General features: G+C 43.9%; 1 protein-coding gene across 1 annotated transcript; it reads left to right on the forward strand.

Annotated features, from left to right (window-relative positions):
• Nucleotides 1-14,298: 14,298 nt before the first annotated feature.
• Nucleotides 14,299-59,996, forward strand: ACO1 (aconitase 1). Its single transcript, XM_048851702.2, has 21 exons — nt 14,299-14,437; nt 30,589-30,706; nt 31,298-31,466; nt 33,896-34,033; nt 36,273-36,342; nt 36,451-36,634; nt 38,652-38,791; nt 39,611-39,782; nt 40,310-40,410; nt 41,418-41,534; nt 42,788-42,947; nt 46,116-46,251; nt 46,927-47,011; nt 49,495-49,651; nt 50,216-50,340; nt 52,995-53,099; nt 53,527-53,669; nt 55,233-55,380; nt 56,732-56,854; nt 58,055-58,240; nt 59,262-59,996. The coding sequence occupies exons 2-21, from the start codon at nt 30,610-30,612 to the stop codon at nt 59,373-59,375; spliced, it is 2,670 nt and encodes an 889-aa protein (XP_048707659.1). The 5' UTR covers nt 14,299-14,437; nt 30,589-30,609; the 3' UTR covers nt 59,376-59,996.
• The last annotated feature ends 952 nt before the right edge of the window (nt 59,997-60,948 follow it).

The following is a 60,948-nucleotide window of genomic DNA, read 5'->3' on the forward strand; positions in this document are numbered from 1 at the left end:
TATCATACACATTGTAAGGAGAGTGATCACTGTAGATAAGCTATTACCAGCAGGAGAGTGGGGTGGGAGGAGGTATTTTTTCATGCTTTGAGTGTATATAAAAAGATCTTCTACACTTTCCACAGTATGCATCCGATGAAGTGAGCTGTAGCTCACGAAAGCTCATGCTCAAATAAATTGGTTAGTCTCTAAGGTGCCACAAGTACTCCTTTTCTTTTTGCGAATACAGACTAACAAGGCTGTTACTCTGAAACCTTTCTAACATCCTAGATAGTCTCATTGGGGCAGATCCCCAGGCCAGGTTGTATCACAATGCTAAGGGGTTTTGAATCTGCCTTAAAGGGGAAGCTAAGGAGTCTCCTGTCATAAGGGAATCCCTTGGTGTTATATTGCAGCTGTGGCCAACTTTTCATGCTACCCATTCCTCCCTCACTCTCCCATGTAGGGATGTTCTGGCATTGGAGGGGGATGGCAGGGAGAGTGGCTGAAACACACTGTGCTGTAGTGACATTGGGCCAGTGGAATGGCACCTAAGGAGAACCCTCCAGCTGCCATAAGATCTAATTTGTGCCAGGCCCCAGGATCACCAGCCGTAGGAAAGTGGCTTGGAGCCAGACACCTTTACCTCTTCCCCTTTCTTGGCTGCATGCCTGTGAGTTTGGCACCACTGATGATTGAGCCAATTAACTTTAATGTTCTCTATGGGCTGAATTCTGATGTCCTTATTCAAGCTTAGTAATGCCTTACTCCCTAAGTAATGCCATTGGGACTAATCAAAGAGTAAGGTACTACTCACTGTAAGCATGGCAGAATCTAGCTCTATGTATTTCATTACATCAACTCAAGTACAGGACAGCATAAATATCTAGGATTAGCTATTAGGAAAAAATGTCCTTATTAAAGTGCAAAACATCTATTTTTAAGGGTCCGCTGGTTTTCTGTTTAACCTCTTCTTCATGGTCCAGCTGTTCTAGTGGATACTTTTTAAAATGACTCTGTCTAGTCACTAAAACAAACTAAAATAACTTTATTTAGGTTATAAAAAGTTCTGTTTACTCTCCCCAACACACTTCTGCTCTCTCGGCTGTTTATTCGAAGCCCTTTCAAACACAAATCACTGAAGGTTTGAGAAATTCAGATTGCCAGCAAATATTTGAATGCACTTTTGAGACTGTTCATTAACAAGTTTTCTAAAGATCAAAGAACGACTGCTCAGTTTTTAAGGCTTCGCAGTTTATTCATAATTCAATGATGAAACAACGTAATCATCTTCAGTGGGTTAATGTTATGTTTGGGTTTAGAGTTTAGATTCCTAGGGTGGGATTTTCTAGAGAGCTCATCAGAAGCCTAGCTCTGCTTCCATGAACGTCAATGGTAAAACTCTCATTAAGGTCAAAGGGAGCAATATTAGGCCAAAGCTGGGCACTTTTGAAATTCACATCCCTAAAATGCCCATGTTGAGCCCTGCCTCATTCCAGGCAGTATATAAAATTGGCGTGCAATGAGGCATGGCTGTTAAGGAGTTCTGACTTCACTGAGTCTGCTTGTTATACATGTCCAAGTGTTCTGATGTGGTCTAGCAGTTAGAGCTGCATGGGGGAATGTATTTGCTTTAGTATTTTTCTTATATACAAGGGGGCTGAGCTGGCAACTTAAACTTCGACATTTCCAGATTTGGAGTTCTTTGGTATCTGGAAATGTCAACGTTCAGATTGCTCGCTTAGCCCCCTGGTATATATCCGTCACAGTGCAATAATCACATGATCACACACAATTTTTCTGAAGGACACTTCCTCATTCAGTGTGCAGGTTTGAAGGTGAATGAGGAATGATTGTTAGGGGACCAAAACAGGGGTTTATAATGGCATTACCACCTTGACCCCTGGAGAGCAATGTTACTAGGACTAACCACGGGGTATGCAACTACTCAGCGTGAGTAAGGATGATAGAATCAGTCCTTGTGTTGGAAGATGTGAAAGAGACAAAAAGAAAAGGACCCCGACCTGGGATATTCTATCTACTACCCAAGATCCATAAACCTGGAAATCCTGGGCGCCCCATCATCTCAGGCATTGGCACCCTGACAGCAGGATTGTCTGGCTATGTAGACTCCCTCCTCAGGCCCTATGCTACCAGCACTCCCAGCTACCTTCGAGACACCACTGACTTCCTGAGGAAACTTCAATCCATCGGTGATCTTCCTGATAACACCATCCTGGCTACTATGGATGTAGAAGCCCTCTACACCAACATTCCACACAAAGATGGACTACAAGCCGTCAAGAACACTATCCCCGATAATGTCACGGCTAACCTGGTGGCTGAACTTTGTGACTTTGTCCTTACCCATAACTATTTCACATTTGGGGACAATGTATACCTTCAGATCAGCGGCACTGCTATGGGTACCCGCATGGCCCCACAGTATGCCAACATTTTTATGGCTGATTTAGAACAACGCTTCCTCAGCTCTCGTCCCCTAAAGCCCCTACTCTACTTGCGCTATATTGATGACATCTTCATCATCTGGACCCATGGAAAAGAAGCCCTTGAGGAATTCCACCATGATTTCAACAATTTCCATCCCACCACCAACCTCAGCCTGGTCCAGTCCACACAAGAGATCCACTTCCTGGACACTACAGTGCTAATAAACAATGGCCACATAAACACCACCCTATACCGGAAACCTACTGACCGCTATTCCTACCTGCATGCCTCCAGCTTTCACCCTGACCACACCACACGATCCATCGTCTACAGCCAAGCTCTGCGATACAACCGCATTTGCTCCAACCCCTCAGACAGAGACAAACACCTACAAGATCTCTGTCAAGCTTTCTTACAACTACAATACCCACCTGCGGAAGTAAAGAAACAGATTGATAGAGCCAGAAGAGTTCCCAGAAGTTACCTACTACAGGACAGGCCTAACAAAGAAAATAACAGAACGCCACTAGCGGTCACCTTCAGCCCCCAACTAAAACCCCTCCAACGCATTATTAAGGATCTACAACCTATCCTAAAGGATGACCCAACACTCTCACAAGTCTTGGGAGACAGGCCAGTCCTTGCCTACAGACAGCCCCGCAACCTGAAGCAAATACTCACCAACAACCACATACCACACAACAGAACCACTAACCCAGGAACTTATCCTTGCAACAAAGCCCGTTGCCAATTCTGCCCACATATCTATTCAGGGGACACCATCACAGGGCCTAATAACATCAGCCACACTATCAGAGGCTCGTTCACCTGCACATCCACCAATGTGATATATGCCATCATGTGCCAGCAATGCCCCTCTGCCATTGTACATTGGTCAAACTGGACAGTCTCTACGTAAAAGAATAAATGGACACAAATCAGATGTCAAGAATTATAACATTCATAAACCAGTCGGAGAACACTTCAATCTCTCTGGTCACGCAATCACAGACATGAAGGTCGCTATCTTAAAACAAAAAAACTTCAAATCCAGACTCCAGCGAGAAACTGCTGAATTGGAATTCATTTGCAAATTGGATACTATTAATTTAGGCTTAAATAGAGACTGGGAGTGGCTAAGTCATTATGCAAGGTAGCCTGTTTCCTCTTGTTTTTTCCTACCCCCCCCCCCCCAGATGTTCTGGTTTAACTTGGATTTAAACTTGGAGAGTGGTCAGTTTGGATGAGCTATTACCAGCAGGAGAGTGAGTTTGTGTGTGTATGGGGGTGGGGGGGATGTGAGAAAACCTGGATTTGTGCAGGAAATAGCCCGACTTGATTATGTAAAGAGTTGTCACTTTGGATGGGCTAGCACCAGCAGGAGAGTGAATTTGTGTGGGGGGGTGGAGGGTGAGAAAACCTGGATTTGTGCTGGAAAAGGCCCACCTGATGATCACTTTAGATAAGCTATTACCAGCAGGACAGTGGGGTGGGAGGAGGTATTGTTTCATATTCTCTGTGTATATATAAAGTCTGCTGCAGTTTCCACGGTATGCATCCGATGAAGTGAGCTGTAGCTCACGAAAGCTCATGCTCAAATAAATTGGTTAGTCTCTAAGGTGCCACAAGTACTCCTTTTCTTTTTGCGAATACAGACTAACACGGCTGTTCCTCTGAAACCTGTGAAAGAGACAGTGAGGATTTTAAAAAAATGAACCTCATTCTCTGTGCACCTTCCAGCCTGTGTGGCCAGTGAGGTGAGGTCTTGTGAATACTTTACTGTGTGATCATTAGAGCAACATCTCCCCCATAATGCACCACTTTCTCCCCTTTTGTGAGGGGAGGGGGTATGTCATAGGAGACCCTGACCACAGTGTGTCATGGGAGATGTAGTCCAGCCAGACAGCCCATCCCACATAGGAGAATGGAGGCATAAGGTTCCGGAACTACATCTGCTGTGGGACACTGTAGTGCTATTTTGAATCAAGTTATTTATGTTTCTGCATGAACTATTTCAGTTTTCACATGTCCAGGGTTTCGTTTTGTTTGGGGGTGGGGGGGAAGTATGTGTTTTGGAAATGTCAAAATTTTCCGCAAAAAGCAGACTCTGTGAAAAAATGAATCTAACTGAAAATCTAGTTTTCCACTGATATACAGATTTGATGGAAGATGTTTGACCTATCATTCCAGGTAATTAAAGACTGTATCATAGTGCACACATGCAAGGAGCAGAGTTAAAGTTGTGCGAGGGGTGGTATTGTCAGTACTTAGCTTTGCAACCTCAATGTTTCTTTGTGTATAGGCATATAAAATGCACAACTCTTTCCAAGGGGAATGATTTTCATTGTTTTCCATAATGTGCCAGCTGTTCTTTAAAGCTGCCAATTAAAAATACTTGTTTGGTTTTGGGATAGGTGTAAAATGATTGATTTCAGGATGGGAATGTATTGTTCCGTCACTCTCACACTTTGGGGAAATTAGTGGGATTTCCTTCTGGATAAAAAAAATTTCCCACATAAATGTGATGAGAGTAGGAAGGAAAAAGAAAGAGAGAGCATGAGAACTCCTGGCTCTTGAACTGCCTTTGCATTTGCCAATTTCTACCCTGCCCTTTTGTAAATTTTGGAGTTGCCTCAGAGGAAAAATGGTAATTTACCATCAAGGCTTAAATAGGCACATAAATTCACAGAGACAGATGGGTTAAAGCTACCTTTAGCTGGTAGCCCTCTAAGTGAAACATTTTCTTTTGCTGTTTCAGTAACCTTTATTAGCTGTTGGAGTACGATCTTAACCGCTGTATTCAAATGACATAGTGACACTCAGAATAACTCAGAAGGAATGTTTCTTGCATAACCCTCGCTCTGGGCCCAGTCCAGCCCCCTCTAAAGTCAGTGCAAGCCCCTCACGTTTTCATTGCCTCCAAACTCAATGCAAGGAGTGAAGAAAGGGGTGCTCCTGTCTGCCCTCTGGCTCCAAACTTAGGAACAGCTGCAGTTTAGCTGCTACAGTATTGGTAAGCCCCTCTTGCAAGAAGTTCCCCGCACCAGGGCACGAGGGATGTCACACCAGTGTATCAGACAGGAAGTGGAGGAGTCGACCAATAAACCAGTGAAACTTCCTAGACATGATCCTCAGCTGATGTAAATCAGCATAGCTTCACTGACATCTGTGGAGCTACACTGAAGAGAATCTGGTCATGTCTTTCTGTGCATCCTTAGTTGTCAACCAAAAGACAACTTAACATTTGATGATTATTCAGCAAGTTTTCCAACATTTCTGGCAGGTGATGTATTCAATGAATTTTCAGCAGATTCTGCCCGCAGTTTTTTTTTAAACATTTTAATAAAGTGATTCAACTCTGACTGCTTTTATACGGTTTTCTGTTCATCTTACTTACTCATAATTCCCATCTTCCCTTTCAATACAACTTGGTTTTTACCCCCAATTCCCGATTATTTCCAACCTAGTTTTATTCCCAATACATTTCTCATGATGGCTATTTTCAAGCTACTCATTTGTGGTATAAAATCACATTTGTTTTTAAAGTAATCTTATTTAAACTGCTTGCAAACTGACCTTCATTTTACCTAAATATGTCCACAATTATTTTTAAATCATCCTTGTGTCCACTATAATTTAATCAGTTTTAATGTCCTACAGCTTTTCTGCAATAAGTCCCATAAGTGAGAGACTTAAACATCTATCACAGTTGCTTCTAGTCCCTACAATAATGATGTTTCGTTTATTCATTGGATTTATATTTTGCTTTAATACTTTTCTGCAGGGGAAGATTATTTTGAAATACAGGGACAGATTCTCAGCTGGCATAAATGGTCATAATTCCCTAGACTTCAGTGAAGCCATAACAATTTACATCAGCTGAGAATCTGTCCCAGAGACTCAACCTGCAAGACATTCACATGGAAGTCAGTCAGAGTTCCGTGCTCAGAGAATTGGCAGGGCCAACTAGCTTTCCTTTTCATACTCCAAATAAGTAAATCACTTAGGCACTTGCTTAACTTTAAGCACATGCTTAAGATACATAGTTGAAGGGACCTGGGCACTTTGCTGAATCAAGGCCTAACAATAGGGAGGTTTCGAGTGTACATAATTAGATAAGATAGATATAAAGTTTGTTTTTGCCCTCTTAATTTAGGGAGTAACTCTGACGTCTGAAAGTTTGTTTCATAAGAAAGGGCACCAGGAATTTGGAAACTGGTATGTTTATTTCTCCCCTTGTACACACACAACCTCATCTACTTATGCTTAGATTGAAGAAATATTCTGATCTTTTAGGCCCAGATCCTCAGATGCATTTAGGCACCTAATTTCCATTGATATCAATAGGAGTTAAGTGCCTAAATACCTGTGAGGGTCAGGTCCTTATGGTGCTGATTTTCATCAATAGAGACCTGGAGAGGTGTATGTGTGTGTGATCCCAAATGTAGTAAGCTGTAAGCAAGCTGTGTAAATACTATACATTAAATTGAGGATACTATTCTATCTCCTTTCTATATATGTAAGAAGCTTTTCCCTATCCTTCCCTTTTATTTATTTCTTTAAGTGAAGCAACTTCTGGTTTAAACCAGAATAAAATCAGAAATGTATAACTGGAAGTGACAGAATTTAATAGAACACGGTTGAGACTCACCAAACCCGGATCTATCTAGTCCGACTTAATAGTATTGACTGATGTGCATAGGCTTTTGCTCTTGTAAAACTGATTGCAAGTGGGAGGACTCCAGAAACCCCGAAGCCTACTTATCCCTCTGTAAAGTCAGCTGCTTTCCATCCACTCAAGTTAGTAACTCACTTGGACAGAATATAATTCCTTTTCATTTGTTTTGAAATGCTATTGTGGACATTATATTGCAACAGTTTTTCAAAGGCACAGGTGTTGCAAGAGTCTTGTTTCAAAGTCTTACAAACTCCACTCTCCCAAACATAGGGTATATAATTTATCCACCCCTTTTGATGGAAAAGGGAAACACTAATATTGCATAAATCAGTCTGACTCAATGCACAGCATTTCAAAGTCAGAAGTTTGCAGAGGTAGGTCCCGATCCTGCAAAGACTTGCTCATGTGCTTACCTTTAGTTAAAGGACCATTCAGTATGTAAAGTTAAGCCTGTGAATAAAGCACCAACACTATAAACACTTAAGCACATGCATACCCGTTTGTGGGACGGGAGCCTTATACTTTGCAGGATGAGAGCCTTAGCTCTGGATGCTGCATTGAACTCTGTTCAGGCAGACCTATTTGGAGCTCATACCAGGGTTCATAATAATAATACCAATTATTATTATAAAAATGCAAAGTTAGAAAAAGGAAAGATCAAGTGTATAAAAATGTGACATTTGTTAAAAGCAGTCTCTTTCGAAAAGGGGTTAACTGATCAAATAGCAACATTGAACAAAGTACCATTAAAATTATTGGAATCTTTTTAGTTCTCATCAGAGCTTCCATATGCAGGTTTTCGAAGCATATGAGGATGGAGTAGCTTCGTCCTAACTGTGTCTTTGGAATGATCCTGGGGTGGCATGCATGCACAGACACTACTTGAGCTATACCCTGAGTGTCTGAGGGATAAAACTCCTGACTTTCTGCTTCCAAATTCATGGCTTTACAGCTGAAGAGAAGCTCGGTTAGAATTTTTTTTTTAAAATAATAGTGTATGTAAACCAAATTCTGGAGGGCGGGGATTTGGGGAAGAGGTTGGAATAGGGGCAGGGAAGGGGTGGAGTTGGGGCGGGGCCTTTGGGGAAGGAGTTGGAATAGGAGGTGGGAAGAGGCAGGGCAGGGGTGGGGCCTCATGGAAGAGGTGGAGTGGGGGCGCGGCTGGGGGCAGAGGGAGGGACCTTTAATCTCTCATTATAACAGGAGAAGGTGCTTGTTTGACAGCAGAGTTGGGTGAACTATTTGGTCATTATAGCCTTCTTCCTGTTTGTGAATTGTCTGCAAACAGACTAAGATTTTTATTAACTGAGCTTAAATTTATGCATTGGCATAAATTAACCCCTTGTCTTCAGCCTCTTCAATAAGATATGTTCAAATTCAGGTACTCTATTGTACATACTTAAATAGAAATCCTATAGGCTATAAAGGTCTTCCAGTTGTTGTTTTGTTTTGTTTTTTTAAATACTGACCATATAGCAAATCCTGAGGGTCAGGATTTTTAAAAAAGATTCAGGAGTTTTAAAAAAGTTAATACATTGACTTTTAATACCATACTATATTACTCTTCATTTTTGACTATACTTTTGTATTGTTTTATGAAAAGGTTTCAGTGATGTGGCCCTTGGGACAATGTACTAGTCCTCGTGGTGATTTGAGTTTGAGATCCCTGCTCTAGGCACTGTATAATAACAGTACTGGTCCAGCAGAAGGCAGTTGTTCACATGTACAGGCTAGTACAACATTACATGTTGTTTACAAACTAACAGTTCAAACAGCTAATGCTTTTCTAATGTGTCTCTTTTTATAAATACCATACACCATATTTTAGTCCAGATTAAGTCCCTTTTACACCACACCAGCAATGTAAAGGGGACTGAAACTGACTTCAGGGGGCAGATGGGAATTCATAGAATATCAGGGTTGGAAGGGACTTCAGGAGGTCATCTAGTCCAACCCCCTGCTCAAAGCAGGACCAATCCCGAAATCCCTAAATGGCCCCTCAAGGATTGAACTCACAACCCTGGCTTTAGCAGGCCAATGCTCAAACCACTGAGCTATCTCTCCCCCCATCATTCCCTTGTCATTACACGAGTTGTCCCATTGATCTCAGTAGGAACAGGCTACCTTCCCTTTGCAGATTTTAGATCTCTCCTGCTTCCTTAAACATGGAGGTTATGAGCCACTCAGAGATGGGAGGCTTTAAGGACCGTCTTCTTCCTTATCCAGAAAATTCTGTAAGAGCAGTAAGTGCAAGACAGGATGGCCTTCAGTTAAAGCACAGGCCTGACAGCCAGAATGCCTGGTATCTCTTCCTGGCTCTGCCGCAGACTCGTTACTTTGTCTTGTGCACCTTGCTTTGCCTCCCTAGTTTGTAAAATAAGAGCTGTCATTCCTGTTTCACAGGGGTTTGTAAGCCTAAAAGCTATTCATGTTTCTAAAAGGCTTTGAGATCTATGGATGCAGGTGCTATAGACATACAAAATGTTATATTATAAAGCACAATGGGGCCCTGGTCCATGACTGGGGCTCTTAGGTGCTACCACAATACAAATAAATAGTAAGATGCCCTTTCTCCTGCATTGAGCCTTCACTGCCTGTTGTACTATACCAATTTGACCACCAGAGGGCAAAACTCAATTGTTTCTTTCAACATCATTGCTAATTGTGTGTAAATATACCCATAATGATGTAAATGATTCCTTACTTTGCTTTTGTTTGTTTTTAAAAGCAAGTCATTTAAACCCATGTTTGCTCAAAGGAAGAAAAACAAAAACGAATGCTTAAATCAGAGAGAAATGACAGTCTCTTTCCCCAAACTCTGCCACCCCCAATAGTTTCTTTTAAGGGATGTACGATCAGTTTAATAAAAGATCTTTCAGTCAGAAAAGCAGCAAACATTAAATATTATAATAACTTTTGCCCACTTTTATATTTCTAACTACCTTTTTGTCAGATGCTCTTTGCTTTAAGACTTGGGTAGCAGTTGCATGGCAACATTTCCAAACCGTATGCAACACGGGGCAGGAAGCGGATGAGTAACACTAAGGCTTAAAGAACAGGAGTACTTGTGGCACCTTAGAGATGAACTAATCTAAGGTGCCACTAGTCCTCCTTTTCTTTTTGCGAATACAGACTAACACGGCTGCTACTCTGAAACTAAGGCTTAAACATGAGTTCATTGGTGAGCTTCCAGTTAAACTTCCGATCTGAACATTCTCTCATATCGAGGGCAGTGATTTACGGCGTGAACTTGCATACAACAGAACTACGTGGTTGGGTAAGGACAAGTCACATGACTAAGTGCACACAGGATTGAACCTTTAATCACAGAAATGATTGTGCAAAATCACAAGTCACATTGGGTATGGGGAGGATAGGGAGTGGGTAGATACAGTTACACAATCCAATAGGCTTTCAGGATATCAGGTGATGAGTAGCCTGACAGGGCATTCTCTACTGGACTTGAGTGCAGAGCAGGGGCTTTGTCAATAGCACTTGCTAGTGAATTTCCAAACACTGAGGAGAGGAGGAAGGCTTGACATGGATTTCATTGGATTTTATCTTTTGTGAAGTGTTATTAAAAACAAAAACAGAAAACAGGAAATTACAGGCTCTGGGGTCCCATCATGGCAAGGAGAAAGTCACCCTACTCTTTTTGTATCTGTTCTGGCTAGCAGAACTATGGCCTGTGTCCCTGCATCAGCACAACATGTGACTTGCCTCAGCACTTCCCAGGTTAATGGCTGGTGGTCCCCATAACCGAACCCTAAAGCCAGGCACCATTTCAATGCAACCCTTACTTCCAGACACTGGGACTCTTCTGCTGATGAAAGGTGAGGGATTAGCACCGTTGCCAAATCACACCTTGTACCTACCTGTGCAACAGACAGTGAGCTGCATTAGTACAAACTTGACCCTGCTACTGTGAATGAGGGGTGAGGGCTGCATTATTCTCCATGCCCAGTTAATACTTGACCTCTCTGCTGCAAGCACCACCTGGGCTGGGGCTGTAATAGCATTAGTGGGGCGTGTCTGTGGCACTTGACGGAGGAATGTGCATGCCCTGGTTCCAACCCTATCCCCTTCCCGTGCATGGGGGGACAGTGGATTCTGCAGCATCACAGAGGCAACCTCCCACCATCCGCTTTGTACCAGGGAGCGGGGGATATCCATGAGACCCAAACCACCACCACTTGAAATGGGAGAATCCAAATCCCATAAATTAGACCCACTGAAAGAACAGTCAAGTCTGATAGACCAAAATTACCACACACACACCTGAAGAAGAGCTCTGTGTAAGCTCGAAAGCTTGTCTCTCTCACCAACAGAAGTTAGTCCAATAAAAGATATTCCCTCACCCACCGTGTCTCTCTAATATGCTGGGACCACATGGCTACAACAGCACTGCATACATACACCCTTAACAGTCGTCCTCCGGGTAAACCTTATCTTTTGACCCCATCCTTCCAAAACCGTTTTTGTCCTGCTGCTGAACATATAAAACCAAGACAAATGGTTTTCCATGAGACTAAAAATATATACAATACATATAGTATATATAACACAAATACAACTGCTCGGGCACCCCTTTGTTAATGTATCATATGGTAGAAAGTTAGGAATTTCTTCTTTTTTCAGAGAAAGACTTGTGAAAATAAGGCTTTGCAGATGGAATCACTGGCAAGCACTGGCCATATTTCTAGCCTAACAAAGTGCTTTGGAGATGTCTAATGGCAAAAGAAGGCTGGTAGTGGGGTCTAAGGGATAGAGCACTGGACCACGAGTCAGCACATATGGATTCCATTCCCACCTCTGCCATTGACTTCTGTTTGACCTTAGGAAAATAACTTCACCTCTCTCTGCTTCTGTCTCCTCTTTAATGCTAACCGTGCTTACCTTCTTTTGTAAAGTGCTTTGAGACCTATAGAGGAAGCCTTATGTATGAGTTAAGGATTATTATTTATTGGGTCTAGAATTCTATAGGCTTATTGACTTATATGGAATTTGTATTCTGGCAGGACTGAAGGAGTGGGGGGGGCACCATGTTTTCTAGAAAAAGGGGTGTTCCAAAGTTATTTATTTCACAGCACTGTTGATCTTAATATTAACTAAATAATCACTGTGTGATGCACATATTGGAATGATTATCTTATTATGAAGTTACAGATGTTTTATTACTGGCAAAATCAACAAAATCCATGAACAACTAAAATGCTCTTGATGATACATGAAGCACCTGGGATTTTGAGAAAAGTTCTAAAGGGTTTAGGGAATTCTCCAGCTTCTCCTGTCACCAGCACCGGAGCCATTTTGCAGTGTTTATTAAGGCATTACTTCTTACCCTCATCTACAGAACCGAACCAGGGCTAGATCCTGAAAAGCTTAATCATGTGGATGGTCCTTATTCATATGAATGATCTCACTGAAATCAACAGGACTGTTCCTTAGCATGAGGGTTTGCACAATCAAACCCATAAATTGTAACTCTATGCTAACTGTAAACAGTCAGCAGTCACGTGCTTAAAGCCTGTGTGGACGTTGGATAAATTTGTAAAAATAGAACCAAAAATGGGTCTCAGAAATATTGCCATCTATTTAGCTATAAAAACAAAATATACACTTGCTGTGTGTAAAATTCCTCATGAACTAACCACACACACTGTCAGCCTGATTCTGCAAACACTTCCATATGTGAGAAAATCTATTCTTGTGGGTAGTTCTATCAAGTTCAGTGGGACTCTGCTCATACATAATGTCACTCACAAGTATGAGAGTCTGGAAAATCAGGCCCCAATATACATTGCATAATCTGAAGGGGGTAAAACACCATCGGTATCATAGCAATGTTCAAGTAAAGAAATGATTTTAGTAAACATAGGGACTGGCTGTACTGTACCTCCTCAGGCAAAGCTTCCATGGAAGTCAGTGGGAGATCTGTGTGAGTAAGGACTGCAGAATTTGATCCACAAGTTTAAGACAGAAAGAAAAGTTAATGGGGTGAGGGGCTATTTTTAAAAATGGAGAATAAGGCCCTGATCCTTTAACTGTTTATGTGCTAGAGGCCCACTGCACCCCACACAGAGCTGGACAGGACAGGACATGAGCACCGGAGTTTGCCAGCATAGGGGCCAAATGGCAAACAACCAACTTATAAAGTCAGAAAACTGAAGGTTAAGGTTCCCAGAGCAACCTGAAGTTGGCCCCACTCATAGCACATTCTGTGTGATCAGGTGGCTGTATTCTAGAAAGTGACTCTATGGTAATGGCATTGTGACATTAAATTTGACCAGCTTGCAGGTAACAAGATGTGTTTTCCAAGAGCCAGCCTTGCAAACTCACCCTGGGCTCCGAGTTAAGCTGTGTGTGTGTGTGAGGGGGGGTGGTGGCTATCTTTCTCATGTGTGGTCACTCAAAAGAAAGGTTCTGAAGGCCAAATTGGGCTTCCAGCAACACCTGTGCAAGGCCCCTCTTCAAATCAGCAACACCTGCTGTCCCAGCACAAGTGCCTTCAAAACCTGGGTGAGTTGACTGAGCTGGTAGGTAAAAGCCTAAGCCATTTCCCTTTGGTAAACAGGGGCTGTGTGAGGTGTAAGAGCTGAGAGACCATTCATCTGGAACCCCCTTTGGTTAGTGCAGAAGTGCACCCTGAATTGCTTTTGTTTAGTTGCATGCGTTTCTGGGATTGTCCCCCCCCGAGGAATCCTAGTGCAGCCCTATGGCCTGTGTTACACAAGTCGCTGGGGAGATCAGTGGAGTGTTTCTAATTTGCTGGGTGTGAGTGGGGGTGTCACACAATACAGAGTGTGTGTGTGTGTGTGGGGGGGTGGAGGTTAGGGGGCACTGAAATTTTGTATTCCAGTAAAGTAAGATGTCTCTGCCCCACTCCCTTACCCGTCTGCACTCTCTCAACACACACCAACCATCATCTGGGCTGCTCCTCGCCAGGGCTACCTCTTCTGTCTTTGCAGAGTAAATGTCAATAGGGGCATGGGGGGACGGGACCCCACCCCCCCTGAAAGGCAGGGCAGATGAGCTGACCTTGAAGCCGCCGCCCTGTGCCCCCCAGGCGCTGGGAGGGGTACGCTTGGGGTCTGGCCCCTGGCACCGCTCAGGAGTTGGCTGCGGGCGGGAGAAGGGAGCCCTTGGCAAGGGCAAGCAGCTGACGCTGGTTCCCACACCTCCGCCCTCGCAGCAGGGGAGGAGCCTGGCCGGAGCGAGCGAGCGAGGCAGGCGGCGGCGGCGGCGGCGGCTACTGCCCCAGGTTCCCCCCGGCCGGCCGGGCGTCTCTCCGTCCCGTCCCCGCGGGCCGGCCCGCAGCGCGCTGCACGGGTGAGTCCGGGCGCGGCCGCTGGCGGAACCGGCCCCCGGGGGCCGCAGGATCCGCTCCTTGGGGGTCCCCAGCTGACCCGTGCTGGCTCCTGCCCGAAACGGGCTTAAATTGGATCCAGCGGGGCTCTCCCTCTCCCCCCGCCTTTCATCTGCAGTTCTGGGGGCTCCCGCAGGGAGAGGGGGCTGGACCCGCTGGCTGGGGCCCGGGGGTTGCCTCCTGCTTGCGCCGCAGGGCCGGGGATGAGAGAAGTGTGCTGGTTAAAATGAACCCTCGTGTTTTGCACAGGCCTCTCCTCTCCCGGCGATCCGGGCAGGGGGTGTCCCTGGCTGGACAGTCTTTGCAAATTTGTATCCTTCCTCCTCCCTTCCTGGGGGTCCTCCCCCCCCCACTACCCTGTTTGTCAGCCTGAGCAGCGTTTCCTTTTGCTTTTATAACCGGGGGCGTGCAGCGTTGGTCTTGCTGATCTCTTCCGTCTTTCTCACCCCCGCCCCTTGTGTGAGTTTCAGTCTCGTGAATTTTCTTGTAATGCCCCCTTGAGAAGGGAGGACAAAACTCTTAGGCCCCTTTGAGGGAAGGCTGGTCACATGAGCTCTGGTCTCCAGCTCTGGCAGGGATCAGTGTTTTTAAGTCAAATTGCTGCCATGGAGGGGTGTCTCCCAGAAATAGAGGCAAATGTCTGTGGCCTTCTCTTGCTTGCTGCTTCCTTCCCCCAGGAAAAAAACAGGTGATACTTCAAATCCATAAAATAGGAGGGGCCTGGATTTTAATTTAACTGGCTGTAATCACACAGGCCCCAATTATCTGCTGTCACGCTGGTGTAAATCCAGAGTAACTCCATTGACTTCTTTGGTGTTTCTGGGATGACTGCATAGTTCGCTCTTCCTATTCCAAGTGAAACAGATCTCCAAATTAGCAGGACTTCTAGTTATTAGTGGGTGATCCTGCCACTTTTTCAGTGTACAACACAAATATAAAATATTGTAACTTTAAAAATATTGAGAATTTAACTCTGGGTTCTAAATTTTATATATATTATTAAATATTAAAAGCCACTGTATATACATATACTTGAAAAGCTCCCTGTTTTAACTGAAGTCAAATTATATCTTACCCATGCAATATATCTACACAAAGGCCTAGTCTTGCACACTGATCCATGCAGGCAGACCTCTGCATCCATATGGAGTCTCTGTGACCTCAGCCCAGCTCCACACAGATGGACCCTTCCGCTCATATGCGGCCCACTGAAGTCAGTGAGGCTGTGCAGGGGCCTGCCTGCATGGATCAGCTTGCAGAATCATGGCCAAAGACCGCGTGTTTGCAGTAGCAGAAAGAGCTCTGCTGATATCCCTGATGATGACATGCAAGCAAACAAAACTGCTATGGTGAGTTCAAGGTTCCATGTAGGGGATGGGAAAAGAGACCATTAACGCTTAATAAAATCAGGGAAAAGAAAGAGTGTGCTGAGTACCCCTTTAAATGTAACTTTTAATTCTTTATTGTTCATTATAAGCGATTCAGCCTTGTCTCTTATTACTCTGTGTTTGTATTAAGGTCGTGCAAGAGGTTCCAAATGAGATCAAGGCTTTATTGTGTTAGGTGCTATATGTTCACATAGTAGGAGTGTGTCTGTCTGACGAAAAGCTTACAGTCTAAAGAGCCAAGACAAAGGGTGAGAGGGAAATGGAGGCATAGAGAAGCGACCCAGCTGGTCAGTGGCAGAGCCAAGAATAGAGCCTGTATCTCCTGAGTCCCAGCCCAGTGCCTTGTCCAGTGACTGGATCATGCTGCTTTTGCATTAGAAACATTAGTTTCCATGTTTAGAGTAACTAGTTCTAGCAGGTTTCACAAAATGGTGGTAAAGCCGTATCCTTGGCATTGGTGCAGCTGCTGCATCAGTGCCTTGCTGCCATAAAACAGTGCACTGCTTGCTGCTTTACTACTGATGGTCAAGGCTGTAGTGTAGACACAGAACAGACACTCTTACCGCCTTGTCGACTAATCCTGCCTGGAATTTTCCTAAAGGAGACAATATGCCCGGCTCCTGAGTCGGGAGGAGTTACATCTAGGAGAGAAAAAAGAAAAGGAGTACTTGTGGCACCTTAGAGACTAACCAATTTATTTGAGCATAAGCTTTCGTGAGCTGCAGCTCACTTCATCGGATGCATACTGTCAGGAGAGAGTCCCCATCTCCATCCAGGTTTTGGCTGTTGCATGAGGCTATGATTCATGTTAGATTTGAGAGAGAAGCATGAAGCTATCAGTGGAGTGGCAGTTGTACTCTGAGACCTCGGTCTCTGTGCTAACAGCTTGGAGGTGGTGCACGGATCACAGGAGGAAAGGGGAGGAAGACTCTGACGGTGGTATTAGTTAAGTACCAGCGAGGAGCTCAGAGCTGTGCAAGACGCACAATGAAGAGTCCTTGTTTCGAAGGGCTTACAATGCTAATAAGTCAATGTGATTTGAATTAGTACATCAGGGTCTCTGGGCCAGACCCCTCCCTGATGAAAAGGGCCCCGTTCTCTTCTACAGCGTTCAAGTGAAGGATGGCCTCCACTGTTTAGCGTAATTGCACCACTTGAACATTTCTCTCTCCTCTTTCTTTGGCTGAAAACAACTGAATTCGCTCATGAGTTTGCTCCTGTGGAATTGCCCAGGAGTGCTGAGCTTCTAGTATTGTCAAGAGAGAATTTAGCATTTGTTATGGGGGAGGATGGGAAACACCCCCAGATTGCATGGCCTCAGATCAGTGAACTAGCTGGGGTTCTGCCTCCCTCAACTTTTGGGTCCTTAATCACAATATGGGTTCGAGGAGATCTGCAAAACCCCTGTATGTGTTTAGCTCCCTACTCTGCATAGCAGCGGGGCTCCTTCAGGTGACAATGTGCCTCTACTCGCTACTCTCTCACCAAGGGAGAGGTTTGCTTTGCAATGAGCCGCCCCAGGCAGGATAATGCCAACTCCCTCCCAAGCCAAAGATTATGAAAGCTTTTAGTTTTGGCTACTAGTCCTAGTTAGCCCTCTGGCCTCCCTGTCATTCTCTCGCCCGTCCCCCGTTGACCTTTCCCCTGAGCAATCCATTCCTCCCTTATATCTTAATAAGGTTTGTGGTAGGGGTAAAAGGCTGAGACATTCAAAATAACTACATAAAAGCTCAAGAGAAAACAGTGTTTATGTAAAAGCAGCACAGAGACCTTTGTCAAACAGCTGCTAATGCAGAAACCTGCTGTGGGATTTCACTAAATGACTGCTGTGGGTGGTTGTGGTGGCTTTTGGGGGCCAGAGGGTAGCAATCCCACTTAAGGTCATTAAGGAGGGACAACGTGGGGACGGACCCTCTTCACTCCACTGCCTGAGGCAGCAGAAGGCTGCGAAGGAATCTTCAGACCCCTCTGCTCTGTCTGCCTTTGCTGGAGGGACATTTTCAGGGTCCCACCCTCTGGTTTGGCCTCAAGGCACTGTTTGGATCAGAATCTCTCATCTAAGCACTTGCCTTCTGCTTACACAAACAGAAAGGGAGTCCCAGCTTCCTAGGCGCTGGACTCCCGAGATGTTCTGACTCTGCCTCCACCTACATGCCTGCGTATCCCTTTGGATCGCACCCGAGCGGCTCAGATGGCAGGTAATGACGGAGGCCTTGCAGGTGTGTGGATAAAGCAGCCCAATTGTGGGTCTGTCCCATGGAATGGGAGAGAAGTAAAAGACTGAAGGATTTAAATTTTCTTCTGATCAGTCTTCCTCCCTCCCCCAATGCATTATTCTGTCCTGTCTTGAGGCCTCATCCCTTTTCTGAAATAGATCAGAAATTTGCTAGCTGCTGCACTTGTCTTCGACTCCTGCAGAGAGAAGTGTGCGCTCCTCACGCTGCAAACACACAGCTCCTCCCATTAGCACTGATATGCAGAAAACCACACAGCTGGATTTCTACTTTATAGAAAGAGGGGAGCTTGGTTAAAACTAGTCCACACTCAATATTAAACAATCAGCTGCCTTGTGCCTGTTCATTAGAAAGGGACCCGTAGCAAGGGGATACAGTGATTGGATTTAGGGCAAAGGTCAGAGCTGCTGCTGCCATCTGGGTAAAAGGCATGGCTTTAATTTTCAGTGTTGCCGTTCTTTCACTCTCTAAGAATATTTACCCCAGAAATGCAGGGGTGTTTAATGTTACTTCCGTGGGACTTCTTTCCCTGTAACAAAAAAGGTAGTTACAGAATGTCTTTATTTTTAACAAGGACACTTGCTGCATAAGCAAAGTTACAGTGTTTCTTTAACTTTTATGCCTTGGTAGGCATTTCGTTCGGTTTTACAGGAGTTAATGAAATCCCCAACTTCTGTTTGAAGGGCTTTCTTTGAAAAGACCATAGATGGTGTGTGTGTGTCTTGCATCTCTGAATTATCAATCAAAACAAAAGCTAAGCCACAAAAGCCTTTTGGGCTATCACTTGTATAGTATCAATTTGTGTGTGCGGTACGAGGAAGGATGGTGAGTGAATTAGTGTGGGGAAGTGTGCATCTGGGAGGGGAGTGACTTGATGGAGTGGAAAGCAGATGTTCAGATTCATCCACCACGGGACTTTGTGTCACTTTGCTAGCTCTGATCGTGTTGGATAACAAGTTGAGTGAACTTCACGTAACACTTGACAACCGCTGTCAAGCCGGAGGCACACACCTGTCCTCATCAAAGACTGGATTCACCTGCTTTGAGCTTCCTTTCTAGCAGAAAGTTATACCATTGTTTGGCAACTCATCTAAGCTCCTGTGGCTGGAATTTTCTGGGACTACCTTGAGTTGATTGCTCACACTTTCAACTGCAGAATTTGCACAAGAAACCCACAAATGTGAACTGCGATTGGATGGGGGGTAAAATAATCCCCCTGCATATTTTAAGTGATAAGATGAGATGACGAGGTGTACAAACTAAAACAATAAGAAATAGCCACCTAATTGCTTGCACAGTGCACTGAAAATGTAGTCCAGAGTGGCTCTGTATTATATTTATATTATTACATTGATGTAAGAGGGGCCATCCAAGGTTTTAGGTCAGACATGTTATCAATTAAAAAAGACAAATTCTCTCTAGAGCAAATGATCTATATACATTCCGATCGGGAGCCTGGAGCCCAATTCTTGTTGTTGTGGTGCACTGTTAATTTAAAGCAGTGATTTTCAAACTGCGGGTCGCAATCCAGTACTGGATTGCGGAATGTAAGGCACTGGGTCTCGGCGGCTCTGGTCAGCACTGCTGACCAGGCCGTTAAAAGTCCAGTCGGCGGTGCTGCCCAGCTAAGGCGGGCTAGTCCCTACCTGTTCTGACATTGTGCTGTGTCCCGGAAGCAGACAGCAGCTGGTCTGGCTCCTAGGCGCGGGGGCCACGGGTCTCTGCGCCCTGCCCCAAGCACCGGCTCCACACTCCCATTGGTTGGGAACCGGCCAATGGGAGCTGGGGTGGGGGTGCCCGCAGGCAAGAGCCGTGCAGAGCCGCTTGCGCGCCTCCGCCTAGGAGCCAGACTTGTTGCTGGTCGCTTCCGGGGCGTGGTGCGATCCGTGGTGCCAGGACAGGCAGGAAGCCTGCCTTAACACTCCCGCTGTGCTGCTGTCTGGGAGCCGCCTGAGGTAAACCTGCACCCCAACTCCATTCCCCAATCTCCTGCCCCAGCCCTGAGCCCCCCAAACCCAGACCCCCTTCCTGCACCCCGACCCCTAATCCCTGGCCCCACCCCAGAGCCTGCACCCCCAGCCCAGAGCCCTGACCCCCGTCCCAGCCCGAAGCCCCCTCCCACACCCTGAACCCCTCATTCCTGGCCCCACCCCGCAGCCCTCATCCCTGCACTCCAACCCTCTGCCTGAGCCCCTCCCACACACCAAACTCCTCATCCCCAGCTCCACTGGGTCACGGGCATCGACAATTTTCTTCAACTGGGTCTGCAGAAAAAAGTTTGAAAACCACTGATTTAAAGCACTAATATTGAAAATGGATCCCTTAAGTTTTCACACATGTCGTGCTATCAAGTCCCTTTACGCTTTGCTGCATTTTATTGCAAGTGCAGGTGGTCCCAGCTGTGCCATTGCTTTATGCCAGCAAAATGTTTGTTCAGTTGCCAAATTGTCAGTGGCCTCTTCTTTGTCTCCTTCTCCAGTGTGTACGTTCTTAAAGCTGCTCTGTTTTTCCAGGCTTCTGTAATGCATTGCACTGAAACCACTGTACTAAATGGACTCATTTACAGCGATACCACAAGCCTGTCTGTTTCTTATATAGTGGGTTTATGTGAAATAAATAGAGCAAATGGTAACTAGAAAGGGGTTTTCTTTCTCTAAACAGAATCAATGTCTTTACTATAATAGTGCCTTTGCTTATACACTCCTCTAGGTATACGGGAATGGAAAGGTAGAAAATACATTATAAAACAAGGCTTGTCCTGGCCCTAAATAATATCACAGGCACTGAACTTTACCCAGATATCTTTAGCTTTGATTCCATGTAGTGTATATTGCAGGGGCTGGAACTGTCCTGTTTGGATGATTAAAGTAGTTAAGCATAAATCTAAAATATTTGTCCACCATGCATTGTCCTTTTTCAAAATAATAAAGCTGTTTTCATGTCAGTGATTCCATACTATACATGGACTCTTTAGTAAGTAAAATATTTATCTATTGATATATTTTTATGATTGGCTAGAGACAGCTTCTGTCTTCCTTTGGCTAATCCATAGTTTGGATGAACCCATGGATGGTGCATTAAGACAGGAGGTATTCTCAAGGGAACAAAGGGAGAAGTTAAGTGCTCAAATCATGCTAAAATTGCAGCTGGACAGGAAATCCCTCGCTCGTGTATCTTTTGATTTCCAGGGTTAACAGGGCTAGAGATGGTGCCTGTGCCAAACCACCTGATCTTAAATCTCTTTGAACTTTGAAGATTGGAACCAGCTTTGCATATGTCCTCTCAGACCCATATCTAATCAGAATGTGAGAGATGGAAAAGAGACTGCTTTTAGAGGTTTCCTGTAGATTTTAGTCTCATCTATTTCCCCATCCTCTCTGCCTTTCCTTTGGAAGGGGAGCTGTATGCATTAGACAAATTAATGGCCAGGTCGTGCCCTTGAGTTGTACATGCTGGTTATTTATATCAGTGGGATTTGTGCCCAATATTGTCCTGAGAGAGCTTTAATTTAGTAGTCTGGCATTCTGCTCCAGTGCCTTTTGGATTAAATGCAGAGGAGCAGCAGCCCGCAACGCAGATGACTAAAGGTTTTGAGCGTGTGTGCTGTAATGTTTTTTGACAATTTTAATAGTTAAAATGAGGGGTAATAGGCAGCTTGGGGAGTTGGTAATGTGATTCAAAACCTTCTGCCTTGAAGGGATGGTTTGAATCCAGCATGGAGCGTTAGTGACAGAGACATTTTTTGTTTTTGTTTGGTTTTTTTACTCTCTGAAGCCTGTTCTGGTGGCTCCTGTGAGACAAGCTGGCAGTTATTTAGATGTGTGGAGAGATGCTCAAAAAATGGCTCCCGTCCAAATGTTTGAGGTAACCTTGAAGTCATTTAAAACACAACAAAATATAAGACACCTTTGCAGAGAGAATCATAGAAATATAGGGCTGGAAAGGATGTCGAGAAATCAAGTCCAGTCCCCTCTACTGAGGCAGAACCAAGTAAACCTAGACCCTCCCTGCAGGTGTTTGTCCAACTTGTTTTTAAAAGCTTCCAATAATAGGGACTCCACAAACCCCCTTGGAAGCCTATTCCAGAGTTTAACTACCCTTAGTTACAAAGTTTTTCCTAATATCTAACCTAAATCTCCCTTCCTGCAGATTAAGCCCATTACTACTTGTCCTACCTTCAGTGGATATGGAGATCAGTTAATCACTGTCCACTTTATAACCGCCTTTAATAGATTGCAAAACTGTTATCAGGTCCCCCCTCAATCTTCCTTTCTCAGGACTAAATATACCCAGCTTTTTTAACCTTCCCTCATCAGTCAGGTTTTTCTGAATCTTTTATGGTTTTTGTTGCTCTTCTCTGGACTCTTTCCAATTTGCCCATATCTCTCCTAAATTGTGGTGCCCAGAACCGGACACAGTACTTCAGCGGGGACCTCACCAGTGCTGAGTAGAGTGGGACAGTTACCTCCTGTATCTTGCATATGCCACTCCTGTTAATAGACCCCAGAATCATATTAGCCTTTTTTGCAGCTGCATCACACTGACGACTCTCATTCAGTTTGTGATCCACTATAACCCCCAGATCCTGTTCAGTAGTACTACCATTGAGACAGTTATTCCTCATTGTGCAGTTGATTTTTCCTTCTGAAGTAAAATACTTTGCACTTGTGTTTATTGACGTTCATCTTGTTGCATTCAGACCAATTCTCCAATTTGTCAACATCATTTTGAATTTTAAACCTGTCCCCCAAATTGCTTGCAAACCACCCTCCCCCACTTGGTGTTATCTGCAAATTTTATGAGCATACGCTCTACTCCAGTATCCAAGTCATTAATGAGGCCAGGGACTGGATAGACATGGAGACTTGAGTATCCTATTGGCCCTAAAGTTGATCCTTTCACATCAGTTAGCATTAAATTGCATTGATGGGACAGTGCCATGAACCTTGTGCTGCTTCTGCCTATTCTGTACCTGCTCTGTAGATTGATAGGGAGTTTTTGTCTCCACACGTGCTATTTAGATTGAGCTTTTCAGGTCTGGCATTGTCTACTGCTCTGTGCTTTGTACAGCACAGTGGGGCCCTCTTCTTGGTTGGTCCTTTGTCACTATCGTAAAAAACGTGATCAATAATAACCTGGAATCTTTCACCAGCACAATTCCCCCACCCCACCAGTTTCCCATGCACATGGATCTTGGAAGTAAAATATTCTAGGCAATAATACTTTTGCTACAGAGCAAAGCAGTTGAGTGGGATTCTGTGTGGTCCTTTAAAAAACAAATACTCTTGTTGCCATTAACGTGAAGTTGCTACTGGAAGGGATTAGAAGAGGCAGCAGATAAATCCTGTGAGAGAACCTGTTATAGTTCTGCTTTGCCATGTTGATTTTCACTGTTAGGATGTTCTGGCTTCAGCAATATGTGGTGTAGTGTAATGCATTGAACTGATGCCGAGGGCTGCCTCGTGGATTACTCCACCATATGTAGCAGAGAGTAAAACGGCATATTCTTTCCTCTCCCCCTCACCCATCATTTTCTTAAGATACTTCCACCAAATCCAGCAAACTCGCAACTCCAAGAACACACCAGACATAGTGGGCTTGATGCTCTGTCTCTCACTGATTCAATTCCATTGACTTCATTGGAGTTACTCTTCCTCACTCACACTGGTGAATGTGAGAGGGGAATCTAGGTGCCAGAATCACCAGAGAGCACCAGCTGGCTTGTAAAACATATATCTTGTATGGTATTGAAATAAAACTGTATGGGAAAAGATCTGCTAGCCCCCCTTCCCACCCTTCAGCACTGGTCTAAGGACCTGTGAAGTCACCCGGGGTATGTCTACACTGCAGTTGGAAGTGTGACTGCAGTACATTGAGACAGACCCAAGCTAGCTTTGATACCAGTGGCAGTGGCCGCGTGGACTTCAGTACTGTCTGTATAAGCCCACTGCATCCGATGAAGTGAGCTGTAGCTCACGAAAGCTCATGCTCAAATAAATTGGTTAGTCTCTAAGGTGCCACAAGTCCTCCTTTTCTTTCTTCAAACTACTCAGTCACCTAGCCTGTGCTGTCATGGCTTCACTGCTGTTGGTAATCTAGCTCTTATATGTCTAAACATGCTGCAAACACACCTCAATTACAGTTCAGTCCGGGAGAGCATAGTTTTATTGAATTGAACGAGTCTCTTGATGCAGTAAGATCTGGGAATGCTGCTGACTTTTTCCCCCTTTAATAATAATAAAAAAACCCGAATAGTTGCGGTGTTAGTCACTTAGGTATGTTGTCTCAAAGCATGTGAGTAACCCATTAGTCGTAACTTCATGAGAGATGTGAATATAACCCCTTTGTTGCTGGAGAAACTCACACTCCTCCCACCTGGGGGTTGCCTGATTTTGTGGGAGATGAATAATATTGTTTTAAATAAATATGGGTTATAGGATCACAAGTTAATCTGATCAGAACACAATAAGGTCCCAGAATTAGGCTACACAGAATTTGCAGGGACCCTTGGGATGTCTGACAAGGAAACTCACACTGAGAACAAAAGGCAGCTTTAAGCCTTTTATTGAGATAATTGGAACAGTAATGGAATATTAATCAAATCAGCCAATTACAAAAGCAGCAACATTGTTCTAGAAGTATATGTGGTATTATATACTAGAAAGGTTTCTCGATTAATGTACTCACACCCTTCCTTGAGAACCTGGTGATCAGCCTTGCCTCTGGCATGCCAAGAGAGTTGGATGGTTCAGGTTCCTCAAGTCTTGAGTGAGAGGTGCAGAGCTTAGCTTCTATAGCTTTTAGCTCTAGCTGCTTCTAACTTAGAGTTTACTTAAAATGAACAATGACAAACTAATAAAAAACAAGCTGAACCCCCTCAGCAGGGTGGGTTTCCCCTAGTATAGGGCCTGAGCTTAGAGCCTAAGTGCCCTCTTTCCATGTGCCCTTCTTCCTTTAGGGCCAATACTTCCAAACTTCACTTCCTCACCCACAAAAACATTAGGGTACACTTGGGCTGGCATGTTTGTGCATATTAATGACATGTTTGTAACTATTAGAGACCATTAGTTCATCCTCACTTCTGTTATTTCTGTCCTAACTGGTTATTTACATGTTCTTCGTGGTATACCTGTTAAGTCTGAAAAAGGCCATGAACTTAGGTGGCCTTACCTACTAGCTTACTTTAACTTGCCCACTTATCTATGTGAAAGGTCACAAACATCTATACTATATGCTTTAGCTCATCACCACCTATCTAGGGTAAAGGTCTCAAACAGATGTATGATAACTTGCCTTAGCTTAACATACAGGATATGTTGCCTGTAGGTTCCTTGCATTACAGCTAAAATACTTTAATACAAATTGATAAACCTATTATAATAACAAACCTATAATGTAACAAATGATTAAACTCATAAGAAAAGATATACATGCAAGCAAGCAGGCTAGCCCGATAAGCTACATGGTATAGGAGGAATAGAGTACAAACAGAACTGGATTCCTAAGGACCTCAAGAAGAGCTCTGTGTAAGCTTGAAAGCTTGTCTCTCTCACAAACAGAAGTTGGTCCACCTTTTCTCTTTAATAACATTCATAAGGATTCTTTCTTTGCTCTAACGTCTGAACGTTATGTGTATGGAAAACAATCTTCTTGTATCTATAAAGATAGGGATTAATACGTACCTGTCATATTTCTGTTTGATGGGGTTTTTAAATAGCTTTGCCTTGTGCACTGCAGTTCATGAGAATGGCCATACTGGATCAGAAATGATCCATCTAGGGTGACCAGATGTCTCGATTCTATAGGGACAGTCCTGATTTTGGGGTCTCTTTCTTATATATGCTCCTATTACCCTCCACCCCCATCCCAATTTTTCACACTTGCTGTCTGGTCACCCGAGATCCATCTAGCCTGCTATCCTGTCTCTGACAGTGGCCCATGCCAGGTGCTTCAGAGGGAATGAACAAAACAGGGCAATTATTGAGTGATCCATCCTCTGTCATCCAGTCCCAACTTCTGGCAGCTGGAGGTTTAGGGTATGTCTACAGTGCAATAGAAGACCTGCGCCGTGGCCACAGCTGGCCCGGGTCAGCTGACAGGCTACTGGGCTAAAAATTGCAATGTAGACATCCAGACTTGGGCTCTGAGAATCAGTGCTGTGGGCTTTTTATTGCAGTGTAGACATATTCTTAGGACACCCAGAGCATGGGGTTGCATTCCTGACCATCTTGGCAGATGGACCTATCCTCCATGAAAGTATCTAATTCTTTTTGAACAGTTATACTTTCGGCCTTCACAACATCCCCCGGCAAGGAGTTCCACAGAGTAACTGTGTGTTCTGTGAAAAAGTACTTCCTTCTGTTTCTTTTAAACTTGCTGCCTATTAATTTTATTGGGTGACCCCCCCCCCCCCAGTTCTTGTGTTATGTAGAGGGGTAAATAACACTTTCCTAATCACTTTCTCCACACCATTCCTGATTTTATAGATTTCATTCATATCTACGTCCCCCCTTAATTGTCTCTCTTCTAAATTGAAAAATCCCAGTCTTTTAAATCTCTCCTCCTATGGAAGCTGTTCCACCCCCCCAGTCACTTTTGTTATTGTTCTCTGCACCCTTTATAATTCTAATATATCGTTTTTGGGGTGGGGCAACCAAACTGCACACAGCATTCGAAGTGTGGATTCATGTAGTGGCATTCAGATTTTCTGTCTTCTTATCTATCCCTTTCCTAATGACTCCTAATATTCTGTTCGCTTTTTTGGCTGCCGCTGCACACTGAGCAGATGTTTTCAGGGAGCTATCCACAACCCCAGGTCTCTTTCTTGAGTGGTAACAGCTAATTTAGACCCCATCGCTTTGTATGTGTAGTTGGGATCATGTTTTCCAGTGTGCATTACTGTGCATTTACCACCGTGGAATTAATTTGGCCATTTTGTTCGTGGATGCTCTGTTCAAAACATGCAGTAGCTTCATGTAGTGTGAGTGGCCTTTAAGCAAGGGTTTCAGTTAATGAACAAGGGTTTCTTAGCAGAGGGCTGGATTCTGAAGAAGTCATGCAAGGAAGGGAAGAGCAGAGCACTGATCTGGTGAAATGCAGCTAAACAGGGAGTGCTTCATGGGATGGGGAAACTAGGAATCTGACCACAGATTTTTTTTTTTTTCTTTTTTAACCACACGTTTGGCAGTACGTTCTTTGTGGTCTCCTGTGCTGTTCCCCCGCCCTCCCCCAGCATTCACCTCTCATTCAGTTTGGGCCCTACTTTTCTCCATCCCACTATGCTGATGGGGTGGTGTTTCTCACTTGCTCTCCCACTCATTTCATATGCTGGCTAGCAGGTGAAATTTACAGAAATCTTGATCTGATTCCTTATGCACGTGAACTTCAGAGATCAGGAGTCTGGCAAACATTATTTGGTTGTTCGGGCACTGAACACAATGGAGTATGGGTTTTTTTGGGGGGGAGGGGGGGAAGAGTGCTGGGTGAGATGGAGCAAGAATAACTTAGAGCCTTTTCAGTGTTCTTTTTTCCCCCTCCGTTTTTGATCACATGGCCTGGATCCAGTTTTGGTATGACCCCTATAAAATGTGAACCTCCTGCACTTTCTTAATCATCAGATCTGCTCTCTCTTTGCATTTTGAGTGCTATCTGTTGACATTCTAGGTAAAAATAAATTTTTACTGCTGTTAGCTCTGCAGAGTGAGCGAGCTGGATTCTACTCCTTCCTGTGCATCCCCCACAGAATTGTTTACCAGGTTTTGGTCACTTACACCTGTGTGAAATGGTTTTATCCACAGGGACTATAACCTGGGACCTTCAGCGCCAAAGTATGGGCTTCTATAGTTGAGCTAAACAAGCCTGGTCCAGCGGTAATTCCACGTAGAATTTAACCCACAGAATCTTGCTGGCGGTGGTGATGCATAAACCAGAAAGACTTCAGCTGGATTCTGTTTACAGGTTTGGCAGCTAGAAAACATCTTTGTGTAAACTGAGCAACTTGATCTGGAGTTCCTGGCAGCTGATAAGCATAGAATCCCATGTTTTTTATTTTATTTTTTTAAAAGCCACTGTCTGGGATATAATCTCATTTTAATTTTGGAAACCACTTTGAGATTGTAGGATGAAAGCACAAATGATTTATTTAGTGTGTGATCAGCTGTGAGTCTTTCTGTTCATTGAAAATATCAGGAGCACGGCTGGCTGTGGACGTGACCCAGCAATGAAATGCTTGCGACCTTCCATACTGTACAGAGCCTGGAAGGCCATCGATACCAGCTCCATGGCATGCCGACCGTTGTGTGTTCCCATTTCAAGGCAGGCAAAATAATAATAAACACTCCACTGTGATAGAAAGTTAATCTGTATCCAAAGCATGTGATTACTTACAAATCTGTTCAGAATCGTGGGCTTTTGGCTAGTCTCATTCCCCCTGCAGCTTCTAGATGGATGGTTGGCTTGAACTATGGGCCGGCATCACTTGGTTTATAGCCCATATTCATCGGTAACGACCGGCATGATTGACACTGACATATGACTGGCTGTTATAGCTGAAACTATAAAGCTAGATGAGAATGTGGCAAATGGATACAGTGAAAACAGGTTTTATGGCCACTGCAAAGCCATGGTCACTTGCTTTATCTGTGAGGAAACATCTCAGTGTTTTGTATCTTCTGCGGTACTAAATAATCTTGTAAAAATTAAGCATGCATGAAACAAAGGGCTGAGTTTCGAAGATGGTATAAAATTCATCCAGGAGAATGACTGGCTAGAATAGCAGGAAGGAAGCAGATGAGTTCTCTTGTGGTCATGCACTATCCAGGAGGCTCTAAGAAATGGAGAGAGGAAGAGGGAGACAAAAAGAAAGAAAACCCTGATGGTTCAAGATGTTCAAAGAACAAAACCTCAGGGAATGCTGCTGTCAATAAATTGCTGTGTGAGTGGTTCATAACTGCAAGACTGGGAAGAACAGTCACTTTGTAAAGTAACAAGTAGAAGATCCAAATGAGATGGGGGAGGGGGGGTGTGATATGAGCCCATTCACTTGAAGAATCCAAGTTCAAAACCTCAATTAGTGTCTTAAGGGAATTTAGAGATGTCTGTGTAGACAAGAACGGAAGTGGTTCCTGCTCTCATGTTATGAAAATGTAGGGATAACAACTCAATTTATGCAGCAATTGCAAATAATATGAACTTGATATTTTTATATTTGATATTTTTGTGGGTGCAAAGTGTCAATGCGTCATTCATTCTCCTAAATAAGACAGGCTCTTGTGTGCGTTCCCAGAGGTGAATGTGTGGGATGGAGTGAGTTGTGGTTTGTTTTTGTTTTCTCTTTTCTGCATTGTTACCTTAAGTAAACAGTGCATTCTCTCCGCTTGGCACCTTTTGCCTACTCGTGAGCCTGTCTCGTGCGGTTGTATCTTATTTGCAGTTCCGCATAAACATAAATCATAGACTTCTACAAGCCTTTCCCGCTTCACTAACCAAACTAAAATCCCTCTGCGCCTCTCCTCTCCACCCACACACTTAGCTTTAATTATAAGCATTAAAACTGAGTGAGGTGTGACTGATGTCTGAATAGTCTGAAAACACTGCGGGACAGATTGTGAACTCATTACTGAGCCAGGTAGAGCCAGTAAAATCAACTGAACTATTTGGATAGTAATCTCACTACTGTGATTGGGGTGTGCACAACATGGCCCTGTATTATTATTATTATTATTATTGTTATTGTTAATATTAATAGTACCTGTCTCTTGTGCTTTACAAAGGAGGTGGGTATCATTATCCTGATTTTATAGATGGGGAAACTGAGGTATGCGGCAGTAAAGTAACTTGCTTAAGGGCACACAGCAGGCCAGTGGCAAACCTGGGAATAGAATCCAAGTCTTCTGAGTCCCAGTCAAGTGCTCTGTCTGTCAGGCCGCTATATAATGGACAAAAATCCCCACTTCTGGTGTGTGTTAAACTGAAAAACTCTTTACCCTGAGGCCAGATTGTTGATTCTCTGCCCTCCAGAGGTGGAAAGTACCCACTGCTCCCAGTAAAGTCAATAAGAGGTGTGGGTGCTTTGTACCTCTGAAAGTATTTTCAGGGGATCAGTTGTTTTTAGTAGGTTCTGTCTGTCTCAGTGTAGATGTTTTTGTTTGTGTGCAAGGGAGGGGCACCTGTTACTTCAGACTTGGCAGTTTTCACTGAAGAAATGGCTCTGCAATCTCTGTGTGATTAGCAAAGCAGAAAGGCACAAAGTCTGTCTGGAGATAGTCACCATGTAAACATTGTAACACCCACAGTGCTTTAAATGTAGGCTTCTGAGCCCTGTGGAAATCAGCTGGGTTTGTTCATAATCTTCACAAGACTCCTATAATAATGACTGCAGAGGAGTCACAAGAGAATTGTGTGTGTGTTTAATGTATATTGCAAAGTATATGCTCCAGCTGATACAGAATTTACCTCTGGGGCAGCTGACATGATTTTCTTTTGTGCTTTCAGTGACACACAGGGGCTTTAATCATGAGCAACCCTTTTGCATGGATTGCAGAGCCACTAGACTCCAACCAGCCTGCAAAGAAGTTCTTCAATCTGAACAAATTGGGAGATGCGAGATACGGTATGTTGGCATCATTCAGAAGGAACTGCCTGAGACGTGTGTACTCAGGCTGCGGTGGGCATTGAAAATGACTGTGGGAAGGCTCTGCAGTTCTAGATGATACTTGATTTGCGGGCACGGAAACATGGGTACAAATTTAAAAGCTATTTCTTGAAGATCAATTTCTAATCATGTTTTTTGGGTACTGGCATCTAGGCTTATTTAATTTCCTGCTATGATGATGATCTTTTTTTCTAAACTTGGACTGCACATTGGTCATTTTATGTGGTAGTTGAGTGCTTCCTACAGGTGAGGGGTATCCTCTGGGCAGGGCATGAAGGTCTAGCCAGATCAGTGGAAGACGAGTTTCATCCATGCTGCCTTGATAATGTGATGGACTTGATAGGAGTGTGTGATTGCAAGATGTATGGCACAAATAAAGATGATATGTGAAATCCTGGCCCCATTCTAGTCAATGTCAAGACTCCCATTGACTTCAGGGGAGCCAGAACTTTGCTACCCAAAAGGGGAAAGGACACAGCCATGCCCAGATATCTGGAAACTTCATCTCAAAGGTGTAAACCAATCTGCTTTCTGTCTCTTCCCCCCCAGGACGTTTGCCATTTTCTATCAGGGTCCTCCTGGAGGCAGCCATCCGCAACTGTGATGAGTTCCTAGTGAAGAAGGAAGATGTTGAGAATATTCTCGACTGGCATGTGATGCAGAGCAAGAATGTTGAAGTGCCATTTAATCCTGCACGAGTTATTCTGCAGGATTTAACGTGAGTCAAATGCTTCCTAAAACTAGGAAAATGGGCTTGTAAAAACCACAACCATTCGCAGTGGGCAAAGCAGAGGGGAGTGGAGGGTGGATGCGGTGCCACGTTATTCTAAACATACTGGATGTCAAGTTGACAGAGCTCCTTTAAGCAAACCATGGTCATTTTAAAAGTACTCCATCAAAAGTCCACTGTCCTTTGAACCTCGGACCCAGGTGATAAGAGGGAATGTGGCACAACCTTGGCGTTCTCCACATTACTGGACAACAGATTCATTCCATTTCTCACCCTAGCAAATAGTGTATTGCCTGGCATTCTCCAAAATGCATCACAGGAACTGAGGGCTCAGTCATGTTCCGCTTTTGAAGTCCGTGGCAAAATTGTCATTGCCTCTGTTGGGAACAGCATTGGGGTCCTAACTGGCTCACATCCCGGGAGGTGATAGGTATGCTGACCGCTTTACAGGTGGAGACAGTGAAGTGCAGAGAGGTTGAGCTATACTTTCTAAAGAGCTCAGTTCCCATTTAGACACCTAAATAAATGTCCAGGGTCGCTGCTGATCTCTTCTAAAATCTATCCACAAGTGTCACGGTGGAAGCTGCTGAGTGCTGAGCTTTCTTGAAAAGATTAGCCCTTGTATCGGTGCCTAAATGGGAGTGAGCTGTACTGAAAATCTGGCTCTTGGCACAAGGCCCCATAGTGAGTAAATTGCTAGTTCAGGATTAGAATTTTGAGGGTTCTTGATTTTCAGCCCTGTGCATTCTGTAATTCACCTTGAATGCCTCTGGATACATAAAATGCATGTGTTCTGGTGTCACTCCCTCAATCCCCCATAGTGTTGCAAATAACTGCTCTATTTCTCTTCTGTATCAACCAATAATGCAGTTAGCTCATAATATCAGTTGCTTTCTTTGCTGTATGTATAGTCTGGGGAAGTTGACATGTACACACTGTACATCACACTCACTACGTTCAGATGCATATTTTTGTAGATCAGAGTGACTGCCAGAATATAAACCTGAGCTGTGTTGGCTTTTCTTCTTTGCAATCCTAAATGTTTACAGACAAAACTCCAGCCAAGTCCTTACCCTATTCCCTGTGCTGACCCTGTTGTATTTAATAATCTGCACTGTTTTTCTTACACACAAGTCTTCTGTAACATTATAGGCTGATTATTTTTAGTCCTTTGCAGCAAAGAACATCTTCGCTTGTTGCACTTTGAACTCTAAAATGATCTCTCTCTTCTGGGCTGCTATTTCAGGAAGTACACTCAGAGTCTAATCCTAAATGGTCCTGAATGCCCATGACCACATCACTGGACACTATGTACACTCGACTCCCTGCAGAATTAGATGTTTTGTTATGTGAGGATGTTTCCCAGAAAGTAGCAGTCTAAAAGTGAAGTGCTGAGTGCTACATAAAATGCCCCTGGTGAGCAGTGGTGGCTAGGGTAACCTTGGAAATGCCAAAATGTACCATCTGTGAAGGACCACCAGCTTTCCATCCACTCTGCAAAAGCAAACATGGAAACTTATGGTCTCATGGTTAGAACATGACACTGACTGCCAGATGCTCTGATGAGACACTACTGTAAACCTAGAGGAAGGTCTGTTGTTTGTTGTCATGTCAGTTCTTGGAGCAACCAGGCTTATAGGACTCTGCTACAAAGTCTTGTTACCAGAGGTGAAAATGTGACTTCTGGCTAACAGCCCAACAGAGATACTTACGGAGTGTGAAGCATGTGGGTGGTTGGTTTGGGGGCATTTGTTAAGTCAAGTTCAAGAACTTGGTGGCACAGTTGGGTGGGGGGCTTTGTTATTCTTCCCTTCAGTGCTCTCCTGATTGCCAGTCAGTGCAGTTCTACTCCAGAAAGCCAGCCTGTTCACTCCCATAGGGGTTCCATAGTCACACTCACTCTCATGGATTCTGGGTCACCTTTGTTCAGCTTGCAAGTCAAAAGCTGATGATGTTCCTACCGACTCATATTAACATGATCTATAATCCATTAGTTCCTAGAAGGCCTAACCATGATCAGAGCCCCATTGGGCTAGGCACTGTACACACAGCTAGTAGGAGAAAAGTGGTAGTATTATCCCCATTTTACAGACGGGAAGCAGAGGCACAGAGCAAGGAAGAGTAACTTGCCCAAGATCACAGAGATTGTATCCAGGTCTCATGTCTCCCAGTCCAGTGCCCAAGCTGCACAACCACCTCCCTTTGTCACCTTATGCGTTTCCACCCAAGTGTTCTGCACTGATGAAGCCAAATGTGGCTTTGTTCTTTCTCCCACCCCGGTTCTGTGTCCCACTGCAATGGAGTAGTGATTCCAGTGTTGGCTTTCGAGACAGAATCTGGTGGCAGTGTGGCATTGGCTGGCTATGCCTGAGGATCTGGGCTCTGTCCCCTCAGTTCGCTTAATTCTCTCATTTCAGTGGCGTACCTGCAGTGGTTGACTTTGCAGCAATGCGTGATGCTGTGAAGAAACTGGGTGGAGACCCTGAAAAAATTAATCCCATCTGTCCTGCTGATCTAGTAATTGATCATTCCATCCAGGTGGATTTTAACAGGAGGTAAGGAAATAAAGCAGACCTTATTTTCCATGCTTGCTAGGAAGCCAGGGGCAGCTGGTGTTAATTAGCATAGGTCCACAGTGGAGCTACACTGCGTTATGCAAACTGAGGATTTGTCCCGTAGCATTGTAGAAGCTAAAGACTGATTAAATGAGACCGTTTACTACACTGGGCTGTGTTGGCACAGTTCTGAGAATGGGGTAGTTAGCTCATCGCTGCCTTGGTGAAGAAGCACACAGCAGTGTTTTTATGTAGTGGGGAAGGAAGGAACAGCGAACTGGAAACTCTAGAATACTTAATCTCCAATCCTGTAGTGAGCTCCTTTGCACCTGTACAGAGCCTCACTGAAATCAATGGGACTCTGAACAGTCGGAGGGGTCCATCTGCACAGAGCTCATTGCAGCATCGGGATCTTAGAAACCTACCTACCATCCTGCATGTCCTAGCTGAACCTCGTGATATCGTCCTGCTTTCTCATGTCATCCCTTAGTTCTCTTCTGTTTTCCAAACTCCTTAAATTCATTGTACTCCAGTTGCCTTACCCAGTAACTTATTCCATATTTGTTACTCTCGATAGGAAATAATATTACAACTGCTCACTTAAATGAAAACAATACAAAAAGGGGAGGAAATCTTAGCATCTAAGAGCAGTCTCAGACTTGAAGGTCAAAAGGGAACATTGTGATCATCTAGTCTGACCTCCTGCATGTTGCAGGCCGCAGAAGCTTACCCACCCACTCCTGAAATAGACCCCAAACCTCTAACTGAGTTACTGAAGTCCTCAAATCATGGTTTTAAAGACTTCAAGTTACAGAGAATTCACCATTTACACTAGTTCAAACCTGCAAGTGTCCCATGCTCCATGCTGCAGAGAAGGCAACCCCCTCCCCGGAATCTCTGCCAGTCTGACTTGGCGGAAGAGTCCTTCCTGACCCCAAATATGGCAGTCAGTTAGATCTTAGATCCTGAGCATGTGGTCAGGACTTGCCCGGCAGATACCTGGTTAAGAATTCTCTGTAGTAACTCCGTGCCCTCCCCATCTAGTGTCCCATCTCAGATTGTTTTTTTTTTGTTTTGTTTTTAAATAAAGATTTTGATCCTATTTGTGGAAATAAGCCTCTTGATGGATTTATTTATTTATTTATTTTAAAAAAATTCCCTCCATGTGATTCTTAGAAAAGCAGGTTATTTTAAACCTCAAAAGCCACATGGATGCAAACCTCCATTGGCAGTGAACCAGCTAACTAAAAAGCTCAGCAGTTTGTCCAGTTTTTTCCCCCCTAGATCTTGAGTTGGATCATTTGTCTGAGATCTGCTCCTCGTTAACTTTTAAACCGCAGTCTTAAAATATCTCTGAGAAAAGGTCAGGAATGGATTTCAGTTTGGAATTAAATGTCTCTGGAGTATATGTACATGTTGGTACTGATCTGTTTAAACATGTTCTTCCTCCATTTCATTTGAATCTCTGTTTCTTATGAGAGCTGGTTGGGGTCGGGGGAAATATATTTCCCTGTGAGAATTCTTTGTCAATGTCATTGAAAAACAGAAATATACGTGGTTCTCATTTTTTACAAAAGCACAATATTTTCAGTGAAAAATAGGGTTTCACAAAAAATAATTTTTGATGAAATCCCATTTTAGATGGACAAATTTCTCAAAATAAATAAATAAATTTGCTGACCAGCTATCATTGCTGTTTAGTTCTTTCACAGTGACCACAGTGTGCTGCATGGCTCAGAGAGTATAGAAGTGTCCCTGCTCCAAAAGTAATCACTTCTTAGGGATTTTATGTTTACGTACAGTTGTTTCATATATTTTTTTAGGAGTACAGGCTTGAACTGTGGTGTACGTTCCAGATCAGTATCCGCATATGTTCAATCACAATTACTGACATCAGCTTCCTTTACTGCTATGCAGCTTGCGTATCATTTAGGTTTGGAAAACTTTCCGTTGCTTTAAGACGTAGGCCAGACTTTATCAAATTGCAGATGTAATGCCTACATTCTGTATGGGATTAACGTTTGAGCCAGATGATAGGTATTCCTGTTGAGACTTGTTAAGCCCCTTTGATCATTTGCCTTTAGCTCACAGCTGCAATTGCTTGAAACATATAAAACTGATGGGCATTATGAGCTACAAGTGCTCTTCTGTTTTCTCTTTCACTATACGCACACACCAGACCACACACTAAATTCAGTTGGAGACTTATAGCTTTGTTGTTCATTTATTTCACCGGCAGGTCAGACAGTTTGCAGAAGAATCAGGAGCTGGAGTTTGAAAGGAACAAAGAAAGATTTGAATTCTTAAAGGTATGGGAAGAATTTCTCCTCTTTACATGTTGCAAGATGGGATGAATCAACACTCTTTCACTGTTCCTGTGTATTTAATATTTGGGGCTCTTATTCATTGTGTTTCAGTGGGGCTCCCAAGCTTTCCACAACATGAAGATTATTCCTCCCGGCTCGGGAATTGTCCACCAAGTGAATTTAGAATACTTGGCAAGAGTGGTGTTTGATCAGAATGGGTACTATTATCCAGACAGCTTGGTAGGCACTGATTCACACACTACAATGATTGATGGTCTGGGAGTGCTGGGCTGGGGTAAGTGCACTGAAGTTTTATGAACTGTTCGGTTATATTATGGCTTGTGTTCCTATCAAATCACATATAAAATAAAATGACTAAGTACAACAAACTCCCTTTTCTGTGTCCAGTTCAAATGACCCTATAAATCAGGATTTTGTAACCTGATTTCCTATTCCATACCCAATGATTGTAAGAGTAATAGACAACAAATCACATTTCAGTCATGTGTCAGGTTGTAGGGGATTTGTGTGTGCTTTTATTTTTAAATAAATATTCTTTTATTGTGGGTTTAAAATGTCCCTGGGTAGTGGTGGGGGAAAGGGATGTAAAATTTTCAAGAGCATCTAAATGATTTGGGAGCCTAAGTCCCATTGAAAGTTTCACTGGGACCCATGAGTCTAAAATCACTTAGATGCTTTTGAAAATGTTTGCCTAGTGACAGTAACTATAAAAGCAGTTTTGGATCAAAGACTCTGATTCAAAGACAGTACTGATGAGAGGGGATGAGGTACATCAAAACAAGGTTTGATCAGTCTTTGCCAGTATTCTAGTACCAGATGTTCTTTGCTTGGACAATAACGGGACAGTGCTTGCCAGAATAACAAACAGAAATATGTTCCTAGCCAATGGTAGACAATAGAAGCTTTGAAATTTTATCTGCATAAGTAGATAGTCTAACCGAAGTATTTTGTAGTCATCCCTATACCTAGTATAAAGAATACCCGGGGAATACTGCAGTGATACGTCATGTGTATTGTGAAAGCACCTACGAGTCCCTCTGTTGACCAGGATTCCATCAACCAGCATACTAGGCTCTGTACAAACACAGAACAAAGTGTCCTGGTCTCAAAGAGCTTACAAAAATGCTGATTGCTTACAAAGACGCTCATAAAGTTTTCAGTCACACACAGTGTAAGTCATAATATTTGTATCTACTTTACATAGTGCTATAGATTAAAATCTGTATATAAGAAATTTCTGTATCTGCAGCCTTGGTAATACAGCACTGCATCTGCTCACGTTACTTGGATTGTAAGTTCTTTGGGGGCATGGGGACCATCTTTTTGTTCTGTGTTTTTAGGGCCCTGGTCCGTGACTGGGGTTTCTAGTGCTAGTTAAATACAAATAATAAAGAATCTATTTATAACCATGGCCTCATCTTCACAAGGAAACTGTTACAAATAGTGTTGAAAAACAGTCAAACTAGTTGGCAGCTTGACAGTGGTCAGGCTGCTGGTGGGCTGTGACCAGTGCCTGTCACCAATATTGTCTCGCTGTTTCCTGGTACTCCCCCATCTGCCTGTATACATCTGTTGACTCTTGGCTTGCACTTATATTGGAAGCTCTTTGAGGCATGGGCCATCTTTTTGTTCTGTGTTTGTACAGCGCCTAGCACAATGGGTCCTGGTCCATGACTCGGGTGCTAGGGGGAAGGAACTAAAATAATAAAATGCTGACTGGTCAGTGCAGAAAAGGCTCAGTTGTGCTCAGCAGGCATGGACCAACTCTTCTCAACCAGCATTTACTCAGGACTCGCTATCCCAGTGTTGAGCGGAGGGATAGCTCAGGGGTTTAAGCATTGGCCTGCTAAACCCAGGGTTGTGAGTTAAATCCTTGAGGGGGTCATTTAGGGATCTGGGGGAAAAAATGGGGATTGGCCCTGCTTTGAGCAGGGGGTTGGACTAGATGACCTCCTGAGGTCCCTTCCAACCCTGATCTATGATTGTATGTGCCTGTCTGCACTGACCAGTCAGTCTCATGTCCGCAAACTTGACTGGCTTTAAACATGATTCAATTTCCAAATGAAAGTGAGCCCCCAAGGGCTAGAAACTTTCTTTTTTAAACAAAATCTTAGAACAGCATAAGAACATCTAAGAAATGTCCCCTCGGACCAGCTCAATCCAAGCCCTGCTGTGTGGTGACTTCTTTTCCGTTATTTGCAGTAACATTATTTCACTGGTTCGTTAACTTTCAGCCTGCATTGCCTCATCTAAAAAAAAAATTCTACTTTTGTCTTGCCAATTGGATTCAGGTGTTGGTGGCATTGAAGCAGAAGCGGTGATGCTGGGCCAGCCAATCAGCATGGTGCTTCCTAAAGTGATTGGTTACAAGCTGATGGGAAATCCTCATCCCCTGGTAACATCCACAGACATAGTGCTCACCGTTACCAAGGTAACTGACATCTGTGCCATGGGGGATTTCTTACAATGGGCCACAGTGTGGCACGTGTGTGCATGGTGTGATCTTAGAGTAGCTGCATACAGCAGCCTTAGGAGTCCCGTCTCTGGGGCTGTCGTCTTGATTTCATCCTCTGAGACCCAACTATGCTGGGCCTGGGCTGCAGCTTGGGCTGCAGCTAGCTCTGCAGCTCCTTCCCTCTTGCCTGCTGATCAGCTGCACCTCAGATGGGGTGGAATCAGCAGCCAATTCTGCTTCCTCCCCTTCCCCCGCCTATTTCACGAGGAGGGTGGTGAAGCACTGGAATGGGTTACCTAGGGAGGTGGTGGCATCTCCTTTCTTAGAGGTTTTTAAGGCCCGGCTTGACAAAGCCCTGGCTGGCATGATTTAGTTGGGGTTGGTCCTGCTTTGAGCAGGGGGTTGGACTAGGTGAGGTCTCTTCCAACCCTAATGCTCTATGATCTGGTTGGATGAGACAGGAAGAACTGGAACTCCCAGGGCTCCTACAATCCTTGTGGTTGTCGTGGTCAGGTTTTGAGACTCCCATTGATGCTAATAGGAAAGTTTTGCCATTGCCTGCAGCGGTAGCAGAACCGTGTACGTATGGCATGTTTAGCATTGAGTTTTGAAGCTCTGTTACACACTGAACAAAACCCTGCTCCCAAATGGACCAGAACTTTGAGGAAGCGTGGCTTCTTGACTGGAGCTGAACCGCATAGGCCTGAACTGTCTCCAGTGCGTAAGGCTTATACAGTCAGCATTCCGAAGATTAGAAATGGCCTTTGAGTACCTCTGTTGGTTCATGTATTACAGCATCTTCGCCAGGTTGGGGTGGTGGGTCAGTTCGTGGAATTCTTTGGGCCTGGTGTAGCCCAGCTGTCAATTGCTGATCGAGCCACTATTGCCAATATGTGCCCTGAATATGGAGCTACTGCAGCCTTCTTCCCAGTTGATGAAGTCAGCATCAGGTACCTGATCCAAACGGGTAAGTGCAAAAAGAGGCCAGAACTTGAAGATCCAAATTATAAACCTAGGCTCTGACAGCTCGTGGTACAGGGCCTGATTCTGGTGTAACTCCATTGACCAGAATGGAATTACTTCAGAATCTTGCTGGTATGAGAGAGATCAGAATGAGACCCATGGTGCCATGCATTTGGTCCTAGCACCTTCCTAAACCTTAACCTTGGGTTCTGCAAAGGATCCATTTTACATAATATATATGAGCTACTGTGTTTCTCAGGGTTGAGCCCTTATGAACTCCAGCGTATGAAACTTTCTGCTTAGAAAACGTCAAGAGTTCAACTCCAACTTTGGAATACAACTAACAGTCCCAGTTAACTGGGACTGAGATCATTAAAGATCCAGTGACTTTTCTCTTCCTGCTTTTCTAGTTAAACATGAAGCTGATGTAATACAATCTATCCCATTCAAGGCTCTGTTCTGCATTCTTAAAATGCCCCAATTTCTTTGTCTTGACTGTTCTTATTTAGCTATGTCTGGATTTCATTTTAGGTCGTGATGAAGAAAAAATTAAGCACATAAAGAATTATCTTCTGGCTGTGGGGATGTTTAGAGATTTCAATAACTCCGCTCAGGATCCAGATTTTACCCAGGTAGAGTCCTGATCATCATTTAATCTTGTACCTTCCTTCCTTTATTTCTCTCCTACACGTACACCCCTTCGCTCTCCTCTTTCATTTTATTTATTTTTGTTGTTCTCTGTTTCATCTTTTTTTAAAGAGGAATTTTCACACAGCAAGGAAAATATTAACATGACTCTGATTTTTGTAATCCCTTTCCCAAAGCACGCCCTGGCCCATTCCGTGACTGTGTAAGCCAGAATTTGAGGCAGCCTCATGTAATGGCATTAGACCACACAGAACACCTGAGGGAAATGCAGGGTCTCACTGTGTCCAGCAATCTCAACCCAGTTGATTTATAATAGGGTGGCATGGATTTAAATGAGGACAGAACTTGCCCCCAAGTATCTCTTAATAGTTAGCAAACAAGGCAAGATTAAAGGGATTTGATCCTCTCTGAAATCTTGTAAATTTTCCCTAAGTGCACAACTTCACCTATAAACCAACTATCAAAATGGTGAGCAAGAGGCTGCTTGTATGGGCTTGTGCGCTACCCCTTTGCTAGGATTTCCCAGAATGCTTCCTGATAGGATTTGTCTTGATTGTGAGGGTGGGGATAAATTTTCAAACCACCTCAGATCTGTTTGTTTTCAAAAGTGACTTAGACATGTATTGTATTGGCTTTATTTTGAAAGTCAATGAGACTTAGGCTCCTATGTGCCTAAGTCACTTTTGAAAATGGGGAATTGAGGTGGCTGTGAAATTTTTTCCTTGGAAGCTAACAGTATCTGAGTTTGTAACTCGCTACAAATGGCTTTGAGGAATTTTGCCCTTAAATGCGTTAGGCCTCATGCTGTCAGAAGAGAGTTTAAGGCACTGATTCAGTAAGGTTCTTAAGTGCATAAGTAGTCAGTGGAACTCCTTGTGTTGAGCAGTGCTGCATTGGGACCCCAGTGTCCTTGAGAGCGATGTATCCTGCATTATTTGGCTCGATCCTTGGCAGTAGCTTATTGAGCTGCACTGTTCCTCCTGTTGAACAGGTTGTGGAGCTGGATCTGCATACCGTCGTGCCTTGCTGTAGTGGGCCCAAAAGACCTCAGGACAAAGTAGCTGTGTCAGAAATGAAGAAGGACTTTGAGACCTGCCTGGGAGCCAAGGTAAGGGCACGTGGCATTGCAAACGGAAATATGTTTGTCTTCTAGAAGCTATCTGTAGGGCTTAGTCACTAGAGACACAGGTCTGCGTCAATCAATTCAGGACACTTTATGTGACCTTGCAGGAATGTTGTTTCCTGGTTATTTTCAACTGTAGCCTAGAAGACAACGCTAAGGAATAAGTATTCTAGAGTGGTGGTTCTCAAGTTACGGGTCCTGGAATATGGGTGGTCCGTGGATCTGCTCCTGACCCATTAGTGAAGCATTTGCAGTATTGAAGTAGTCACTCAATCTGATAATGACATACCAGTCTGAGACTCACTGTAGGTTTCCAGAAGTGCTTTTTGCCCAACTAAACTTAAAACAACCACCACCCTAACTGCCTCTTGCAGTCCATCCGGTTAAAAACAGCAATTAATAGATCTGCGTCTAGGATTTTGATTAGGACCCAAGTCTAAACACCCCTAAGTTCTGGGGAATCTCAGAGCTGAATCCAGATCTAAACTTTACAGCTCAGGCTCATTCCCTGTAAAAGCCAATACCTTATGAAGAATGCTCTGGTTTTCAAATCCAGCTAAACTCTCCAGATTTGCTATGCCATTCAGATTTTCTATCCCAGTCCGTAGTATTGATATGCTAGTTCTCTCCCCTTTTTTTAAGACTCGTTCTTTCGTCCATTCAGCTAGATCTTCACACAAACTTCAGACCAGTCAGTGCTAATTGTATGAACTCTTGGGCATTCTGGCCAAAATCCCAGGCCTGACCTGAGTGACTCGGCTGGGGGAGTGGGGTGGCTTCCTAGATCCTGATGCTGTGCGCTGATGTACAGTCTCATCTGGGATCCAAGACACACAGGCGCCTCTGTGCAGGCTAAAAGAGTTCTGTTGTCTTCCTGTGCAAAAGACCACCTGTGTGCCACCGCAAGAGGCAGCTGCCACCTTGTCACCAAGGGATGAGCGGGTAGGGTTGGCCCCAATTAAGCAAATGTGACAGCCGCCATGTTGGCTAACATGCTGGGGACTGAAGCAGGGACCTCCAGAGCTAAAAGCAAGAGCTGCTATATCTTGTGCTGAAGCTGTTACACACTCATCTTCTGTGGCTTGGGCACAAGGGGGAGCCTATAACACACGCTGTGTCACCAAACGCTCTTCCTTCCCCTTTTAAAGTACAGCTGTTTTCTGGTAGCATTCTGTCTCCCTTTCCCAGTTCTCACACTAACCATCTTCTCCCTTTGTTTTTATTGTCCCTCTTTATAGCAAGGGTTCAAAGGATTCAGTATTGCCCCAGACCGTCACAGCGATCGCGTGAAGTTTGTTCATAGCGGCTCTGACTTCGAGCTCACCCACGGCTCGGTGGTGATTGCGGCCATCACCAGCTGTACTAATACCAGCAACCCCTCGGTCATGTTAGGAGCCGGTAAGCGCGTCTGATCAGAGGAACCGCTGCAGGCAAATGTAGTTTTAGGTCTGGGTACAACCTCATAAAAGCAAACCCCGTTGACATCGAAGGAATCCCATCCCTTTATGCCAGAGCTGAATTTAGCCCCTCGAGTGAGCAGGAGGAATCCAGGTACCAATATCTGGACTGAGACCTGGAAACTCTGGCTGTTAATCACATGGTTTTTTTCCCTTGCATTGTCAAGTCTATAAGTGAGGTAAGTTTCATTTATCACCTACCTCTGACCTCTCGGTGAGGCGTTTGAGGCGATGCGAAGCAAGGGTGGTGTCAATTTGCTTTGGCTGTACAGTAGCCTAGATCAGGGGGATTAACCTTTGTTTTTCTTAACTCCCCCCAAGATGCTATAAAAATTCCAGAGCTTACCAGTGCCCCAACAACTGTTGTTCTGCATATAAAAGCCAGGGCCGGTGTTAGAGAGTAGCAAGCAGGGCGATTGCCTGGGGCCCCACGCCACAGGGGGTTCCGCAAAGCTAAGTCGCTCAGGCTTTGGATTCAGCCCCAGGTGGCAGGGTTCAAAGCCCTGGGCTTCAGCCCTGCACAGCGGCCCTTCGGCTTTCTGCCCTGGGGCCCAGCGAGTCTAGCATTGGCCCTGCTTGGCGGACCCCTGAAACCAGTGTGGGGGCCCCAGACCCCTGGTTGAGAACCGCTGGGCTACATAATGTATGTTTCAGTCCTGCTGCCATTCAAGTCAGTGGTGATTTTGTAATGGATTTTAGCTGGAGGCTAGGGTCCGTGTACGTGTTGGAATTTGCACGGTACGCCGTCCCAAGAACAGCATTATCTTCAATTGGAATTGCTCAGTCCCCGAGGTTCCTTGTTCTAGATCTAGTACTCTGATAGCAATGATTAAACTCTTTGGTAGTCATTGGATGCTTCTGTCTGACACTCACCCTCCCATACATGCCCTGGAGGAAAAGGGAAGAACTTCCCACTCATGTTCCTGGTTTCAGTTTCTTGATTCCTTCTCTTCTTTTTTTTCATCTTTGTGCCAAGTTTTGGCTGGCAGCCATGTTTGTGCGTGTGCCAGAAAACCTGCAGGCCAGTGGAGGGGTGGGGGAATGGCCTCACTTTGACCCAGTTCTGGCTCCCCTCCAAAGGCACACAGAGGTGGCTCTGTAGTTCCTCTGTGATTGAAGTTGTGGAAAGAGATTCAAGGTCAGAACCTTGCGGGGGTGGAGGATGAAGAGAGCAGGCAAGTGGGTGTAATTTGTGTAGTTGCTCCAGGACCTGGTTGTGGGTGCTAAGCACTCGCAGTTGCAACTGAATCAATGGGAGCTGTGCTTTGCACATATAAAGTGCTATATAATGATAAGTGTGCTGGAAAATCAGGTCCTAGGCATCTCAAATTGGGCACCCAAAATTGGTGGATGAGTTTGACCTAAATCTCTCTCTGCCTTAGCTCCCCATCTTTACAATGGCGATAATACCTCTCCCGCACCTAACAGGGGTGTTTTGAAGATAAATTCACTAATATTTATGGAGAGCTCAGACATTATAGTGATGAGCGCATAGAGAAGCCCATGAGGAAATGAATAATTGTTTTCAGTGTGCAGTAAATAAGGCTTGGGGCGACACGTTACGCAATAAGTAGAAAACAAAATATTGAGTAGCTGCTCATTCAGGGAGCACCATCCATCCCATGTGCTGAATGAGGCAAGGGTCATATGGGAAAAATAGTTCGTGATCGTGCAGTTATAAAGATTGTATCATAATACATGCGCGCACAGGAGCCAAATTAAGATTTGCACAAGCAACCTTAATTCTCAAATAAATTTGTTAGCCTCTAAGGTGCCACAAGTATGCCTCTTCTTTTTGCCTAACTTTTGAGTGTTTGTTTGACTTGCAACCTTAATAATGTTCTTTTAACAGTTTTATGTGTTTAAATGTATGCCACTTTCAAACTGGGTGTCTAATGTTAGGCTCTTAAGCCCAAATTTTTAAAGGTATTTAGGTGATGCTGTGCTCAGCGTCACAATGTCTAACTGATTTAGGAGCCTAAATCGCATTTTCCAAAGGGATTTAAGCTTTAGGGAGTACATTTAGACTCATGCCTCAATCTCTTTTGCAAATACAATTTTGGCTCCTACACCAGTTAGGCATTGCTGTGCTCAGCATTGCAAAGCCTAAATGGCTTTAAAAAAATCTGGGCCGTAGTTTTATCTGAGCCCTTCAGTGTAGCCCAATTTTCCGTTACTGAGCACTGCAGCTCCCACTGATGTCTCTGGACGCTGTGAATGCTCAGCACCTCTGAAAGTTGGGCCATTTTTTATTTAGGTGTCAAGCCCTTAATTTCATCCATTAGTGTTCTCTGAAATGAGCTGGGGGTCTGTTTGCATCATCCAAACTGACCCCAGCAGCTAGCAAAAACGAGCCACCTTTGGTTAGCTCCCTCATCAGAGAGGTCACAGGTTTCAGAGATGCTGAGCTGTCCTCTTGCCCCAGCGACACAGAGGTGGGCACTGTGATACGGCTTGCAGGGCTGCTATGAATAAATGGAAGGCTTCAGTCTCCAAAGCTGTCAACTCTGTACCATGAGCACTGAATTCGCCTGTCCACAGACAAACAGTTTAAAAGGAATAAAATATCCAAGAGAAGAATTCAGGCTCCGGGTAAATATATTCTTGTTAACAAGGTTCACACTCAGAAGGTAATTAGATAATGCTGCTTAAACAGGCTACACATTGTGAGACTATTTGCTTACATCAAGGGGCCAGGTGAACTTATGCCAATAGATATTTCAGGCCTGGCTCACCAGATTCTTACATGGAATGTTTTATGGCTCCTCTTCCCTTATTTAATGCATAGAAATAGCTACTAAACTAATCAAGCGCCTGATCTTATACTGGTATTCTGCCCAAGTATGTGAGTGTGTGTGTCTTTGAATGTAGCTGCACACAGCTTTCCACTAGAAATGGAAGAAACCAGTACCACAGTTCATCAAAGCACTTGGAGTCAATGGAACTTAAGCACATGGGTTGCTGATTCAAAATAATCAAATACCGGAAATGGAATCTCTTCTGTTTCAAGCTAGTCAAGGGAGCTGTCAGATGATTTTTTGGTTTTGTTTTTTTCAGGTGGACTGTGCCATTGCCAAGAACAATCACAGGTGCCCTTTGTGTTTTGCAGGATTGCTTGCTAAGAAAGCTGTTGATGCCGGTCTGACTGTGAAGCCATACATTAAAACCAGCTTGTCCCCAGGCAGTGGGGTTGTCACTTACTATCTGAGGGAGAGTGGAGTTATGCCTTACCTTGCTCAGCTAGGGTGAGAGGGGTTTTCATTTTACTGTCTCAAGGCTCGTTGATGCCTATTTCCCATGATCCTTGGCAAATGTAATGACTGTACAAGCAAAGCATTTGTAGCAAGTGATGTCACGTAAGACAATGATGGGTGTCCACAGTCTGAAAGGCATAGCTGAGCCCTTAGGGGTAGATACTCGTGTGTAAGCCAGGCAGCACCATTTACTCAGCTGACTCTTATACCAGCTGAGAAGCTGGCCTATTGGAACCTTTTATTTCACTAAAGACTACTTCTTGTTAGGCAAGGGGACGGTTCATTTCTTAAATTTAATTGTTCTAAAATAGTATCTCACTTAAGACTTGTAGGTCTTGGCTGATGATAAACATATGGTCTCCATTATGCAGTGTTGCAATCACATGCACTAATGACTGTTTGCATGCAAAACATTGTACCCATGACAATTGTGTGTGCAAATTAGGTGCACAAATTTATGCACATATCTACATACACTTTTTTTTAGAGCAGCAAAAGAATGCAAATGACCATCACAGACCGTTTTCTGAGCAGAAAACGATACTGAATAGTTTGTGTTGTAACACATTTCCTCATGGACACAGCTTCACTGCCTGATCATTTGCTTTATCAAAAAGTAATTAATACCTATCTTGTGATCGCTAATATATTTAATACTGTCTGTAGGTTTGATGTGGTGGGTTACGGGTGTATGACCTGCATTGGGAACAGTGGACCTCTACCGGAGCCTGTTGCAGAAGCCATCACTCAGGTACTTGGCTGCTGTTAAATCTTCTGCAGCATGGAATACTGCATGGTCTTTCAGAGACACAATCACGTATTTATTTCACTTGGTCAAGAGATTGAGATGCATCTCGAGGGCTTGTTGCCACAGGATCCATGCAGGAGAGGGCTGTGATTCTTCAACTCAGATGAGAACTCCCTCCCTGTAAACAAAATGGCAAGCTGCAACAAGAGCAGGCAAGCCGACTTAAATCATCCCGTCGTGCAGCTGTAGAAAGCCGTGGGACTGTGATGCCCACAAGAAGCTCCCCGTTCGGCAGTGGGGAATGTGGAGTTTGGTCTGCTTGCGAGGCAGCCAGTCTCTGAGTGTGAATGAAGTATGGGGATGCTGTAGAAGCCAGCCTTATAAAAGGGAAAATGCTCGTTAGTTGGGATGTCCTTGTTTTAATGAAGAGTAGCTTTCTGTCTAATTAAAGGGTGAATGGGTGTCCGGAAATGGAACAAATGTAGCCCTCTGGAATAATATCCCCCATCCAAATGAGTCCGATTGTGTTTATAAATGGGTGTATATGGCTGGATTTGTGGAGATAGAGGCCTACGTGTTCAAACGTGACTAGTGGTTTTGGGTGCTTCAGTTTCTGGGTGGTCAACTTGAGATACCTTTTTAAAAGGGGCCTGGTTTCACTTTTAGGAGTGCTGAGCGCCTGTCCTCAGAGAAGCAGGCCCTTTGAAGTAGAGCCCCCAAAATCACTACCCATCTTTGAAAACCGAGTCTGCAGTCATCTCAAGGGAGCCTGGAAGCACTTCTACCCCCTTTGACAGAGAGAGACTTCGGACCAAATATAACCCCATTGTAAGAGGGTGCAAATCCATCAACTTCAGGGTGGTTCCATTCAGTCTATACCAGGACTGAATCTGGCCTCTAGCTTAAAATCTTGAATAGATCACAGGTGAAAAGGGGCTGGGTCTCTAAAATTGTCTCCTCATAGGAATGTTTCTGTGCCAGAACCAGGCATCTTCACTTGACTGGCAATCTCTTCTCAGCCCAAGCTAAGAATTTGATAGCACTGTCAAAACTGATGTTTCCTACATGCATTTTCTAGTAACCCAAGGGCATTAACAGGGAAAAAACCAAAGTGAAGCCTGTGTTTTGGAGAGGCAGAGAGGATTTTCTGCTCGCCCTGTGGGAACGGAGGTCCTTCAGAATACCTGAGAGCTACATAGCAAGATTCTGTTTTATTGTGTTTTCCTGTTCACAGTATAGCCTTGCCCTGGGATTCAGAGGTCATCTCTTAGCCAGGTTTCGCAGTCTTTAATGTTAACCAGTTTCACAACTGTGTGGTGATGAGCTTCTTTGTTTGTGGTTGTGATGGCTTTGACTTGCATGTTTAAGAAGCTTATGGGAGGATTTCTGTGTGTGAAACATTTTTTCCCTCTCAGAATAAGCCTCTGTTTATTCCCTGCTGTGACAAACCGTGTCAAGCCACCTGTATGAATATATTTGTAGGTCTTTTCATAAAAGACAGTGGAGCTTTGTAGGTGGCCCAATCTTTGAATCTCTCATTCAGCGATACTGTAATGATACCTTAGAGACTAACCAATTTATTTGAGCATAAGCTTTCATCAGATGTAGCTGTGGCTCACGAAAGCTCATGCTCAAATAAATTGGTTAGTCTCGAAGGTGCCACAAGTCCTCCTTTTCTTTTTGCAAATACAGACTAACACGGCTGTTCCTCTGAAACCTGTCATGATATTAATTCATTCAGTGGCTGTCTGTGAGGCTATTGAGATGGTTTGTAGCCAGACTTCTTTCAGGCTAATATTAGTGTGTCGGGTTGGTTCAGGATGGATAGAAGACCTCCAAGGAACATTTCAGTGCTTCAGGAACAGTCCTAGATGGCCAGAAAGGACCATTTTGATGATGATTTGGATTGCAGTAGCACTTAGCACAACGGGGTCCCGGTCCAGGGCTGGGGCTCCTAAGTCCCGTACAAACACAGAACAAACAGATGGTCTCTGCCTTTAGTCTGACCTTCAGGGTAACACAGGACAGACAAAATGTGGTGCTGGTAATTCAGCAGGTGGTGCTGAGCCATTTCCTCGGGGCCTTCTGCTGGTGGCAGTACTACCTTTTGGGATAGCCACAAAATGTAGGTCCTGACGACTTCTGGTCAGTGCCGATCCCTCTGGCAGGAGTGCTCCCCGGCGACCCAGACCATGTGCCACCATTCAGCCATGCTCCTGCTGTTTAATTACGTAACCTGCTCTGTTACATGCTGTTCTAAGCTGTATTGTGCTGTTTGCTAGCTGCCCTGTCCCCCAATCCCGTGACCTGTCCATGACTTTTACTAAAAATACCTGTGACTAAAGTGTAGCCTTAATCATGTACAATCACAGAACGCTTTCCTTTCCGTCTGCCCCTAGCCGTATAGCCATTCCGAATGCATTTGAACCAGAAGGCCCTTGACTTTCCACTGCTTGTGTTCACTTGTCTCTACTGCTGTCTTGCAGGGGGACCTCATAGCTGTGGGCGTGTTGTCCGGAAACAGGAATTTTGAGGGTCGCATCCATCCCAATACTCGTGCCAACTACCTTGCCTCCCCGCCACTGGTAATAGCCTATGCTATCGCAGGGACCGTAAGGATTGACTTTGAGAAGGAGCCTTTAGGTAAGAAACTGTGGGGTTTTCTCCCCTACCCCCCCGACTATTTTTCACTACATTCAACTGATATTAAGTGAAGAGTCCAGAGGAAGCATCTCTTATGTATTGGTTGGTGAGGAGCCCAATGAGGTGCGTATGAGATGCAAGACAAGCAAGTGTTGGGTCAATAGTGGCCACTAAGCGCACGTGGGGGAGAAGTGTGTTAATAGCACCAATCGCCTGAACCTAGGGAAGCTCCTTCATGGGAATATTGGGTGCTGTGCCTCTGCAGGCTCAGGGGTGTGGGGGGGGGAGGGGTGAGGCAGACCTGAAGGACGCCTGCTTTGCACACCATCTCCTGGCAGCCCTACCAGAAAATACCAATGGGAGTTCACCCTGACAATGTCGTCATCAACTTCCACGAGATCCCAGTCCACCGGGTCAAAGCCAGGCTAGAAAGCTAAGGCAGCAGGGTCCCTGAGTGTTGGAGTAGAGTAGAGAATAGTGGGAGTGAACAGCACATAGAAATTGGATCACTTTTGCGAGTGGAATGTTTGTACATGAACTTTAAGGATGCGTGGTTTCTTATAGGAGTAAATGCAGAAGGGAAGGAGATTTTCCTAAAAGACCTCTGGCCAACAAGAGACGAGATCCAGGCTGTTGAACATCAGTATGTCATTCCAGGGATGTTTAAAGAAGTCTACCAGAAAATAGAGGTGAATCGGTTACCTAGTGTAATGCATTAACTGGGAAGTTTAGACTTGAAATTAGACGAAGGTTTCTAACCAACAGAGGAGTGAAGTTTTGGAATAGCCTTCCAAGGGAAGCAGTGGGGGCAAAAGATCTATCTGGCTTTAAGATTAGACTCGATACGTTTATGGAGGAGATGGTATGATGGGATAACATGGTTTTGGCAATTAATTGATCTTTAAATATTCATGGTAAATAGGCCCAATGGCCTGTGATGGGATGTTAGATGAGGTGGGATCTGAGTTACTACAGAGAATTCTTTCCTGGGTATCTGGCTGGTGAATCTTGCCCATATGCTCAGGGTTCAGCTGATCACCATATTTGGGGTCAGGAAGGAATTTTCCTCCAGGGCAGATTGGAAGAGGCCCTGGAGGTTTTTCGCCTTCCTCTGTAGCATGGGGCACGGGTCACTTGCTGGAGGATTCTCTGCTCCTTGAAGTCTTTAAACCATGATTTGAGGACTTCAATAGCTCAGACATAGGTGAGAGGTTTTTCGCAGGAGTAGGTGGGTGAGATTCTGTGGCCTGCATTGTGCAGGACGTCGGACTAGATCATAATGGGCCCTTCTGACCTTAATATCTATGAATCTAACTGACTTTTGTACTTCAGCACGAAGAGCTTCTGCAGCTGTTTAGTAAGGTCTTCCTGATAATGAAGTAATGAAGCAAAGTAAGCTGTCATGGGATAAGAGGGAAGTTCCTTTCATGGATTGGTAACTGGTTAAAAGACAGGAAACAAAGGGTAGGAAAAAATGGTCAGTTTTCAGAATGGAGAGAGGTAAATAGTGGTGTCCCCCAAGGGTCTATACTGGGACCAGTCCTATTCAACATATTCATAAATTATCTGGAAAAAGGGGTAAACAGTGAGGTGGCAAAATTTGCAGATGATATAAAACTTCTTAAGATAGTTAAGTCCCAGGCAGACTATGCAGAACTACAAAAGGATCTCTCAAAACTGGGTGACTGGGCAACAAAATGGCAGCTGAAATTCAGTGTTGATAAATGCAAAGTAATGCACACTGGAAAATATAATCCCAAGTATACATATAAAATGATGGGGTCCGTTACCACTCAAGAAAGAGATCTTGGAGTCATTGTGGACAGTTCTCTGAGGACATCCACTCAATGTGCAGTGGCAGTCAAAAAAGCAAACAGAATGTTGGGAATCATTAAGAAAGGGACAGATAAGACAGAAAATATCATATTGCCTCCATGTAAATCCATGGAACGCCACATCTTGAATACTGCGTGCAGATGTGATCGCCCCATCTCAAAAAAGTTATATTGGAATTGGAAAAGGTTCAGAAAAGGGCAACAAAATTGATTAGGGGTATGGAACGGCTTCCATATGAGGAGAGATTAATAAGGCTGGGACTTTTCAGCTTGGAAAAGAGACGATTAAGGGGGGATATAATAGAGGTCTATAAAATCATAGAATACCAGGGTTGGAAGGGACCTCAGGAGGTCATCTAGTCCAACCCACTGCTCAAAGCAGGACCAATCCCCAACTAAATCAACTAAGTCATGACTGGTGTGGAGAAAGTAAATAAGGAAGCATTATTTACTCCTTCTCATAACACAAGAACTAGCAGTCACCAAATGAAATTAGTAGGCAGTAGGTTTAAAACAAACAAAAGGAAGTATTTTTGCACACAGTGCACTGTCAACCTGTGGAACTCCTTGCCAGAGGATGTTGTGAAGGCCAAGCCTATAACAGGGTTCAAAAAAGAACTAGATAAATTCATGGAGGATAAGTCCATCAATGGCTATTAGCCAGGAGGGGCAGGAATGGTGACCCTAGCTTCTGTTTGCCAGAAGCTGAGAATGGACAATAGGGGTTGGATCACTTGATGATTACCTGTTCTGTTCATTCCCTCTGGGGCACCTGGTATTGGCCACTGTCAGAAGACAGGATACTGGGCTAGATGGACCTTTGGTCTGACCCAGTATGGTCGTTCTTATGTATATTTTTCCCACTTACCCTGCTGCTGCTGTTAAAAGTAGTCATTTTAAAATTAGAATGATGTGTAACTGGCTAATTCCAATAGATTAAATGGTTGTCACTGTTCCACAGTACTTTGCTGCTTAATGTAATCCTGTAGATGGTATTGCTGTCTCTCTTGCCCCAGGACTCTGTTAGATAGTGAGATGTTCGGTCTCAGTAGGTATTTCTGGCTGAAGTACAAGTGGCTTAATTGAATGTTAATAGCAAAACAAGAAAATGTGTATTAGCCATACTTTCCTGCCTTCATGGGGGGTATTGAGGCGTAATTCACTAATTCTTTGAATGTGCTTTGAGATTCTCTTACGGAAAGCACGGTAGAACAGCAAAGTAGTCTCAGGCTGTGTACAATGTATTATAGACAATAGTCAGCTGGATGAGCAATTTTTTGATTTGTAATGAAGAGAAGGTGTGAAGTTTATTTGTTTCAGTACTCTAGATGATGGCACAGAAGCACACAATCGCATATTGTTGTAATAAGCTTTTCCATCAGGCATTGAAAAAGCACTAAGAGAGAGAACATTTGCAAAAGTGCCCAAGTCCTATTTTTAAAAGTCACTTAGGCTTCCAAGTCACTTAAATACTTCTGGAAAATGTAATGTTAGTTTCTGTTTTTCAGACAGTAAATGAATCCTGGAATGCTTTAGATACTCCATCTGATAAACTATATACTTGGAATCCCAAATCGACATACATTAAATCACCCCCTTTCTTTGAGAACCTGGTAGGTACATTTTTTTTTTTCTCCTTTCCAAAGGATTTTCTGTTCGCTTCCAGGGCAGTTACACTATATTCAGGGCCAAACTCTCCTGTTAAAATGGTGTATAGTTGGAGTAATCCACTGGTGTGATAACCTATTCCAGACCTCCACCTGTGTCACTGGGCCAAATTCTGCTCTCATAGTCCCTCAGGGTGATTTTTTCACACTCAAAAATAGCTTAGATCCAAAGGGGGAAAAAACACTCCAACACAACTAATGAATATTCAGAGGGTGAAGATTTGTTTGAAGAACGGGTGGATTTTTTTTGACTGGTTAGTTTAGCTGCCTTTTAGTGCACCTCCCACCCTTTTCAACCAACTCAACAAATTCTGGGTCACTTTCATTCTAATTTTATAAATATATATATTTGTTGCATTTGTTTGCTTGGTAGACTTTGGAGCTTCAGCCCCCTAAATCCATAGTTGATGCCTACGTGCTCTTAAATTTGGGAGATTCTGTAACAACTGACCACATATCTCCGGCTGGGAATATAGCAAGGAACAGCCCTGCTGCTCGTTATTTAACCAGCAGAAGGTAAGTCAAGTTAAATGCTTTATATTTTCCTTCTCATACACATCCTTTCTGCTCCTTCCCCCTCTCGCTCTGTGGTTCAGTGATTGTACTGTGCAAGTCAGAGGGTTGAAATTCACGTGCCTTCCCACCCTGCTGTTTTCACCTCCTTGCACCTGTTAGAGCTGCTCCTTCTACTGTCCAGAGCAGCTGCCTTCCTAGGACCACATGGCAAGCGAACACCTCTCACCTCACATCCTCCCTTGACTCCTTTTGCTTCATGCTACAGTATGAGCTGCGTCAGCCAGAGCAGAGATAATAGGGAGCCATTTCCCTTCCAGATAATCCAGCCAAATCTTGGTTCCATTGTAGTCAACAGCAAAACTTTCATAGATTTCAGTGGCACCAAGCTTTGACCCTAAACACCTTTCCTCTATAATATAGGACTCCTTCACTGGTCAAACCAGGACTTCCTGAGCTACAGAAACTCTTGAGTTCAGATGTTCTTCCTGGGTCAGCACAGCTGCTGGCACAGGCTTGAGAACATTGCGCTCTTGCTTTACTGTTCTATGGGAGGTCTGGGGTTTTGTCTACCAGGCCTTGGGCTAATGTTGGAATCTTCTCTCAGGCCTGACTCCCTGTTCTGTTTCATGCACGGTGTGGTGTGTCTAATCCTTAGTCCGTCTCTGAGTGGCACAAATTTTGTTTCTGAAAACAATACTTTTTTTTTTTTAAATCATTGCTTTTGTAACAAAAGCCTTTCAACAGGTTTTTAAACGCAATGTGCTAATGTACCAGAGGTTACTGAATGCAAATTACTCTTGCTTCATGGGTGCAAGTCCCACTGATGTCAATGGGGTTGAAAGTTTAAAGTCCCATACACAAGTTGCAAAACAAATGTAGCATGTAAAAGTAACATTTTGGATGGATCCCAGTACAAACAGCCCTGCTCTATGCTTTGTCTCTCTGTTACTGGCTCAGTTGGAAGGAGACCTGTGTGTGTGTGTTTGTTTGGGGGTCATATATAAGTCTTATGCTCTCTGTATAAATTAATATTGCCATGTACACCCACTCTTAGTATTACCTTTTCCCCTCTGTATCTGTTAGCCTGCCCCAAAGAGCTCAAGAGCTCAAATTCTACTGATTCGAACAATGCCTTGCATAATGGGGCTCTGGCCAGGGACCATAGGTGCTATAGCAACAGAAGTAAGCGGTGGTGGAGATTAAGGAGCAGCTAATCAGAAGAGATTGTTATTGGTTCTTGTGGCTAAATGCAGCCTGGTTCCTATTATCGTGGCACCACTCGTGTATGTTGCTTGGGGTAACAATTCTTTGGCAGCCTCTCTGGCTAGGTCTAGGTTACATGCATGTGCTACAGTGGATTGGTAACAAAGATGTTGAAATAGAAATAATGAACTGGCAGCTGGTCCCCTACTATGCTGCTGGGAACCATGTGAGTGCTAGGAGCAAACTTTCAAACTATCAAAAGATGGCTGGATCTAGCTTCAGAGATGCCTCTTCACATCTGTTAATTCCTGCAGCCACTTCAGTTTAAAAATAAACACCAGTGTCTCTCTTTCCTAATAGCTTGACTCCTAGAGAGTTCAACTCTTATGGCTCCCGCAGAGGTAATGACGCTGTCATGGTCAGAGGAACATTTGCAAACATTCGCTTGTCAAACAAATTCATCAATAAGCAGGCACCCCAGACCATCCACTTCCCTTCTGGAGAAACAGTGAGTACACTGCTTGGTCCACACTGGGGCTGCCTACCTTGGGGCACCTAACTAGTTTGCCTGCAGTAGTTACTTTTGGGTTTATTTCCTAGTTTTTTGGGTCAGATCCTCATCTAGAGTAGAGAATAGTGGGAGTGTCAGCGGATGTAGGGCCAATGACTTCAGGGGAACTCTGCTGACTTACTGAGAATCTGTCTCTTTAAACTATGAGATCTCTCTCTAGAGAATACACCTTTATCATTCTGTATATTCTGTGTGTAGCAATATCTATGCCATTGTAACACTGAGGGTTCTAACACTTTAGGAATAGAAGTTGTTCATAATTCTGAACAAAAGATTGACTTAATACAGCTTTAAAACTTTACTATGCAGAAGAAAAATGCTGCTTTTAGCCATCCTACTTTAAGTGAAACAAGCACACAACCAGTTCTCAGGTTGTCAAATCTTTAAAATTTCCCTTTACTGTTTTATGTTTAACACTGTACTGTATTTAGTTTTTTTAATCTCTGCTGCTGCCTGATTGCATACTTCTGCTTCCAAATGAGATGTGTAGTTCACAGGTCAGTTCATAATTCTGAGGCTCTACAGATCTATATGTAACCTCTCTCTATATATATTTATATAGCAAGCTAGATGTGTATTTCTAGAGAGACAGAAATCTAACAGCATGGGGGTGTAGACGTGCAGTCTTTGCCAGCTCTCATCCCAACATAAAAAAGACATCTTCCACTATTCTTGGCTATTTGCAGCTCTGCCAGGAGAATACGTAGTGTAATACCGGCAGGGCTGTAACTGGTTAATACTATAGGAAGAGAGATCAGTGTTGGGACTGGACACTATGGTTATGTCTACACTGCGCAGTTGTTACCAAAACTTTTGTCTTTCATGGGTACTTAAAAAGCCCCCCCAGTGAAAGACAAAAGTTTTGCCGACCCAAGCAGTGGTGTCGGCAGGAGCACTCTCCTGCTGACAGAGCTTATGCCACTCATGGGGCTGGAAGTATTTTGTCAGCAAAAGTGCTGACAAAATACCGCAAAAGAGCGTGTACACTTGCAGGCGTTTAGTGATGAGGCTGTGTTGACACAGCCTTGTTGCTAAAAGCGCCATAGCGTAGACAAGCCCTAGGTATTACCTGACCTGATGTCCTAGTACTCCATCCGTAGCCCCTCACATTCTGAGCAAAGCACACTTGCCTGGGGTTGTAGGCTAGCTCTATGCGGAACAGTGGTATTTCACACATGTATGGTGTCCTTAAAGCACCCGTCTGGTAGCTGTGCACACACTAAAGAGCACTGCTGCTTCCCAGTCTATGTCCCTACGAGGCATCTAATGGATCTGGTATTCCTTCCAGCTGGATGTGTATGATGCTGCTGAGAGGTACAAGCAGGCAGGCCATCCCCTGATTGTGCTGACCGGCAAGGAGTATGGCTCAGGAAGCTCCAGGGACTGGGCAGCAAAGGGCCCTTTTCTACTGGTGAGTGACTCTGTAATAAATGCAAGTGGAGAAGTTAGAACCACCCTTCGTTGTTCACTTTTCCTAGATGCTTGTGAGCATCCTGTGCCCAAACTCCCCATTGAAGGTGAATTCAGAAGGAATATTCCAAGGTGTGTCTAAGTAGAATGCTACTATCAATCACTTAGACCAAATGAGAGGAGAATTCAGATTATTGTCTATGCTGGTTAAGAAGGGGCTTCTACTGGGAAAACTGATTTAACTTTGAGAACAAAGCAACTGCTACATGCACAGCAGAGCCTTTGTGATACCCAGCAGTGTTGTAGCCCACAACAAGAGCTATATACTATAGAAGCCAGTTATCCCTCCTAAGGAAATTCATACTTACCCAGTAACCAGGTAAGTCTCACATGCAAACAGGACTCCCTATTGCAGAAACAATAGCATACAACTGAGATGACCAACACCACGCTACAAGTAACCACCCACCAAAAGCAAGAGATTGCATACTACAGGCTGTTGGCAAATTATTCCCCCAAGTTTAACTATGGTAGGTTTGTGCATGACACTCCAACCAAAAAGGGGTAGAACTTGTAACAGTTACTTACTTACCTGGACTTAGAGCTCTGTGGGGCAATGACTTTGTTCTGGGGTTGTATGATACCAAACACTGACAGGATGCAGTCGGTGAGGGGGGCTCCTATGTGCTGTTAAACTACCCCATGGAGTCTTGTCCTTAGCTTCAGTGGGGATTTGGTTTGTTTTCTACACTTCCATTCAAACCAAACCTCTTGGAAAAAGTGCAAGTTTCTATTGAAACTGGGAGTTGTTTAAGGGCTTGCTGTACTACATGTGATCAATGGTGTGACTATTTAAAAACATACAAACAGTGCAGCACTTAGAGACAGCACAGTATAAACGACACCTATCCACAGAACAGAGGTCATGTGGCCCAGAGCACAAGCTTACTCAGGGTGCCCGTGTGTGTGCGCTATGAGACTTTATTGCCCAGGCCCCCATATACAATACCTTTAAAGGAGCACTTTCTGAAAAATCCAGGCTGAGCACACCCTCTGAGGCCCCTTTGGGGTGCTTAGAACACAATCACTAGTCACTTTTGCAAATCTCTGCCTATAACTCTGTTTAGTAATAAGGAGAATTCTCCCAACTGCCTCTATAGAGAGACTACAGTAAACACAGCTGAATGTTTGCATTTCCCAGGGAATCAAAGCCATCCTTGCTGAGAGCTATGAGCGCATCCACCGCAGTAACCTGGTAGGAATGGGAGTGATTCCCCTGCAGTATCTGCCCGGAGAGGATGCTGAGAGTCTAGGTCTCACAGGACGGGAACGTTACACAATTGTCATTCCTGAAGAACTTGCACCAAGGATGAATGTCCAGATCAAGGTAATCAGAATTCTGTGGGTTGGATTTTCAGAAGCACCCTTGAGTGAGCAAGTCCCTCAAACTCACTCTCTCTCACCTTCCAGTATTCTTGGTCCAGCTGCTGCTATGGTGCAAAGCTTGTTGTGTGAGTGACACCTTCATACAGAAACGCTGTGGCATAGAATGAAATCCATAAAGTGTACTTCATGCAACTACACAATACAGATGCAGTCCACTGAATCTTAACTTTGACTTCCTCCACCCATATAAATTGTACACTTTGCACACCAGTCAGTGCCATACAGCTAAACTAAGCTGAGCATTCAATACACTAGGTCCAAATAAATGGTGAGCACATTCTTAGATGAGATTTCCAACATGTGAGGGCTTCGCCACTTTTGCTATAGTGTAAAGTTCAAAGTAGTCCAATATAAGTCTGAAGTGCTGTGGGTAGGGGACTGCTTAATTAAAAAAATATATATGAGCACCCCCCCCCCCCCCCAAGGGAAGAACTACAAATCCCAGTGCATCACTTCATGCATTTGAAACTAAAATATAATATCTCAATCCACAATGTGTGCAACTTGGGGAAATGCTGAGCTTGTACAGTTTTTAGTATAGAAACAGTGATTAACCTTTTCATAACTGATTTTTGCCTGGTTCCCTATCCTCTGTGCCAACACCACAGAAAATGAGGCTGCAAAAACATTAGTAGAATTAATATTTTTGCCACGTTACTGAAGCCAAGAATTTAGAAACATTAAATAGTTGTATTTAGCTATTAAAAACAAAGTTAACCACTTTAAGGGATACAAACTTCCATGCTCCAAGACATAAGTAAACCATTACTAAATTCTGGAGCTAAGTCTGGCACTTCTGCACATTACTGGCTGCTTAATGTTTGTTATTGCTAAAGCATGGCTTCCAGCTGTATGTGGGAAATAATCCTCCTTTCACTACCAGATCCTGTTGCACTTGGCACACTGGCAGAACTTAAACAGCAGGATCTACTCTGTTAATGTTCTCTCTCTAATCCCCACAGCTGGATACAGGGAAAACCTTCCAAGCCATCATGAGGTTTGACACTGATGTGGAGCTCACTTATTTCCGCAATGGTGGCATCCTGAACTACATGATCCGTAAAATGGCGTCCTAATTAAAGCAACAGCAAGCACCTGTCCAGTTAGAAACCTGCCTTTGATGGCCACATGAGAATGCTAAATAAGCACAGAACTTAGAAGTCTAAACCATGAAATCAGTTGTCTCCTTGTGGACTGTATTACCCAGGGGCTTGTTTACAAAAAGGTAGAATGTGTTCAGTTTCCTGACACAATCATTTATTTTTTGTATGATGGCTAGATTGACTATTCTAGTATGGGGTGATGCAGAAAGTGGATCTGTAACCACTGCCAAAGCCTGTTCTGTAACAATTGGTGATTTGTACATGGTGCATTTTGTTTGATGGCACCTGTCAGTCAGATACAGTCCTATGCTCATTTCAATTTCCCAGAAACTGACAGGGTACACTGGGATTTTTTTAGCCCCCTTCCCTGGATTCTAGATTGAGGTTGGCTTCTTCCTATTTAAACAGCATTTGATCGGAATCCCTCCTTGAGTGGCTAATGCTGAAATTAGTAAATTGCTTAGCTTACTCTTAACTACAAAATGTGAATTATCTTCCTTTAAGAACATCTTCTCTAAGCACTAGGTTTTGTTGGGACAGTGGACCTTTTGGGCAACAAATTTCTAAGATTAAAATCTATTTTTGAAAATTTCACTATAGCATTGGACTTTCTTTGCATACAGACTTATCTTTAGCAAGAGGGTGATAGTATGTTTGAGAAGTACAGTTTGATAATGGGGTCCTTCAGGGATAAACATCCAACCTACAAAAAATTACAGGTAAGATGCAACTACTACAACAAGAATATTGTTTGTGGCTCTTTGAAGACTCCACATTTGGTTTTAAATAAGTGTCCACTGCATACACACTGGTTGTAGTGGCTTCCAAAACATTGAACATACTAGGTGCTACTAAAGAGGCTCCTCCCATATTACTATTTAACTACTGGGGGAGAGGACATTTTGAAAGCTATAATGAGGGACTGTTGTGACCACCTGCATCAAGCCTAGAACATCTTTGGGCTTGTCTTCACAGTGGGGGTAACATGCATGAGTTTATCTGTATCGACCCTGATAGAAATTGTACTACATTAAAGCACACTAACTTTGCAGTCACAAAGATTGTCAGAAGGATAAGAAACACACTGGCTTTATGAATGGGAATTTTCTAAACTCCGAAAGTAATGGTGTAACAATGGAAATAGTCAAATGCTCAAGTTCAATCTTCTAACACTTCAATTTTGCTGTAGGAAGTAACCAGTTTGTAGAAAGACTACTTAATTATGGATTACTAATCACACTTCTATTAAAGTTTTATTTAAATGCATCCATTTTCATGAGGAATTAACAGAGCAATACTGATAAGTGTCTACTTAAACTTATTGTGCTACTTATTAGTTAGCAGTGCACAATTGTTAAACAGCTGCCACTCACCACTATGGAGAAAGTTTTCCACCTAAAAGTAAATTGCTTCCCCTGAAAACAAAGGAACTGTTTATCCTTGTCTGTTTGGCTGTATCCTAACAGTGGATTTCATTTGTCTAATGGGAGGGATGAAGCGAACCTCTTGCAGGTATAATGGGAGCTCTTGGTTTGACTTTAAATCA

This window comes from Caretta caretta, chromosome 5 (genome assembly GCF_965140235.1).
Source record: "Caretta caretta isolate rCarCar2 chromosome 5, rCarCar1.hap1, whole genome shotgun sequence".
NCBI classification, from domain to species: Eukaryota; Metazoa; Chordata; order Testudines; family Cheloniidae; genus Caretta; species Caretta caretta.

Bases quoted from the DNA above. Each gene is read 5' to 3' on its own strand.
- ACO1 (XM_048851702.2), top strand. From the start codon at position 30,610: ATGAGCAACCCTTTTGCATGGATTGCAGAGCCACTAGACTCCAACCAG. The intron at 42,948-46,115 runs GTAAGCGCGTCT...TGTGTTTTGCAG, and splicing joins CTCGGTCATGTTAGGAGCCG to GATTGCTTGCTAAGAAAGCT. The intron at 50,341-52,994 runs GTGAATCGGTTA...TCTGTTTTTCAG, and splicing joins AAGTCTACCAGAAAATAGAG to ACAGTAAATGAATCCTGGAA.